The sequence below is a fragment of the Chiloscyllium plagiosum genome, chromosome 7 (assembly GCF_004010195.1).
Source record: "Chiloscyllium plagiosum isolate BGI_BamShark_2017 chromosome 7, ASM401019v2, whole genome shotgun sequence".
NCBI lineage: Eukaryota > Metazoa > Chordata > Chondrichthyes > Orectolobiformes > Hemiscylliidae > Chiloscyllium > Chiloscyllium plagiosum.
In genome coordinates this window covers 46,464,650-46,536,738 of record NC_057716.1, presented here as the reverse complement: position 1 = coordinate 46,536,738, position 72,089 = coordinate 46,464,650, and the positions used below count along the sequence as shown (strand labels likewise).

The 72,089-nt window shown below is 39.9% G+C and overlaps 2 protein-coding genes and 1 non-coding gene across 6 annotated transcripts in view; all 3 read right to left on the bottom strand.

Moving 5' to 3' along the window:
- wipf1b (WAS/WASL interacting protein family, member 1b) overlaps positions 1-19,776 on the bottom strand; it is a 128,212-nt gene extending 108,436 nt beyond the window's left edge. The window contains exon 1 of one of the 2 annotated variants that reach the window (XM_043693583.1): positions 19,707-19,776. The gene's annotated coding sequence lies outside the window, so the exon portion shown is untranslated. Of the gene's footprint in view, positions 1-19,018; positions 19,523-19,706 lie in introns of those variants that run through there. The other variant, XM_043693581.1, reaches the window with a different exon arrangement.
- A 16,728-nt stretch (positions 19,777-36,504) lies between these two features.
- chrna1 (cholinergic receptor, nicotinic, alpha 1 (muscle)) lies at positions 36,505-63,397 on the bottom strand. Of its 3 annotated transcripts, none has more exons than XM_043693578.1 (9): positions 63,084-63,397; positions 61,064-61,206; positions 56,563-56,607; positions 56,280-56,389; positions 46,326-46,521; positions 42,908-43,145; positions 40,356-40,579; positions 38,581-38,820; positions 36,505-37,062 (listed from the first exon to the last, which is right to left on the bottom strand). In XM_043693578.1, exons 1-9 carry the CDS (start codon positions 63,139-63,141, stop codon positions 36,931-36,933), a joined length of 1,386 nt encoding a protein of 461 aa, XP_043549513.1. In that variant the 5' UTR covers positions 63,142-63,397; the 3' UTR covers positions 36,505-36,930. The 3 variants fall into 3 exon arrangements, with proteins under 3 accessions (XP_043549513.1, XP_043549515.1, XP_043549514.1); XM_043693580.1 differs by lacking the exon at positions 63,084-63,397 and adding an exon at positions 62,604-62,984; XM_043693579.1 differs by lacking the exon at positions 63,084-63,397 and adding an exon at positions 61,387-61,598.
- A 7,321-nt stretch (positions 63,398-70,718) lies between these two features.
- Positions 70,719-70,791, bottom strand: trnam-cau. The gene has a single exon. It is a non-coding gene; the product is annotated as a tRNA-Met (tRNA).
- Between the last annotated feature and the right edge of the window lie 1,298 nt (positions 70,792-72,089).

Below are 72,089 nucleotides of genomic sequence, written 5' to 3'. Positions count from 1 at the left end.
ACAGGTGGGCAAAGAAATTGAGGCGGGCAGATAAATTGAGGCAGCCAATGTCACATCGACAGTTTTCAATGTGCAAGTCATTTACAGATAAAAGGCCAGAGGAACGGTGAGTGTTGGAGGTGCGTGAAGGATCTGTGGGACAGGGAGAGGACTCTTGTCCAAAGAAATGAGCATAAAGGCGACAGAAGAAGAGTTCAACATTATGCATTAGAGTAGACACAGAGGGATAAAACTGAGATCTTTGCTGAGTACAGAACATTCAGCATCAGAGTGCGGAAGGTCCGGGGGACAGTGAATGCAGGAGAGGAGGTGGGGGTTGAGAGAGGGGACACGGTTAGAGAGAAGTAGCGAGGAGGAAGGTTCCATGGGGCCATGGGCATCCCTGAGTTGATGCATTTTGTGTTTTTTTTAATACCTGAAAGAAAAAGAAATAAAGTTTCTTGTTAGCACATTGAATGAACTGGAGGATGAAGTGGAGCTGGGGAGTGGTGCATCTCTGAGCCAGTTTGAAGTCGTGATGTTGGAGAGAGAGAGAGAGAGAGAGATTGACAGTGTGCATATGATAACACATGGCTTCTCAGAATGCAGTGAGAACAGCTGTCTGTGGAACGTTGAACATCAGAGAGATACCAATGATCCTGGGTGGATTCAAAGCATGAAGGATGAAACTGGAGTTGGAATCCACATGGGGTAAGTCTGAGCCGATGCAATCACTGAGATATTCGTTCTCCTAGGCTGACTGTTATCCACTTCTTTGTCTGTCCAACTGCTCTTCTCTCTCTTTGGGCTCTACCCCTTCCACCCACCCTACACTCTGTGTAGAAAACAACTTTTTTTTATTAGCAACTATCAATGCTGAAGAACAGTCACTGGACCAGAAACGTTAACTTTGATTTTCTCCTCAGAGGTTGTCAGATCTGCTGAGCTTTTCCAGCAATATTTGTTGTTTTTTTCCCTGATTTCCAGCATTCCTATTCCTTTTAGTTTTTATTAATAAAAAATCCAGTATATTTCAATGATTAAGCAGAATTTTGTAAAAAGCAATTTAATTATTGAGTTAATTACCTAGTGGGAGAATCTGGTTCATGTAGCCATCATTTCTAAAATGACATGCATCAGTTATACAGGGGGAGTCTGGGCTGGATTTTCATTAAAAGGTGCAAATATCGAGAGTCAGGAATTCTGGTCAGGGAGGCTTGAATAAACTGGAGGTGAGCCAGCTCCTCTGAAGGCAGGCCCAAGATGACAAAAGCAGCTGGAAAAAGTCAGCTGTTTACTGGGACATCAGTTCAGTTGGTGTCAGAACTGTTACATTCTTTGGCCCTCATACCAGTCACCCAATCTCTATGGTCACCCATTCCTTTGTTCAACTTCTGTACACTTTCCATTATATCATGCCCCTTCATCCTCTTTTCCACTATCCAAAATGCAATTTTTTGGCAAATTTGGTAATGCTTTGAAATGCTCCCAAAACTGATATTATAAGCAAACATGCTTGAAAATCCCATTTGATTAAAAAAAGCTCATTTTATAATCTCAATTAAGAGTCAAAACATTTCCTACCATTTCACAGCTTGAAATCTTGTGCAAGTAAACAAATAGGCATTTCAAACTCTTGAAAGAAAGATTATTACAAAGATAATGGAAATGTCAAACAAAGCCAGCACTTGGCAAAGATTGCCTGCAGTGCTGAGTTCAGTATCTACTTAGAATTTCAGCCAAACATTCATAACTAGGCCATCTGATGATTTTGTCAGAAGTTTGAACAAATTACTAGGTAATAGTTTTAGCAGATTTATTTTCCCTACAAACCTAGCGCTAATTTACTTCCCAATCATATCAATCAGTCATTTACACCTTCATTGTTAACAAAGGCCAGTGAGTGAAGTCCCATTTCTCCAAGCTCTGCTACTCGATCTTTAAAAACTTCAAATTCTCTTTTACAGAGAGATCACAAAATCATCTGTCCAGTGGAACTGAAGAGGAGAACCATTGTCAGTTCTATGAGCTGCATTGTTTGACCCTTCGTGGCACCATAGATACAAAGGCAAATATATACACATGCCAGTTGAAAAAACTATATAGACTGATCAACATCGCAATATTGACCTGATTATAAGCTTATGGAAATGAGTAGTAGTCCAAATTTTGTTAGCTAAACAGGTCTGCAAAATGTTTAAATTTATAATGGTGGCTAAAAATAAGTACAGAGAGGGCAAATGAAAAAAAAAATCAAAATGTTAAAAGAACCCTGGAATGCAGGTTCATAGTTCCTTGGAAGTACAGTGGCAGGTGGATAATATACTGAAGGCGAATTTGATATGCCTGCCTTTATTGGTCAGTGCATTGAGTATATGAGTTGGGAGGTCACATTGCAGCTCGACAGGATGTTGGTTAGGCCACTGCTGGAATACTGTCTGCAATTTTGGTCTCCCTGGTATAGGTAGGATGTTGTGAAACTTGCAAGGATTCAGAAAAGAGTTATAAGGATCTTGCCAGGGTTGGAGGGTTTGAGGTATAGGGGGAGGTTGAATAGGCTAGGGCTATTTTCCTTGGTGCATTGGAGGCTGAGGAGTGACATTATAGAAGTTTATAAAATCATGAGGGGCAATGGATAGGGTAAATAGACAAGGTCTTTTCCCCTGGTTGGGGGAGCCCAAAACTAGAGAACATTGGTTTAAAGTTAGAGGGTAAAAGATTTAAAAGGGATTGAAGGGGTAATTATTTCATGCAGAGGATGGTGCGTGTATTGAATGAGATGCCAGAGGAAGTGGTGGAGGCATTTAAAAGGCATCTGGATGGGTACATGAATAGGAAAGATTGAGAGGGATATGGACTAAATGCTGGCAAATGGTCTAGATTTATCAAGACCTATCTGGTCAGCATGGACTGAAGGGTCTGTTTCCATGCTGTACATCACTATGACTCTAAATAAAACCGTTGGTACCTTACCACAGAGGATGATGGGAATGTTTCCCTGGAATTTATCTTTGGAAGTGATCGATTCTACATAGATGAACTTAAAACAAAATCAAAATAATTAAATTCTGCTTCAAATATTCAGCTAACTACCCAGATGACCTCATAATCTGTACCATGCAGTCAGCATAACCTCAGATTGCTTACTTGTTAATAACCAATTGCCTTTGATGGCATTACTCCTCCAATATGTCCAGGGACCACAATCTTTGAGAGTGCAACCTATAGTGAGTGTAGTGCCTTTGTACTGTCCTGATCCTGACATCACCTCTGCATTCCTCAGTCACAAACAGAAGTGTTGACAGTCCCTTATCAATAATAGCTGAGCGCCATATTTGGAGATGGTCTCCACTGTCACGAGCTGCATGAATACCAGAACGCCCCTACACTACCTCATTGATTTCTGCAGATGTACGATACTGCAATTGCACCAATGCCCTTACCTAAACACTATGAACTTTAACATTTAAACGCCATTAGGAATGTCTCCTGCTTCTGACTGTTCAATATTGTACAGCGATCTCTTTTCCTTGGATGTGTTGCTGACCCAATGTATTTGCCATGTCTCACCACCAAAATCTCCAAGGAGCTCCCAATTTTTGCTTTATTGATGCTTCACCACATTTGGCAGGTTGTTATAACCCTGCTCCATGCCTCCATTAAATTTGTGGGAGTTGAGAAACCAGCATTTTGATTGGTGATGCAAAATTGCTGGCACATTGCCTCTGTATCAGCTTCCATTGCAAATAAAAGTCCAGCCCATTTTCTGCCTCTGCCAGCTGTTAGAAATAAATTTAGTGTTGAAGATACAAAGCATCTCTGATGATCGTTCCTGTTTTTACAAACAGGTGAAAGTTAGCTCAAAGCTCAACAAGTACAATTTTGAAAAATCAGCATATCTTTCCGATATGATTCCCAAAAACTGCCTGTTTTAATTTTTAGAAGTTAGCATCACAACATCAACAGAAAAATCACTGATTTCTCTTTTAAACTTCACTATAACAAATTAAGCTAAATCAATAAACTTGAAACATTGGTTAGAGACAAAATGCAGCAGATGCTGGAATCTAAAGTAGACAAACAGGAGCCTGGAAGAACATAGCAAACCAGACAGCATCATGAGGTGGAGAAGTCAACGTTTTGTGTATCAACACTTCTTCACGACTAGATGTTAGGATAGGGCAAATGACAGATAAAGGGGAGAGGGGATTTAGGGTGGGAAGAGTAGCGGAATGACGACGTAGTGATGGGTGGACACAGGTAGTGGGTACAACCCTGGTTGGTCGATGGGAGGGTTGAATCCAGTTGGTAGCTGGAAGATGGGATGCTGGCAGGATGCATCTTCGATGCAGTCATCAATGTAATGACAGAAGAGTTGGAGAACAGTACCATACTGAAGAGGTTCTGTTCGACATAACCATCAAAGAAGTTGGCATAGCTAGGGTCCATGCGAGTGTCCATGGCCACCCCATGGATTTGGAGAAAGTGGGAAGAATTGAAGGAAACATTATTGAAGGTGAGGACTAATTCGACGAGGCAGAAGAGAGTGCTGGTGGGTGGGGACTGTTGGAGAGGAAAAAGGCCTGCAGGACATCACTGTGGGGAACATGGATTCTCTAATTTCAAATTATCTTCTCACTGATCCCCCAGCTCTATTTCCAGCCTCACCACCTCCTTTCCATTCCACCTGCCAACCCTTCCTTCCAGCTACCAAGCAATTCATCCCTCCTATACTACCTGTGTCCACCTATTACTACCACACCATTTTGCAACTCTCCCCACCCCAACCATTCCCTCTATCTGTAGCTCGCCCTACCCTGATCTTCAGTCCTGAAGTCAAAACATTGACTTCTCCACCTTCTGATGCTGCCTGACTTGTTGTGTTCTTCTATTTTTCTAAACTCCAACCATTATTGGCATATGACATTTCAAGCAAAAAGGTAAGTATCATTTGAAATAAATGTATACAAACATTTGCCTCACGTAGTACAAGTACCCAAATCATTACTGAAACAAATGTGCAGCCTCAGTCTTTCCAACTTAACCTCTTGTTAAGGAACTCTCACTTCCCACTTAAAGAATTTGGCCCTTAAGTCACTTTTGGAAAAACATCCTGTGCAGAACCCCAAAGCTCGACTCTCAACAATATTTTCAGAGAATACCTTCTTTGAAACCTTTAAACAGGCTGATTGGCTCTAACAAAACTGAAACAGCAATATATTTTGTCCATTCCACATGCTCTCTCCCTGTCTTTCCCACTCTTGTCCTTTCCAACTATACAACACAGTAACTAAGTCTGTGCTCCTTTATCAAAGTCTTCTTCTTTCAGAAAAGTTCATTTTCAGACCTGTTGTAATGTGAAAGCCAATTAACTTACTACTTACCCTTTGCTTTTAAACTTTTATCCCTACAGCAATCACAAACCAAAAGGGTATTTCTCGGGATATGAAATGCTTGCTACTTAGTCCAATTACATCTTTTTTAGAATAGTTCCCAATTTCATTTTGAAATTAAAATCCAAAAGAAAATACAAACTTTCCTCCAAAGAACAGAGTCAACACATTGTCAGCTCCATATGTTTTCTTCAGTTTATGGAACATAAGACTAGAGCCACAACCGTGTAAATGATGTCAGTTTCCTCTCATGTATTCAATATTTAAGTATTGAGTATAAACTTAATCTAAAAATTCTGAAATTTGTCCTTGTTATTCAAAACTACATGCATACAAATTATTGAAATCCAAAAATAAATTGATACAGCTGATGATCTGGTATCGATATATCCTGGCCAATAGTTGCACATGGTTACAATACAAAATCCAAATTCAGAATCACAATTAAGCCAAAATAAACCCCTTCGCTTTTTGCATCTCATCAGTTGTTTTGGAAACAGTGGGATTGATGTTACTTTAAATTATTTTATTGAATCAGTCTGAAGTGTAAAATGTCATTCCTTTTGGATTCGAGCTAATTACAATACAACTTATTACTTTCATGAAATATAATTCATAAATTATTTCTAGCCGCATGGTTTGCAAATAATTATTTTTCTGCTAACTAAAGATTAGTAAGGAAAACATAGTCACAATGACAATTTATCAAGTATTGTGGGTGCAAATTCATAGACAGCAGGGATTAATTATTGGAGTGACCTTTTGCACATAGAATAGGAAATATATGCAAACCAAAAATTGTAACAAGCATAATTTACAAATGCTTCACTCTTATTAGCACGTCATTGATTGTGTACTTACGTTTCAACTCAGACCTGAAACCATAATCTTATAAATCAGAAAATAGAGCAAAAATAATTTAGTCAAACTGATGACATCAGTTCTGACAAATTGTTGCTGATATTAACTTTTCTGATATGAGGATTTCCTGATTGTACGTGAAGAGAGGATAATAATCATCACATTGTAATTCTTGTGCACAATGTAAGAGCAATATAGGACTCCATCTTGAGCAACCTGGACTAGGAGATTAATTTGAGAAATATCATAAACACAGAAAATCAAAGCAACAAAGCAAGACAGATCAAACAAGTACATATCAATTCAGAGCAAAACATTTTAGCCCTAACTTAGCACCTAATTTTCTCATATATAAACAGAATCAGATATTTATAGCACAGAAGCCACTCTTGCTCATTGCATCTGTGCAAGATGAGAAAGAGCTATCCATCCTAATCTAATTTTCCAGCGGCTGAACTACAGTCTTGTGGGTCACAGCAAGTCCACATCCAGATATTTGCTAATTGCAATCAAGGTTTCTTCCTCAACTCCTCATTGAGAGTGACTATCACCCTCAGGCTGATGTGATCTTTCCCAATTTCTCACTAATAAAGATTTCAATTCTTAAGTATTTTCAATTCTTCACACTGGTTATTGACCTCTCCCTAAGAGAAATTGATCCTTTCTATAGGCCTCTCATAATTCTATCCACCACAAGTGTAAAAAATTTACATTTCTATTTAATTGCCTCTATTCCAAAGATACCATCTCAGTCTGTTCAATCTTTCCTAACAACTAAAAAAGTTTCCATCCTAGCAACAGCAAGTCAATCTTTCCTGGAATACTGTTCTCAGAATTGCATGCAGAACTCCAGTTGTGATCTAACTAATATTTTTACACATTTAAAGTGTAATCTCCCAGCTCAGAAATGTATGCCTCTGCTAATAAATGAAAACACCCCACTTCTTAAGCACCTTATCACCCTTTTCTACTGCCTCCAATCAAGGGGTAGATGCTCATTTCGTTTCACTTCTCAGGAGTGGGGATCATGGATCGGAGGGTCAAAGTCAAGAGTGGGGGATGGCTTTCAAATGCCAATCACTTGCCACCTATATTGCCTCCAACTGTCCCAAGGTTAAAGCAATGGAGCCTCCCCTCCCCAATCCATCAGGCACGTTGCCCTGGGTACCAATACAAAACAATTTAACTTATACATCTCAACATGACGTCCTGAATTGCTTTGCATGGACTTTGATTCTGTCAGTCTTCTCTGGACAGATCCTCAGAATGACATTAATTCTACAACTAGAAACAATACATGTTATCAAGATGAAATATGTGTGGCTCTCAAGCTGATCTTTGTATTTTAGCTCCTTGTATGACAGGGGTGAGTGGATACTGTCTATGGCTATTTTGATGTGACAATAACTTCCATTTCTCAATTATATTACCTAATGGTACTTATCTGGTGTCATTGTTGTAAGGCCCTGAATTTTCTTTTGTTAATTATGTCAGTCTCATTGCAGGCAACATTAAAAATTACACAACAGTATATTAAGTACTTGAAACTTTATCATTGAAGGTGTCTCCTGGGTTACCAGTTGAGATTGTCGTCCCACAGCACAAAATAAGGACTGCTTGACGTTTGAACAAAAAGACCACGTTGAATGTTGGTTTAAAACACTCCAAAACGTTGGGAAGTGAAGGCCCTTATGTGGGTTAATTGACATAAGAGCCTTAATTATGTGGCAAGACAAAAGTCCCCAGTGGACCATCTGACACAGTACTTAGGTGGCAAGAAGAGGGTGAGTATCTCAGGGACAAATCTTCAAATAATTTCCCCTTCTCACACATCCAGGAAGGGAAATATTTCTCTTTGTTTTGACTCAAAAAGCTCAGTCCTCTCAAACAGAGGATTTGTCGCAATTGATTTATTTGCATCCATATAGAGAATTTGAATGTGTGTTTGGACTTGAGTGACTAACTGGATAGACTGCTGCAGATGCAGTCTGAACAGAGAATTATGCAGTTTCAACCTTATACTTGCCAGCTTTTACATCACTAATTCAATTTCAGCATTCCATTTGCTTTGATTAACATCATTGTGCATCAACTAAAAATGTTAAGTTTAATGAGTTATATCAGAAAGTGTTCTCAACATCAGCTATGGTCAGTTATAAAATATTCAAAGGGATTCACATTGTTCTTTCTTTCGGATTAAAGTTTCCTATTAATCTTAAAATAAAATTGACTTTAAAAATATACAAGCCTTTCTCTACAACCACAACAAAATGACTAATAGCAGGGCAGACTTTGCAGAAAATACTGTGAAGTTTATTCCTGTAACTTTCTGCCCAAAACATCCTTCCCCACTTAAGTTGCTGTTAATGTGAGCCAGTAATGTCGCAAGACAAGGCTACTGGAACCTCAGTAAAACATGCCAACTAACAGGGTATTTCCTTAAACAGTTGAAACTTTATTGCTGGAACAGCACAGCAGGTCAGGCAGCATCCAGGGAACAGGAGATTCGACGTTTCGGGCACAGGCCCTTCTTCTGTGCCCGAAACGTCGAATCTCCTGTTCCCTGGATGCTGCCTGACCTGCTGTGCTGTTCCAGCAATAAAGTTTCAACTTTGATCTCCAGCATCTGCAGACCTCACTTTCTCCTCGAAGATTTCCTTAAACAATCTAAGTGAAGCACTGGGAAACAACCTTGTCCTTGGAGACATGGATATTGTGGGTTTGGAAGGTACAATTGAAGAAGCCTTGGTGAATTGTTGCAGAGAGTTTGTAGATGGTACACAATGCTGCCACAGTAAGGCGCTGGAGGAGGGAGTGAATGTTTACGGTGGTGAATGGGGTGTCAATCCAGCAGACTACATGGTCCAGATGGTGTCAAATTTCCCAAATATTGGGATTTGCATGCATCTCAGCAAGTGAAAGCATTCACCACACTCCTGACTTGTTCCTTAGACAAGCTCTGGGCTCACAGGAGGTGAGTTATTTGCCACAGAGGTCCTAAATTCTGAGCTGTTCTTTTAGCCATTGTATTCATATGGCTGTCTCAATTCAGTTTCTTGTTAAGCAGAAACTCTTTTCTTTACAATATTCTTCCATGGGATTTGGGCATTGATGGTAAGGCCAGCATTTATTCTTGATCCTAATTCCCCATGATGGAAATAGTCATTGTCTAGCACTTGTGAGATAGTTTGTAGGCTTACAAATTGGGAACATCTGTTCTTAGTGTCAATGGATCTGTGTAAATAAGGTGTTAACATTTGTTCACTTGTGGAATGTGCGGTAGTACTTTCTTCTCATACCAAGGGCTAGAAGATTGCGCATATTTCACAGTTGGATGTCAGATAACTAAATTTCTGGCTTATATTGAAGACTCTTAACAAAACTCATACTCAATAGGAAAAGAACTTGTAATTTAATAAGGTGAGTGGAATATGCATGTAATAGAATAATCCTGATACATTTGCATGTACACCACACTAAGCAGATTTGAATTTATGAAGCTCAGCTCCCTAATCTTGACTGTTCTGGAAGGTGAATGTCTCATTTTCCTTACAAGCTAGGAAAACACAAAGGCTGAAACTGAGATAGTAAGAAAGTTGGAAGACGTCATGATGTACTAGCCACAGCAATTGACCATTTGGCCTGGCTTGATCAAGGTTTCCCACTTTGTTGTGCATGTAGCTTCATTAGTCAAGTGTACTTAGACTTGTCAATGAGTTTCTCTTCCTCTGAAAACTTTTGCCATTTTATTGCTGCTTATCTGATTAAGGACATGTGGCGTTTTTGTAATTTTAATACCAAATTCTGTAAAGACAGCTTGTTTGCAGCAATAAGAGGAGTAGCCTGAGAGAGCTCTTAGGGGTAAGAGCTGGCACTGCTACTCTGCTGATGGTTTTAGAACCTTAGCTCAAGCCTGGCTTGTAGGTATCTTTGTTATAGCGTAATTGGAAAATAAAGGTAATAATTTAAACTAACCTGTTTGTAAGAGTTTTATATTTGAGACTACCACAGATTATGATCTCTGGGACGAACCACGAGAAACTTACAGATCAAGTCCATCAGGGATTCCCTGAGCCATCTCGAATAGGTACTTTAATACTTGTGTGATGCAAATGTTGCTCGCTATTTATCAGCCCAACCCTGAATGTTGTCCTGGCCTTGCTGCACATAATCATGGGCTGCATTAGTAAGTGAGAATTGGCAAATGATGAACATTACAGAGTCATCAGCTAACATTCCCACATTTGACTTTACGATGGAGGGAAGGTCATTGATGAAGTAGCTGAAGATGGTTGGGTTGAGGATACTACTTGAAGAATTAGGATTAGTGGTGCAGTGGTAGTATCCTTACCTCTGAATCAGGAGGCCCAGATACAAGACCTATCTGATCCTTGTACTGGTTGATTAGAAGATATCTAACCTGAAGAATCCTTGCAATGATGTCCTGGAAAAAGTAATTGACCTCCATCAAGAAAAATCTTCTTGCTTTGTCCCATGTATGATCTTAAATGTTTGACTAGAGAATATTCCCCTAATTCCCAGTGACTCCAGTTTTGCTGGGGCTCTTTGATGCTCTCCTTGGTCAAATACTGCTTTGATGTCAAGGCCAGTCACTCTCACCTCACCACATATGCATGTTAACATAAATAATAAGTACTTGCTATTAATATATAGTGATGGGATTAAGACTTCTGTTTGTCAAAATATCTTAGTGTCAACATGAAGGGGAGAGAAATGTACAAATATTTAACTTGCCTACTTGCGGCATTAGGAGAACTGTCTGTTGTGTCAGTGTGTGAAAGAAGCTGTGCACATGAGTGTATATGCTAGCCTTTACAAAATACAACCATCCTCGTCCAATCATATCTACACTCTTAAAATAATTCTACAATAAGCATGCATTTTGTGACACACTTACGTATTCAAGTTGAGAGTTTTAAAACTTTTTTTTACTAAAGGTTGTGTGAAATTAAATGTGCAAGTCTTACAAAGAGGTGATTGTTTCAAAACTGGGGGCAGAACTGGCAAAATGTGAACTGAGCTGAAATGACCTCACAAACATACATTAATAATAGCCAGAAAAAGAACAGCAAATCTAATGAGCTTGAGTTATTCAGTCATGTTGCAAATAAAGCAATGTGACTCAATTCTCCTGCTCTGCCAGCAGCTATGTGATATCCTAGATCTACCAAAAAAAATTTAAAATAAAATGTTAGGGCAATTTGAAGCAAAACAAATTGCAAGAAAGCTGGAAAATCAAAGACCATGATGTTCACAGACATAAATACTATGAAGGTGAATGGACAAGTTATAAGGCTGTTTCATTTTTTATAAAAATGCTTGATTTCCTAAATGGAGGAGGAAAACATAAATGCAAGTAAGTTATGCCAAATGTTTATAAATCAGCTGGTGTTTTGACAACTTCTGGACACCATATAAGATCAAGAGAGCAATGTTAGAGGGATTAGATATGATACACACTGTTTATTAAAACAGTATCTGGTAGTGGTAGAGGGGTTTCAATTATGAGAAAACATGAGAGACATTGAGACTGGTCTCCTAACAGTACAGACAATTGAAAAGAAATTTAATGGAAGAGTTCATTATTGTGAAGAGTTTTGATACAGTAAATGGGTATACACTGCTTCCACTGGGCAGAGGGGTTCACTAACCAAAAATACAGAGATTTACAATAATGGATAATGGAGCCATAATGAATGATTCATAATTTTATTCGGTAAAACGTTATGAGTCAGAGCACACCATACAAAGGTGATGGAAGCAGATTCAGAAGTAATTTTCACAAGTGAACTGGATAAATATTTGAAACTTAAACATGCTCAGCAATATGAAGAAAGAGGTGTCAGACTAATTGGATAGCTGTTTAAAATGGCACAATGAGCCGAATGGCATTTCTCTGTGTTTTAAGATTTCGTGGTCCTAATAATTTTAATAGCATTCATGGATAAGAGAAATGTGAGTTAAAGTAAACTATTCTGACCATAAATCCTGATGTTAACTTCCCACTTGCCTTTTATACCTAGTAATTTCAGTCCTTCAGGAAGACATTGGCTCATTTCGATCATTTGTAGTCTTTCAGCACCTATCCTGTGAGTCAAGGTAATTCAGGATCATTGACATCCAGCTTGGTTAAATAATTGCGTAATTTGTATCCTTCATTTCCACTTATTTATCAAATTTAAAATATTTCACACCTTACTTGACATTAAATTCATGTTCTCTAACTCGCATATCATTCTCAATTTCCTATGGTCTGTTCACCATCTACAAAACTCAAGTCAGAAATGTGAGATGCATTCAGTCTAAACACTCAATGAGTGCGACACCATATAGGACACCCCATTCACCATGTTAAACATTCACTCCCTCCACCAGTAACACAGTGACAGTGACAGCATTGTGTACCATCTATAAACTCATTGCAGTAACTCACCAAGGCTTCCTCAATTTAACCAGTTCAAATTTACAACAACATAAGTGAAGAAGAATTCATGGGAGCATTATTACTCGAAGGTTCATCTCCAAGTTCACTCATCATCCTGAACTGGAACTACATTTCCCATCCTTTACTGACCTCCCATCCTAACAACCCTGTGAATGCATCTATATTACATGAACTGCAGCAGTTTATGTAGGCAGCCCATCACGACCTTCTCAAGAAGAATTAGGAATAGAGTTGGGGAACAATAAATGTTAGCCCAACCAGTGATGCTCACATGCCTGAAAGAATATACCACAATTTGGAACACTTTATATGTCTCTGATGCATTAAGGACCTTACTTCATTACTACCTGCTTCGATAGGTCCTCATCTTCACATATTTTTGTCTGTAAACGGACAACCCAAAGAGAGTCATAGTGCATGCATTCTTGTTGCTTTGTCTTTGGATTGTCATTTATGTAATTAACCCAAGACCGTGTGAGATGGTGGATGTATTTGAGAAAATTCTGAAATATCAGGTGAGAATTTGAAAGAAAGCTGTTATCGGTGCTTTTTAAGGAAAAACTGCATTTTCTCTTAAGAGCCACGCTAACAGCAAGGAGGTTCAGGAAGCAAATTGTTCACTTGGACTTAAGTCTTTGACAAGCTTTTGCATGGTAGATTAATTAGTAAAAAGGTTAGATCACATGGGATTCTGGGTGAGCTTGCCAAATAGATTGGTGGTAGGAGATAGAGGATAACAGTGAAAGGTGGTTTTAGGACCGGAGGCTGGTGACCAATGGTGTTCCACAGGGATTGGTACTGGGACCACATTTGTTTGTCACTTATATAAATGATTTGGATGAGAATTTAGGAGGCATGATTAGTAAATTTGTGGATGACACCAAAATTGGTGGTGTAGTGGATAATGAAAAAGGTTATCTAAGGTTACAAAGAGATCCTGATCTATTGGGTCTATGTGCTGAGGAGTGCCAAATGGAGTTTAATCTGGATAAATGAGGTATTGCATTTTGGTAAAACAAACAACGGCAGGATTATAGAATTAATGGGTTGGGTTGTTGCAGAACAGAGAGGTAAAAACAATGACTGCAGATGCTGGAAACCAGAGTCTAGATTAGAGTGGTGCTGGAAAAGCACAGCAGTTCAGGCAGCATCCAAGGAGCAGTAAAATAGATGTTTCGGGCAAAAGCCCTTCAGCAGAACAGAGAGACCTAGTGGTTCAGGTACATAATTCTTTAAAACTTTGGGTCACAGGTGGATAAGAAAGCTTTTAGCACGCTTGCCTTCATTGCTTAGATCTTTTGCATATAAGACTTGGGACATCACAAATGAAGTCGTCCAGGGCATTGGTGAGGCCTCGAGTGCTGTGTGCAGTTCTGGTCATCCTGTCGGAAGGATATTATTAAATTTGGAAAGGTTCAAAGAAGATGTACCAGGATGTTGCCAGGAATGGAGGGTTTGAGTTATAAATATAGCTTGGATAGGTCGGGACTTTTTTCACTGAAGTGTAGGAAGTTGAATGGTGACCTTATAGAAATTTATAAAATCATGAGGGGCATAGACAGGGTGAATGGAAAAGGTATTTTTTCTAAGGTGGGGCAGTTCAAAACTAGGGAGCATATTTTTAAGGTGAGAGGAGAAAGATTTAAAAAGGACACAAAAGGCAACTTTTCTTTTAAAAAAAGAATGGTTAGTGTTTGGAATGAACTGCTGGAGGAAATGGTGGATGCAGATACAGTTACAATATTTAAAAGACATTTGGATAAGTACATGAATAGGAAAGGTTTGCAGGAATGTGGGCCAAATACAGGCAGGTAGGACAATTTTAGTTTGGAAACATGGTTGGCATGGACTGATAGGACCAAAGGTTCTGTTTCCATGCTGTAGGACTCTATGACTGACACCAAAAGGTAATTATGAAAAAGAAAAACAGGAAATTGACTACTTTGATTTGTACAAATCAAAGAAACACAAAGAACAGGAACAGGGGTATTGTGCTATTCAATACAATTATGACCAATCTCCAACTCAGTATCCTTTTTCTGATTTCATCCTAAACTTTTGATCCCTTGAGCCTTCAGAATTATATTGATCTCTTTCCTGAAAGCATTCAAAGGTTTGGCCTCAACCATTTTCTGTGGCAGAGAATTCCAAATGATCACCACTCTCTGGGTGAAGAGATTTCTCATCTCAGTCCTAAACAGCCCATTCCATATACTTAGACTATGGCCTCAGTTCTGGACTCCAGAATTGGGATCAATCTTCCTGAATTTATCCTGTCTGGTCCTGTTAGAATTTTATAGGTTTCTATGTGATCCTCTCATTCTTCTAAACTTCAGTGATTATAATCGTAACTGATATAGCCTCTCTTCATATGTCAGTCTTGCCATCCCAGAAATCAGTCTGGTAAACCTTCTATGTCCTCCCTCCATAGTTAGAATATCATTCCTCAGATAAGGAGACTAAAACTATACACAATACTCCAGGTGTGGCTCACTGTATGATTACAAGAAGACACCCTTTCTCGTGTACTTGAATCCTCTCACTATGAACGCTGACATACAATTTGCCTTCTTCACTGCTTGCTGCACTTGCATGCCTACTTTCAGTAATCATTGTACAAGTACACCAAGGTCTCATTGCATGTCCCTCTTTCCCAAGCTATTTTCCCAAGGCAAATAACAATCTGCCTTCCTGTTTTTGCTACCATTCTGAATAACCTCACATTCATCCATACTACTTCCTTTGCCATGCATATGCCTACCCACTCAACTTGTCCAAATCATGCGGAGGCATCTCTGCATCCTCCTCATAGTTCATCCTCCCATCCAGCTTAGTGTTGCCTGTAAACTTGGTGATGTTACAATTAGTTCCCTCATCTAAATTATTCACATATATTGTGAATAGCTGGGGTCTAACAGCTGATCCCTGTGGTACCCTACTAGTCACTTGTTGCCACTCAAAAAAGAATTATTTATTTCCACTTTGTTCACTGTTTGCCTGCTACGCAGGCCAGTAACTACCCCTAAACCCACGTAGCTTAATTTTACATGCTAATCTTAAATGAGGCCTTATCAAAAACCTTCTGAAAGTCTAAGTAAAGGTTTTCCCTTATCAGCTCTACTCGTTACATCCTTGAAAAATTCTAGTTGAGCTATGAAGCATGATTTCCCTTTCATGAATCCACACTGATTCTGTCCAATCTTGTCACAGTTTTCCAAATTCTCTGCTGTTAAACTTTAATGGACTCTAGCATTTTCTCTAATACTTTTCAGTAAAGCACTTAATGGGTTAACATTATTGCATTGTCAACAATAAGCAGGTAGGGCGAAACTACAGAAAATAAAGATTAGCACAATTTAGCCTCATAAATGTCAACTGTAAACTATAGTTAACTTGTTTGACAAAGAGGCCAACTTCAATGAATACTTGTTTTGAAAATGAACTACAGTTTTCATTATTGAATGTTTTTGCAAACCAAGTAAAACCTTCCTTTTTCAAGCATCTAATGGTCCTATGCAGTTTTCTGGAGTGTTATGATAGCATCCCTAAAAAAATGATTTCAAGGAAATTGAAAATCACACGGTTAACAGTGGGCCTTCTACACCTGAAATCTGGATTCCAATGCAGCATATATGCCTAAGAAAACTTGAGTTTGTGCCATTTAATTCATCACAAGATAGTACAGACTGCACATAGAACTGTCTCTTAGATCGGTTTAAGAATCCAATCTGACAAAGTCAAAAAGAAGGGGACTAATTTGTAACACTGAACCCAAACTGTTACAGTGCAGGCCACTTTAAGACACCTTATTGCACAGGGTAAAAACAGAGGTTCATTGTGCATCCAACTGCTGTCATACCTCAAGTGGGAGTATTAAATCAGACTTTATAATAACTACTTTGACTGAACACAATCAAACAAGCAATGCAATGAACAACGTAGCATTGTCTAATACAAATAAACTCTCATCCAAGGAAATGTTTCTTCAATGCTTAATCTTTAAATCGGGAAAACAGAATCAATTACAGGCTGATCTTTATATGGCTCCCATCTTGAATATCAAGAGACAGCTGACACTATCATTTTTACAGTCTCTTTAAAAAAGAAAAGAGCAACATAAGGCAAAAATCAAAGCTAAAATGGTTTGACACTGCAAAAGAGGGGATAATTGTGTAAGTGAAGACAGTAAATTGTTTTACTCAGAGTTATAAAGCACAGAAACAGACCCTTCGGTCCAACTCATCCGTGCCAACTATATATCCTAAGCTGATCTAGTACCATTCACTAGCGTTTGGCCCATATCCCTCTAAACCCTTTCTATTCATGTACCCATCCAGATGACTTTTAAATGTTTTAATTGTACCATCTTCCACCACTTCCTCAAGCGGCTCATTCCATACAAGCACCATCCTCTGTGTGAAAAAGTTTCCCTCATGTCCTTTTTAAATCTTGCCCCTCGCATCTTAAACCTATGCCTCTAGTTTTGGGCTCACCTCTGGGAAAAAGATCTTGGCTATTCACCCTATCCATGCCCTTTAGGTTTTAAAAATCTCTATAAGGTCACCTCTCAGCCTCCGATGTTCCAGGAAAAAGTGCCCCAGCCTATTCAGCCTCTCCTTATAGCTCAAACCCTCCAATTCCAGCAATATCCTTATAAATCTTTTCTGACCCCTTTCAGTTTAAACAACATCTTTCCTATATCAGGGAGACCAGAACTGCATGCAGTATAGTGTCCTGTACAGCCGCAAAATGACATCCCAACAGACTATACTTAATGTGACCAATGAAGACAAATGTTCCAAATGCCTTCATCACCACCCTGTCAACCCGTGACTCCACTTTCAAGGAACTTGTGCACCTACACACCTCGGTTTCTACCATGTACTATTGATATAAATCCTGCCCGGTTTGCCTTACTGAAATGCAACACCTCACGTGAGGGAATTGGTTTAGCTCAGTTGGCTGGACTGTTGGTTTGCACAGCAGTGTGATAACGACGGCATGTGTTCAATTCCCATCACTGGTTTGAGGTTACAATGAAGTACTCTCCTCAACCTCTTCCCTTGCCTGAAGTCTGGTGGTCCTCAGGTTAAATCACCACCAGCCACTTCCCTCTCTAATGAGACAGCCGTCCCTATGGTCTGGTAAGACTATGGCAACACAAAAATACCTCACATTATTTAAACTAAACACAATCTGCCACTCCTCAGCCCGTTTGCCCAACTGATCAAGGTCCCATTGTACTCAGAGCTAAGCTTCTTCACTCTCCGCTACACCACTAATTTTGGTGTCATCTGCAAACTTACTAACCATATCTCCTATATTCACATCCAAATCATTTATATAAACGAAGAAAAGCAATGGACCCAGTAACGATCCTAGCGGTACACCGCTGATCACAAGCCTCCAGTCCGAAAAACAACCCTCTGTCTCCTACATTCAAACCAATTTTGTATCCAACAGGTTTTTTGTTGGGCAAGTCTAATGTTACATAAATCAGTGTAGCTAGGACATTCATTTAACCTTAATACTCAAATGTTAGTGTCTCAATCACAAGATAAGGAAGACTGCAAATTTACTGAATATGCAAATTATATTAAAGGTTAATCTATCATACATATCAAGAAACAAAACATTGAAATCGTTCCAGTTAAGTTTGCCTTTTTAAGTAGTTTCCTAAGAAATGTTTAAAGTTTGACAATCATTTGTTTCAATGTGAGCAAAGTTTTATGCAATTCACACATATGCGTTTAATGAAGTGTGCTTCTGTAGAATAAATAGGCAGTGTCCTGGCACATATTACCATTGAACTGAAGCCCGAATAGCAAAAGCAGGGGGCTTAGTGATTATATTGGGGGTGGGGGAATCTGGGCTACATCTGAAAGATAACGGTAGTGTTAGGAAGGGCGAGGGGGCGGGTGTTATATAAAGGAAGACAGGACGTATTCAAACGTCGCACTCAAATGGTAGAGATTATCAAAGTTCTCTCGCAGTCGAGCGCCCACGGAAAGTCAAAAATTACGATTTGGGAACGTTCAAATTACAATAAATGTTTACTCCCTAATGTACAGAGCAGAACTGACATCATATGAAAGTAACAAATGTCTAAAAGGACTAAAATTCCCCTTCAGAAACAAATGAGCTAATAGACATTTGCTGAATTTGACAACTGCATTGCTGGAGCTACAGCCTGTCATTAAATGATGCAATCAGCACAAGTTGAATTAAAGCCCCAGGAAACAACCATTGTCCCCACTCTGTTGTGTGTGTCTCCCCCCTCCCCCGAGCTGAGCAGATTCTCAAAAATCCTCCTTCCTACCTCCCGCAACTGCAGAGAAAACAAACTGTTGATGTTCGGCGAGCCGTGCTGACATCTGTAACGGGAGACTTCCGCAGACGCTCAGTAAGAAGCCACACCTAGAACGGATCTGACAAGAGGCGGAAAGTTCTCGGCTGCTTCCCAGCTGAGTGTCAGCGGGCAAAGCCCCTCGGTTCCCAGCCGCTCCTGCACTCGCCGTCAGCTCAGCCCCGGGCAGCGATCTGCTCCCTGCGGTCACAGCGGGAAGAGAGGGGGAAGCTCGGGCATTTCTTATTGAAACTTGAGCAGAGCCATTGCCCAAAGTTGGGAGTGTGGATCCGGGTCTCTCGTCAGTGATGTAATGTTTGCAGCTGGCTGGCTCGGGGACACTTTTAAAAAAAAACCGGGCAGCAACAACGACAAAAAAAAACCCCCACAATAACCCTGAAGTGCAGCCGAGTTGGACCCTGCCCTCCCCAGGGGAGGGAGCGAGCAAGTGTCCTCGGTGCAGCTTCTCGCGGTGCCCGGGGCGGGGGAAGCTGCGCGTGCCGTGGGGGCGCGAGTGTGTCTCCACCACAGGAATGCTGGCCACGAGGGCAAGTCTGCTCCAGCAGCCTGGGCTTGCCAAACTCTCAACAGTGCAACCGACAAACACAGAACCTGCAGCTTTTCAAACTCAAAATTCCTGAGCGCTAACCTTAACCTTTACCTTTCCTCGGCGGCTGCCCGTGACTGGAGAACTTGCTGCCTATCTCTTGCGTGATGTGCGGGCGCCGGTATTGGACTGGGGTGTAACAAGGTTAAAAAAATCACACAACACCAGGTTATATATAGTCGAACAGGTTTATTTGGAAGCACTAGCTTTCTGATCGCTGCTCCTTCATCAGCTGGAGAAGTCAAAGTTTCCTGCTTCAAGAAGAAAGGTTATACCTGAAACTAAAATGTTGACTTCTCCACCTCCTGCTGCTGCTTGGCTTGCTGTGTTCTTCCAGTCTCCTGCTTGTCTACTTTGGATTCCAGCATCTGCAGGGTTTAATGTGTCTCTCTGGAAGCAGTACAGCACCTGCTGTTCTTATTTGCTTTACTATTGGGATGTGGGCACCTGATGAAGGAGCAGCAGTCCAAATGCTAGTGCTTCCAAATAAAGCTGTTGGACTATAACCTGGCGTTGTGTGGTATTTAAATTTTGCATGACCTCCTGCAAGTGTTTTCTAATATAAATTCCTGAGCACTCATGTTTATTGTGGTGACAACTTTCCAAAACTTGCCCCCCACCCCCAACCCCACATGTACTCTCACTACCGTACTTCCAATATAGACCTATTCAGCACCACTACTGTCCAGTTATCATCACTGCAGCATGACAGGTTTACACTGTAAATGTGAAATCAAGAAATTTCTGACGACAGCTAAAACAAGGACCAGACACATTCTGAAGAAAATTACAATGGGGCCTGCATGGGTCTCATCATTTTCAGCCACTTCCTTGGTGAATCTTGGAACATAGAACGTTACAGTGCAGTACAGACCCTTCATCCCTCGATGTTGCGCCAAGCTGTGAAACTAATCTGATGCCTATCTAACCATACTGTTCCATTATTATCCATATGTATGTCCAAAGCCCATAACAATCGGTGAGTTTACTACTGTTACATGCAGGCCATTCCACGCCCCTACGACTCTCTGAGTAAAGTAACTATCTCTGATATTTGTCCTTAAACTATCACCCTAAATCTAAAGCTATGCCCCTCATGTTAGCCTTCACTGTCCAAGGAAAAAGGCTCTCACTGTCCACCCTGTCTAACCCTCTGATTATCTTATACGTCTCAATTAAGTCACCTCTCAACCTTCTCTCCACTGAAAACAGCCTCAGTTCCCTCAGACTTTCCTCATAAGACCTCCCTTCCATTCTCTGAACCCTTTCCAAAGCTTCCACATTCTTTCCATAATGTGGTAATCAGAATTGTACATGATGCTCCAGGTGCGACCTTACCACTGTCTTGTACAGCTAAAGCATAACCTCGTGGCTCCGGAATTCAATCCCCCTACCAGTAAACGCCAACACACCATCTGCCTTCTTAATAACCCTATCAACCTGGGTGGCAACATTCAAGGATTTATGGACCTGGACTCAGATCTCTCTATTCATCTACACTGCCAAAAATTTTACCATTAGCCCAGTACCCTGCATTTCTGTTATTTCTTCCGAAGTGAACTACCTCACACTTTTCTGCATTAAACTTCATTTTCCACTTCTCAGCCCAGTTCTGGATCTTATCTATGTCCCTCTGTAACCCACAACATCGTTTGGCAGTATCCATAACTCTGCCTACCCTAGTGTCATCTGCAAATTTACTAAACCATCCTCCTATGCCCACATCCAGATAATTTATAAAAACGACAAACAGTAGTGGCCCCAAAATAGATCATTGCGGCACACCACTGGCAACTGAGTCCAGGATGAACACTTCCCATCAACCACCACACTCTGTCTTTATTCAGCTAGCCAATTTCTGATCCAAACCACTAAATCACCTTCAATCCCGAAACTCCTTATTTTGTGCAATAGCAACCTTATCAAATGCCTTACTGAAATCTATATACACCACATCAACTGTTTTACCTTCTCCATCTGTTTTTTCACCTTTACAAGGAACTCAATAAAGTTAGTGAGGCATGACCTATCCTTCACAAAACCGTGTTGACTATCCCTAATCAAAATATTCTTTTCCAAATGGTTGCAAATCTTATCTCTTAGAACCTTTTCCAACACATTTCCTATAACCAAACTAAGGCCTACTGGCCTATAATTACCAAGTTGTCCCGATTCCCCTTCTTAAACAAGGGAACAACATTTGCTATCCTCCAGTCTTCTGGCACTATTCTTGTCGACAATGCTGACATAAAGATCAAAGCCAAAGGTCCTGCAATCTCCTCCCTGGCTTCCTAGAGAATCCGAGGATTAATCCCATCCGGCGGAGGGGATTTATCTATTTTCACTCTTTCCAGAATTGCTAATGCCTCCTCTTTATGAACCTCAATCCCGTCTAGTCTAATACCCTATATCTCAATATTTTCCTCAACAACATTGTCTTTTTCTAGTGTGAATATTGATAGAAAATATTCATTTAGCACTTTCCTATCTCTTTGAACTCCACACACCACATCCCAATACTGTCCTTCACTAGCCTAATCTTACCTTCTGGCACTACTCTTGTCGACAATGCTGACATAAAGATCAAAGCCAAACGTTCTGCAATCTCCTCCCTGGCTTCCCAGAGAATCCGAGGATAAATCCCATCTGACCCAGGGGTCTTATCTATTTTCAAATCTTCTAAAATTGCTAAAACCTCCTCTTTATCAACCGGAATCCCATCTAATCTAGTAACCTCTAGTAATCGAATATCTCCATATTCTCACTAAAACTGCCCTTTTCCAATGTGAATACTGATGAAAAGTATTCATTTAGTGCTTCCCCATGTCCTCAGATTCCACACACAGCTTCTCACTACAATCTTTGATTGCCCCTAATCTTAATCGAGTCATTCTTTTATTCCTGACATACCTAGAAGGCCTTAGGGTTTTCCTTGATCCTATCCACCAACAACTTCTCATGTCTTCTCCTGGCTCTTCTTAGCCCTCTCTTGAGATCTTTTCTGGCTAACTTATAATTCTCAAGTCCCCTAACTGAGTCTTCATGCCTCATCCTCACAGAAGCCTTCTTCTTCCTCTTGACAAGAGCTTCAACTTGTTTAGTAAACCATGGGTCTCTCTCTCTCGACAACTACCTCGCTGTCTGATTGATATATACTTATCAAGGGCCAGCAGTAGCTGTTCCTTGAATAAGCTCACATTTCAAGACTGTCCATCCCCTACAATTTCCTTCCCCATCCTACGCATCCTAAACCTTGCCTAATGGCATCATAATTGCTTTTCCCCCAGTTGTACCTCTTTTCTCATGGTATATACAAATCCCTGTCCATTGCTATTGCAAACATAACCGAATTGTGATCAGTATCACCAAAGTGCTCACCTACCGCCAATCTAACATATGGCTGGGTTCATTCCCCAGTACCAAATCCAATACGGCATTGCCCCTTGTTGGCTTGTTTACATGCTGTGTCAAAAAACCCTCCTGCACACATTGAACAAAAATTGACCCATCTAAACTACTTGAACTACAGTATTCCCAGTCAATACTGTGGAAGTTAAAGTCCCCCATAACAACTACCCTGTTAGTCTCACTCCTATTGAGAATCATAGAGTCATAGAGTCATAGAGATGTACAACATGGAACAGACCCTTCAGTCCAACCCGTCCATGCCGACCAGATATTCCAACCCAATCTAGTTCCACCTGCCAGCACCCGGCCCATATCCCTCCAAACCCTTCCTATTCATATACCCATCCAAATGCCTCTTAAATGTTGCAATTGTACCAGCCTCCACCATTTCCTCTGGCAGCTCATTCCATACACGTACCACTCTCTGCGTGAAAAAGTTGCCCCTTAGGTCTCTTTTATATTTTTCCCATCTCACTCTAAACCTATGCCCTCTAGTTCTGGACTCCCTGACCCCAGGGAAAAGACTTTGTCTATTTACCCTATCCATGCCCCTCATAATTTTGTAAACCTCTATAAGATCACTCCTCACCAATGTCCTGTACAGCCGCAACATGACCTCCCAACTCCTGTACTCAATATTCTGGCCAATAAAGGAAAGCATACCAAACGCCTTCTTCACTATCCTATCTACCTGCAACTCCACTTTCAAGGAGCTATGAACCTGCACTCCAAGGTCTCTTTGTTCAGCAACACTCCCTAGGACCTTACCATTAAGTGTATAAGTCCTGCTAAGATTTGCTTTCCCAAAATGCAGCACCTTGCATTTATCTGAATTAAACTCCATCTGCCACTTCTCAGCCCATTGGCCTATCTGGTCCAGATCCTGTTGTAATCTGAGGTAACCCTCTTCGCTGTTGCTATCCTTTCCTCTACATCCCTGGAACAATTCAGAGGCCTATAGAAATTTCCCAACAGAGTGACCTCTCCTTTCCTGTTCCTATCCCTAGCCCAAACTACCTCAGTGGATGTGTCCTCAAACATTATCTCAACTGCTGTAATATAAACCTTGACTAACAATACCACTCCCACCCCCCTTTTACCATCTTCTCTGTTCTTACTAAAATATCTAAATCCTAGAATCTGCAACAACCATTCCTGTCCCTCCTCTAGCCATGTCTCTGAAATGGCCACAACATCGAAATGCCAGGTACCAACCCATGCTGCAAGTTCACCCACCTTATTCCAGATGCTCCTGGCATTAAAGTACATACATTTCAAACCAATACCCTGTTCGCAGGTGCCCTCTCGTGACCTTGGAAATTTGTCCCTGACCTCACTACCCTCAACCTCTTGTACACTGTAACTACAATTCAGGTTCCCATTCCCCTGCTGCATTAGTTTAAACCCACCTGCAGTGCATTAGCAAATATCCCCTCCCCTAGAGTATTGGTACCCTTCTGGCTGAGGGGAAGAATATCCTGTTTGTAGATGTCCCACTTCCCCAGAAAGAGCTCCAATCATCCACGAATCCAAAACCCTCCCTCCTGCACCAACCCTGCAGCCACTTGTTCAGCTTGGCGCTCTCCCTGTTCCTCGCTTCACTAGCACATGGCATGGGCAACAAACCAGAGATAACAATGCTGCTTGTTTTAGCTCTAAACTTCCACCTAGCTCCCTTTGCCATTTCTGACTCTCAAACTTTTTAGGGTATTACCCTGTTTCAGGAAGAAAGGTTACACCTGAAACATTTACTTCTCCACCTCCTGATGCTGCCTGGCTTGCTGTGTTCTTCCAGCCTCCTGCCTGTCTACTTTGGATTCCAATCTCTTTCTGAAGGTAATGGAGCGCCTGCTGTTTTTATTTGATTTACTCTTGGGATGTGGACACTGTTGGCTGGACCAGCATTTTTTGCCTGTCCCTGGTTGCCCTTCAGAAAGTGATGGTGAGCTGTCGCCTTGAACTGCTGCAGGCCACATGCTGTTAATTGACCCACAATGCCATTAGGAAGGGAATTCTTGGTGACACAACGTTGTAATTGCTATCCCCTTCTACTCGATCACATTTGGACTGAGGCCACAGAACTACTTGGCAACTGAATGTGAAATCTGTCAGCAGATAATCTGTGAAGATTGTCAGAAAGATAAAACAAGTTTTTTTTTGAAGGAATGTTTGAACTTTCACAGTGAAGCTTCATGTTATGTCCTAATGAAGGGTGGTATGGAGGGCTTTCCAAGGAGATCAATGTTATACCTGCACACTAATGTGTACACATTAGGATAGCTGAGGAAAATGATGAGTGTGGAGCCCATAGGAACATTGTGCTGAAGACATGGTTGGATGAAGGCCTAGACAAGCATCGGTGAGCCACAGCTTCCAGAGACCCACTCTGACTTTCATGTCAGCATTTTCATTTCCAGGCTCTTGGGGAAGGAGAGAAGTGGTGCAGAAATAAGCCAATTTTGGATATTAATAAAACTCAAGTGCAGTGTTAAAAAATGAAAATCTAAAATTACCATTTAGAGCTCAACAGGAAAATTGAAATCTTTTTATCAACATCAAGATTCTGATTGTTTTCAGTCTCACTGTATACTTCCAACTTGCTCAGCATTGCACACATCATATCAGGGAGGGGAAAGTTATGCCTGTGGTGTTCTAAGATTATATGTGAGCTTTTTAATCATGGCGCAGAATATGATATTCATGCCACACCCCCTCACCACCTCTGATGTGTATGTACATGTTGCAAAAGTTAAAGAGCAGATGTAAGAATGCTGGCTTGTCTTAAAGTTTTGATGAGTTTCTGTTGAAATTTGTTAGCATTTTGTGTAAAGATGATAATTTACATTTCTTGAAAAGACAACATTCTCATTTCACCAGACTCAAATTTGTTTGCAACCCTTATCTCTGGAGCTATTTGTTATATCAGTTTGTAGAAATGACTAACAAAATCTAACATGAGATTTGAATACACAGAAGATGCAATGATCATGAAGCAGGGATTCATTATTCCACTGACATCACATCATAACAAACATGAAGGAAAATTAAGATTAATCAAGGATGTCATGGAATTTACCTGGAAGGAGGCCTTGGATTGATGAACCCTTTGTCTGTCCTCTCCTTCTTCTCATGAGTGGACCTTTCCCAAAGACATCCTTTTTTCTGGAGATGATATCTTCAATTGCTCTAGCTTCCCTCCCTCATCATCTAGCTCCCCAACACAACTGCTTCAACTCACCTGTTGCTGGAAGCTCCATGGTACACTTTCCTGTTGATATTTGCCCTCACAGTAAATACACATAGCACACAGTCACAGTTTGCTAACCAGTTGCATGATTAGCAGGTTCAATTGTGTCATGATGGTTAGAATGTCTAAGTCTACATCAGTGGCAACAGTTCCTTTTTTATATCATTAACCTGGGCAAGAAGTAAGGACTGGAGTGATATTCAGCATTTGCTCAAAAAGAGCTTCTCACATTTTCTTTATATTGCTACCTTCCAAGCGATCCAGGCTTTATGGTGGACCACCTACTTTGGGATCTAGATCAGTCAGATCTCTAGGAGTTCTATGAGCAACACCACTTGTTGATTCAGTTGCTGCCTCCTGGCAGGTCACCCTGCACTATTTTCCATTGTGGAAGTAAGCCTCCAGACACTGGATGCATCCCTGAATTCACAACAACATACAGGCTAATCCACAATTCTTCATTGCTCTCTGATACAACTTTACTCAAGCCATCAAGCTGATTAGGCATCATGCATTCAGGCTCAGTAGTACCTATCATTAGAGAGAGAGAGATAAAGAGAGAGAGAGGGAGAGAGAGAGACATAACAGGTAGTGGCTTAACCTGAGGGAAATCGCACTTCAAGTGAGGGGAAAGGTTGAGAAGGAGATTCCTTCAAGGTAACTTCAGCTGGTTTGAAAATTGAATCCATATTGTCGGTGTTGCTCTGCATTACAAACTGGCTATTTATTCAACCTAGTAAGCTAATTAACCTACCAGATGGATGTAAACCAGTTAAGCAAGTAGACATAAAAATGGCTGATGAAATAATATAGAGAGACGCGAGGGATTGAACTTTGGCATGGAGAATTGGGGAGCTGAATGTTATTTAAATTGATAAATTCTGCAGAAAACTACAGCACAGATGGATTTTGGAGCCCTTATGCAAAATTCACAACAAATTTGCATATGTGTTCAGCTAAGAGTATGGAAAGCAAGTGGAATGTTGTGTAAAAGTTGGGAGGTTTTACTAAAACTATTCAAAGCACTAGTAAGACCATAACTGGAAAACTGAAAAATTTTGGGCCCCTTAGGTAATGAAAGATACATTGTCATTGAAGGAGTGTTGTACATCATGGAGTTACCTGTGATCTTAAGTAGATTGTTATGAAGATATGGGTGTACTGCATCTTCAAGAGAGTTAGAAGCTAAAAGAAATAGGAGACAGCATCAAGTGCTCTCAATAAGGTAATAATGTCACACTGGGTCGAAAGCTAGATTAGCTGGGTTGCCTGGAAATGACAAAACAGATTCGAATTAAGCCAAACAGTTTTAATTATACCCTGAAAAATACCAAACTCCAATCCAGTTTGAATTTAGTATATTGAAAGTCTTAAAAGCCAATGACACAATCCGATGCTTTAGCGGGGGGTATAAGACTTGGGAACATTGAACAGTTGAGAGGAGAACTACCAAACTACCAGCATTTAAAGATTGCCTTAAAATAGCTCTCTTAAAGGTACCTTTATCGATCAGTAACCTGTGAAGCAGAATCCCCAAGAAGAAAAGAAGACAGGAATTTCGAGAAAACTGAAAGTTGCCTGGTTTTGAGATAAGAAGTTTAGTTTTGTAAATCTTAATTGGGAGTTTTATCAGACTAGCATTGTGAAAGGTGAAGGTAAAAGATAGGTTAGAGGAAGGAGTTGCAAATAGTTGTTATTTATTTATTCTCTGTTACACTTTAGGAAATGACTGCCAGACTACTCAGACCCCTTGGCATCATGGTAGCCCACAAACCCACCAACACACTAAAACGGCAGCTAATGAACTAGAAAGACCCTATACAGACAACAGACAATACCGTGCAAAGACTGTAACAAACATTACATTGGACAAACAGGTAGGAAACTAGCCATCAGGATACATGAACATCAACTAGCCACAAAAAGACATCACCCTCTCTCACTAGTATCCTTACATGCAGATGAGGAAGGACACCACTTCAACTGGGCCAACACATCCATCCTAAGACAAGCCAAACAGAGACATGCATGAGAATTCTTAGAAGCATGGCATTCCAACTGGAACTCTATCAACAAACACATCGAGTTAGACCCCCATCGACCCCCATCAACCCCCCTGACAGAAAGAACAGGAAATGACATCACCACAGGAAGTGGCGTCACCACAGGAAAAGACGTTGCCAACCCAAAGAAACCCAAACATATAAATAGAGAGCAGAAATTATCAGCAGTGCTTCCCTGGAAACCTACTTGAAGATGTTACCTAGTAGGGTGATGAAACATCTGGAAATGAACCTTCCAGCTCAGTGAGCAAACCTAAATTCAGAATAAAGTTGTTAATTTTTACTTTAAATAGTTCTTGCCATATTGAATTTTCAGAGACTATTGCATGGTATAAATCTTTTCAGTCTTGCTGCTTTAAATTAAGCAGGAGTGTTTACCCCATGTCGTAACAGATTTAAAACACTAAGAATTAAACTTCAGTTGAAATCCACATAAGGTGTATCTAAATCAGAGAGAGTCATTGAGGAATGAGATGTGGCCGGAGAAGCAAGTTTTGGCAAATACCTTGTCAAATGTGAGGAGTGACAATGAAAGTTATGATGGTGAGCAAGAAAAAGGAAAGATCCTCCTTTTTTCTCTTCCTCTAGGAAGATTTATTATTTGGTTGACTTCAGATAGACTTAAGTGCTCAAAGTTACAATTCAAATCAAGCTATAGATGTTCAGAATCTATGTTCAAGATACTGCAAAACAGAATTTCACCCAGATGTTCAACTCTAGCCTTTTCCTTCTGCCCACATCACTACTTGAAGAAGTCATGTCAGATGGAACTCCTGGTCCACGGTTGGAATTATGTCCATGAGATGTCTCATGTTGGTTGGAGTCTGATGTGAATCTATGTCCTGTCTGTCTCCAGATGTTGCCCAAGTAAATATAATCAATCCAAAATGAAACAATCACCTTAAAGTTATGATTCCTGTTGGTGGGATGAGAGCTTCTCCCTCTTCCTTCCATGGGATTTGATTGGAAGATGGATGTACTCTTATACATGTAACACACTTCTCTGAATGTGCTAGTCGCCCTAAGCATTCTGCAGGCAGTTGGAGGTCACAGTCCAGAAGCTGAATAGTTACTTTAGATTTAGTTACAACAGAGAAGGCCTGTAAGGGGTTAGATCACAAAGGTTTGTGCAGCAGGAATTTCTGAGACTCTTGAAGTGAACCAAAGAGTTTAGCTTGTGGGTTTCTCAACCAATCTGAGCAAGCAGCATGACCCTGATCTGTATTTGACTCTAAAATCTTCAGTATTTAAAGTGACCATGGGAGTGAGGTGGGGGAATGAAGAGGGGAAAGAATTTACAAATGATTGATTACAATTGGATCGGGGACATCGCAAAAAAGGAAGGCAGTCTCCCTGGTTCAGCCCTGTAGAAAAATATTGACCCCACATGTCTCTAGATCATTGGAGACTTCACCCAAAATGCATGTTGGAAGCCTACAGAAGTCGTAAAACTCAGAGCTCTGTGGAAATTATGCAGAATTTTTGGAACTTCTGAAGGTATGTTCTTCAAGGTTCAACTCAAAGGCATGAATGTACATGTTGGGTTGAAAATAATTTTGATTTTGTGCCTTTAGTTCTGCAGCATATGTTTTGAGAATTGACCTCTTCCACGAAAATGAGTACGTTGCCACCAGAAGGCTGGCCAGTTTTATTTTCTTTGCAGATGTGGGGTTTTGGAACCACAACTGTGACAAGTTGCTGGCACCTTAGATTGGTTAATATTTCATGTCGATATCACATGTGGTATATTATTACTGCTTTGGTCAGACAGTTTCATGTGCTCTCAGTAGTCAGTACATTCTGGAGGATGTTCTAAATTTGATTGAACTTTTGCTGTGTAATGCTTCTAGAGCAGTTTGTAGATTCTATATCCACTGCTACTTGAACTGCTTATTCTAGATTTAGATCCTCTATTGATTAGAGAAGTTCAATGGCAATCCTCTCACAAAAGAGTTTTTGTTGTAAGTTTCCATAGCTGTATGGTTCATATAGCTCCATTAACCTGTATGGACTATCTACAGACTTTCCTGGAAGGTGATATCTGCTTTGAAACATGAGGTTCTGTTTGTTCTTAAAGTAAAATATTGATCAACAACTGCTATGCAGTTGTCAAACGTAATTTGGTTCTCATTGATCTGTTGTCCATGTAACAGATGTACTTCTATGAAGTAGAAAATGTGCTAACTTTTTCTATATTAGATTTGGCATCCAATGCTGAAGCTGTTTCAAATCTTACTAATTATGTTTTCCACATTTGCCAATTTGCAAATATATCAAGTGAGTCTGAAAGGTTAATTTTTCTAGTGGAAACATTGGTATTGATGAATTTTGTGCCAATGTTTGATTTTTGACAGACACTCAAAGTTGTTTATTTTTGTTGAATTTTTGGTTTGTAAATATTATTATTGTAGAATTTTAAAAAATGCTAAAGTTTTCTATTGTGTTAAACACTGTTTCCAAGTAAAGTTACTGTTTCCTTTATGAATATGTTGTTTTCATAGAGATGAATAAAGATATTCCTTTTCTAAGATGGCTGAAGGATTTCCAAAGGATCAGTGGATAGAAACAATTAATTTTTGACTATATCAAAGTTGTCTGCCTTGATATCACTGACGCCAAAATTTTCTGTATCCGAGATATTTTAGTGCAGAACTTAACACCATGTGATCAGATTCATGCTGTTTTTCTGCATTCAGTTATTAATTACCTACCCACTCTATGATCTCTGTCATGTCAAATTCTGACCCTATCTTCCCACGCAGCACTAAATTCATAAAACCGCTTAATAGCCCAGTTAAGTCTTTAAATTTGCTATTCAAACTGCCATAATAATAATGGTATCCCTAATTTCACTGCGAGACTCTGATTAAGCAATTTCAGGGTTTTTTTCCCTTTTTTCAATTGAGTTTCTTGAAACCTGTAACAGAAGAATTATCGCAACATACTGTTGTTAGCTTTTTCATCAAGTAACTAGTTCAGAAATTTATTAACTCAAGTTTGGAAACATTAACTATGCTCCTCAGTCTAGCTTTGCAGGTGGAAACAAAGCATTATGTCCCTTCCCCTAAGACATTACAATGTGTTGGTTGTCCAGTAATTGATCTCTTTCATGTAATCAATTTGGAGTTCTCCCTTTAGCTGCTAATGGGCTTTTACTGCTCCTACAGCTTTTTAAAAGACTTATTTTCTTATTGGAAATATAAGTGTTCTGGTGGTTTCTCTGGAGCAATTTCTCTTTAGAGATGTTTCTTTCACAGTAGTTCAGCTGTGTCTTTTCTGGCTCCTATCTGGCCTTAAAGCTGTACTAACAAATTCTTGAAAAAAATATCTTTGAATTATTCTCCAGGCAATCCCTGGTCTGTTTCTTTCACTACTGCCTCAACTTTAGGCAGGGAATCTCATTAGTATCACATCTTTTTTATTGTGTGGCATCAAGCCACATAATCAGTTTATGTGTTTATGTTTTTTATAGACTGGTCATGGAAAAGACAAGTAACACTACTTTTTGAACATTATTACTAAATACAAGGTAATCACAAATATACCAAGCTCTGACATATAAGGCTCAATCTTACCTTTCATTTGGTTAAGTCCAAGCTACGTTGAGGATTTTTGGAGGGATTTATGCCACAAGGCCTAACAAATTGCCATATTAACTTACCTACCCTACTCTATAATCTCTGTCATGTCCAATTCTGGCCCCATCTTACCACGCACCTTTCTGGAAACAACTCATCACTCAGTCGATATCCTGGAATACATAGGTATCCACTACATCTTTAAAAGCCCATTGTGCACCCAGACAAGCACTATCAATCTGGAGCTGGCCTGATTGGTTCCTGACATTTGCCCCGAACAAGGCAGAGAGGGGCATACTGTTACTGTACTTTGTGTGCAGACACCTGGAGGTCCTGTTTTATGACATGGAGCAAGAAATGGGACTTTCTCTTCTCCCAGCACCAGCCCTGAAGGTCACGACACCAGACCATACCAGCCTGGTCTGAGGTTGCCACCTTGGTCAGTGCGGTTTCAGTCATCGGAAAGAATGCCCAGCACTTAGGAGGAAGATCAATTACCTTAAACATTCCACCAGTGTAGGTGCGATTAACTTCTCTCCAATATCTCACACTCACTCTCTGTCTCTACTACCATACCAACCTCCCACTGAGGCTCATGGTGTGCCACTCTCACTATTGCCTCCAACATCTTCCCTCACTTGGTCTCACTCACACCGCCCCGACTGGATGCCCTCTTGGCATCCTACTCGTTCATTTGGGAAACCTCCTTGCCTGTATCAACAGTACCAGCTGTGCTACCCACATTCATCTCTTGTAATACCTGCTTTGATTTCATTTCAGAAGGAAAACAGCGCTCTATGGAGCACAAAGACCAAATATTGGTGGTGGGCTGTCTGACATGTACCTCTTCGCCCCTATGTGGATTGACCATTCTGAGTGATTGACTGACTGTGTCCAAGCCTGTGGACTGGTATCAGGGGCTGTTCTTGATTTACTGTCCCAGTAATCCTAACCAAGAGTTATCCACCCTTTACTTGATTGAGGTCTGCTGTTAACCACGATAAACTTCCTGCCTGTCTGTCTGTGCTAAACAACAAGGCAAGGCAGCAGTAAAATGGGCCTGGTACCTCAAGCTGGGGGACATAGCACAGAACATCAAGACAGGATGCTGTGATCATCCAGGTAGGTTCAGAGTGAGTGGGTGTTATGACAGCAAGCAAAGAACCTAGCGATACAGCCTAGCCCAGTCTGTGAGCTGGGTGCATGTTCCAGAGTGCACAGCATCCTTGCTGCAGTATTACGATTATAATTGCTGATGTGGCCTGAGATGCAGCACTGCAGTGCAGAAAGTACTGTAAGTGAATTGGAGATGTGCCATGAGAGTTCTTAGAGACTGGCATATAGTGGATGCTAATATCTGTGGAGGTTGGGTGTCTTGGCCGATGCCCTGGCCGGTGCCCATACAGCCTGCCCTGAGATGTTGGTGCATGGTGTCCAACATTGAGGGCTTTGGAGAAGTAGCAAGCTGAATTTAGCAGTTACCCGCTGTGACTTGCAAATCGAGATTTCTCAGTGCCCAGCTAGTTTGGTGCATTGGGATAAGATAGGATGTTGAATAACAATGAAGCATGTTGGGCTGTTAACAAGATATTTAATAAGCAGTAATCACCCTGACTTTGAAAACTTACTACTGCTTAGTGAGAAACTTGCCACACTGCTTGTTAAAAACACAAAGGCTGGAACCAGATGCTTCCAATGTCAAAATGGGCCTTACAGAACTTCTCACCCAATTCTGTCAAAACTTTTGTTATAACCCCATGTTGTTCAAGTTCTGCCCAAAATTATTGTCTGAAAAGAGACCTCTGTATTCTTTGTGCATTTTAAGCTCATACCCTCAAGACACATTATCTTATTCTAAAGTTTTCTTACTATGTCCATACTGTGGTATTCATCCTCAGTGATGTGGAGCTCTATGGTATCATTGCAAAATTGCACTCAGGATCTGAATTCTTATATAATGGAGGTCATGTATTCCAAAGATGAAGTGTCACATGACTTGTACATCCTCCACTGACTCAGATACAAATACCTCAGTGGATATCCAGATCATCTAATGGGTGGGCGATGTATTTGTGATGTATTTGCTTCATTACAAATGAGCAGGCATAGGTGTGGGAGAAAGGGAAAGCAGTGGAAGTGCTGATAAACATCAAAAAGTCTAAGACAACAATCCTGAGATTTCCAAAGTCTATGAAATCATTTCAAAAGCAATGAAAGCACATTCTCAAAACATCCTATGAGCAAAAATCTTTAGGGTGGGAAGGACCTGTCATTTCTCAGTATTTATAACAATCTCAGACTTCCCAACAGTCTAGTGGCAAGAGATGTAACTCTGACGTTGTTGGGTCCAGTGCAGGTGGTGATGAATTGGTAGTGGAGAAGAATCGACCCAGTTGTGAAAATTGGTGCCTGATGAATGCTAACTTCAATGGTGGTTGGGTCCGGTGTAGACGGCAGCGAGGTGGTGGAAGAGGAATGGCAGCACAGGCATCATTGATGATGAGCTGGCTCAGGACTGATGGACTCTCTTTAAGATATATCTTTCTATTTTCTTTTCTTACTCTTAAATTATTCAAAATGGTACCGGATCATGGCAACAGTTGTAAAGCTTTTCACTGTATTTTACTGTTTTCTCACTGGAAAATACTAATGACAGTAAGATCATTCATTGATTCATTTCTCCATCTCATCAATCCCTGTCTTTTAAAGCCAAGTGAATTGCAGACAACTTGGGCCATGCACTGGCAATCAAAGTCAGAATTCAAGGTTAAAGCTACAGTTAATTACCATTTAACAAATGTTAATCACAGGCTCATCTGTCTCAAAGGGGCTTCCTGTGCACTACAAGCATACTCTTGGTAAACGTGAAACTTGGTGGGTTCCTGTTGGAGTTCTGACATGCCCTTGAAGCAGATGCGCTGGCAAAGAGACTGTCACACATCTCCTTTTGGAATGTGCCTTTGCAAAGAAGGTCTGGAGAGAGATGCAATAGTTTTTGTTGAGGTTCATTCCAAAGCTCTGTGACACAGTACTAGAATTAGAATTCCTACAGTGTGGAAATAGGCTCTTCAGCCCAACAAGTCCAGACCAACCCTCCAAAGAGTAACCCAGCCAGACCTATTCCCCTATCTTATATTTTTTACCCCTGTCTGATGCACCTAACCTACACATCCCTGAACACTATGGGCAATTTAGCATGGCTAATTCACCTCACCTGCACAACTTTGGATAGCGGGAGGAAATCAGAGCACCCAGAGGAAACCCGTGCAGACACGGGGAGAATGTGCAAACTCCACATAGACAGGCACCCGAGGCTAGAATCGAACCCGGGTCCCTGGCACTGTGAGGCAGCAGTGCTAACCACCGAGCCACTGTGCAGCCATTATCTATGGTCTATGGAGTGTACCCTGGGATGCATACCACAACTCCGTCTGCACCTGGAAGCCCATCAATTCAGTGAAAGACACACTTTCATCTGCTCAAAAATGTTTGGTCTTCCAATATAAAGGGTTGACCTTGGTCAAGTGTTGCAAACTGGCAGATATGTGCTGAGGAATGCACTAAAACTTGGTAGGCTGCTACTAAGGTGCAATGGGGCAAAGAACACCATCTAAGGTCTTTCTGCCAAAGTACAATGGGGATCCGTTCAGTTACCAGGCCCTCGACATATGTAACTAGTATCCTGGATGAATAAGAAATGCCTTTGGTTTCCAACTGCAGGGAATGTCAAATTCCAATGTTTATTTTTCTTGATAGTCAAAGGCTGTACAGAGTTACTTTAGTACCTGTCAAAGTAGATAAAGAATTTTTATGAATAACGTATATTTTTGCAATTTAAAAAATGGCTTTGCTTTGTTAGCCACCCATTTGCACAGATAGCTGTCTAACCGTGGAGGTTTAGTTAAATCCAAGTCTCTTTCACCAGTGAAACCTGAACTCCAGAATTTTAGCTGTTAGGTGTTTTCCCTTGAAAAATGTAAAACAAATTTCTGGTTGTCATCAAAGTTATGATAGGTTAAACTTACTGGACACTAAATAGTTATCAATTAACCCACTTACATTTGAGTCTTGGGACTTATTGTAACATATCCCACCCAGGGTCAGGCCTACGCATTCAAATGACAAGTAAAATTGGGTGTGTCATTAAAGTGATGGTGGACCTGATCCTGTTTAGTTTATGCTAAAATTTCTCTCCATGCATTTTTAAAAAATTCTGCCTAATTCTTTTTGTAGCCACTAAATGAGGAATAACTTATACTAACGCTTTACACAATCCTCTTTTTTTAAAAAATGTGTTATGTATTTACTTCTACATTTGTGTAATTTTTCCAGTTCATATGAAATCTGACAATGTCAATGGAAGTTTTAATAAATAAGGGTTATGGTGTTATTAAGATTTCTGGGGAAATATTAAGATAACACTCTGGTAGGGTCATGTACTTAATGACCTTTAAAAAATTCATTTTCAATTCCTTTTTACAATCACTATTCTCTGACAAAATGAAATTGATCCTGAGTTATTCAACTGTAACTGCATTAAATTGAACCATAAATGCAAAATGTTCTTTGAATTCAGTAACTATTTATTAATAATTTTGTAAAGAAAACATAAAATTATACAGTAGAACAATGTTTCCAAACATTCAGCAACACGACCTATTAGATAATAAATGCATGCTTGAGATCTCAGTCTATAATGTTCCATTTTCTACATAATTGTGTTTCTGTATCAAATTACAAATGACTTCAAATCTAATTCAAATCATAGTTTGTTTTTCTATGATGTGTGTTTTCATTTTTTTGGCTGCTCTTGCACTAACCTTTTTTTACGAACATGGTTTTAAATTCTCTACATGTAATACAATGTAAACTCTGTACCTTATACAATAGACTACAATTACGATGTTCAAACTAATCATCTTTTCTACGGAACAACAGCGATTCCCTTTATCAGTAACATATTGACAGTTCATTATGAAGATTCAGCCCTCCTGATTGAGTTCAATGAGACGACCAGCAAAGACACTAAGGGTACCGATAATACAAACCAACATGAAGACACCCAGCAGAATGTGATCAATAACCATTGCAACATACTTCCATTCGTCTGCAGCCTAGTATTGAAATTAAAAGTAAATAAGTATTATTAACTGCAGCTATGGTAAGATCTTCAAGAGCTGATTTAGTTGACAAATTTCTAGTGCTGTGAGCACAAGATGGAAATTTTGAACTCCATTGAATAAAATAAAAAATATTTGATTTTACTGTTAGATTTTATTTTCATTTTATTTCTTGGCAATTACTGTGTTGATCAGTGTAAAGGATATAAACAGTAATGACATATGTTTATGCTTTGACCATGTCAGACATGTCAAGGCCTTTCACAGGAGCTCAAGCAGAAAAATAAATCCAGGGGAAGAGACATGAGGACAGGATTGAGGGTCAGAATTTCAGTGCTTAAGGTTTACACCAGTCTAGGGCATGGCTGCTGTGGTCAAGAAAGATGGGATGTACAACAAACCAAAATTGGGGGGCATAGATTTCTTGCAATTCTGCAGTGCTACACAAAATCACAGAGACAGGGAGCAGTAAGGTTAAGGAGGGATCTGAATATAAAAATGGAATTTTTAAATCCAATTCCTTGGAAATTAGGTATCAATGAAAGTTAATGAGCACAGGTGTGATGAATGAAAAGGACTTTGTGCAAGTTAATATAATTTTGGAGGAATTCAAGTTTATGGAAGATGGGAGGCTGGGCATGAGAGGATTAGAATAATTGAGTTTGCAGAAAGCAAACATGGAGATGAAGGTTACAGCAGCAGATGGCTGATGCAGAGGGTGAGGTAATATCCTGGAAATGGAATTGATGGTTTCATTAATGAGGAGGATGTAGAGGATGTAGGGGAAGAAGCTCAAGTTTGGATCAAATAGAAGTTGATGTTGTGAACACTCAGGTTTATCCTGAAACAGTGGTCAGTGAGAGGGGAATATATAATGGATTTTTGTAATTGCAGGCCATTTTTTCCACTTCTTAATTATAGGAGATTTGTGCTCATGCACTATTTGAATTCAGACAGGTAGCCTGATAGCAATAATGTAGTGGAGGGGTTAAAAGAGTTGATGGTGTTGAGGTGAGCTAGAGCTGGGGCTACTCTCAGAAAGCTTGTGGAACCCGGTATGATGTTTTCACTGGTGACATCAAGGAGCAGCATGTAAATGAGAAAGAGGATGAGTCTAAGAACAGACCACTGGGCAACTTCAGAGGTCATTGAACACAAAGAAGTCCATCAGGGGAGATTCTATGGCTATGATTGGAAGATTACAATAAAAGAAGACAACCACAGTGGATAGTGAAGGAGAAGCATTCCATGAGGATGATGATGGCAATGTGTAATAGGTTGCAGACAGATCAAGAAAAAACAGGAGGTACAGTACCCCATTGTCACTGCCACACAGAATTTCATTCAGGATTTGCATTAGCGTCATGTCAGTGCCAATATAATGTGGAAACCAAGTAAGTGTAAAATTCAAAATTATTTTTGGTATATTACAAAATCTTACAACTGGCTAAGAATTATTCAACTATTTATTAATATAAACTAAAATGGAAATAAAGTATATAAAATGCTTACATTGTTTGATTCCTGATCAGACTTCATGTTCTCTGCAATGTATTTGATCCCCTCAATGGCACTTTTGACATCTGGGTTTTTTGTTAAAGGAGTTTGGAAAGTAATGTTTCCTGTTGCTTGCTTTCCAGAAATGTCAGAGATATCAATGTCCTCAGGAAATATGCTTTTCTCTTGTTTCTCCTTTTTTGTTCGTTTCATTGTTGAGAAGAACATTATATTGGGTATGGTGTCAATAAAAACCTGAAAAACAGTGATAACCAAAAAGTGACATACCAGAAAATCCATATCCCAATAAATAATGAAATCCGCATTTGGAACTTTGCAATATTTCAACTAATTTCATGACAAAAACTACAAATAACCTCTTAAATAGAGAAAATCAATGAAAGACTGGGTTATCTGATAAAGAAAAATGGATAGCAAGCCTTTAACTAATGTATTAACAGGAAAGACCTAAAGATCAGTTGATGAAGTAGGTTTTAAGAAGAATTTCAAGGGTGGAGAGGAAGGTGCAGAGGTGGAGGGCTCTAGAATTCTAGAACATGGGACCTAGGTGACTGGAAGCATGGCCAGAGGGGGCAGTAAGAAGAAATACATGAATATCAGTATTAAGAGGAATGATGGATTTGGGGAAGGCATAGGCGGGAGGTGATTCAAAGGATTCACATCAAGAATGAAAAGTTTGATTTCACAACCGAGTTTTGAACACCAAGGCGAGAATCTTGCTATCAAGTGGCGAGGAGTCTGATTGCACGTATTATTAATACATACTGTCACCTTACTGATATGCATTTTTCTATCTTTCCCCATTGCTGGTGACAATTCACAAATAAAAGTTAGAGTAAGTACCTGCAAATCAGCTCACTGCTTGCTCCTTGAGCCCATGACTAGGACATTTCTGGCCTCTCACCTCTGATACATAGAGGTTGGCATCAGGCATGTACCAGCCTCTTTGTATCCTCATGGAGTATCTCCAACTCAAATTACAGTTTTGCACTTCAATGTTGCACTTTGAAGTGCATCAGCACCTGTCATTGTAATGCTGATGCCAGGGCACTTTGCACACTGGACAGGCACCCATCTCATTGGACAAAAGTGGATATCAAGGCTCCTTTCTCAACTGTATTAATGCTCACTCACTTTATGCCTAACTGTATGCTCAGAAAATCTCTATCTTCCCTTACTCTCCAATTAAAGACCCACAGTACTTTTGTCTTGACTTGCTTTTAGCGCAGACACAAAGCCAGACAGCTTGTCTAAAGAAGCTATCTGCTATTCCAGTCTAAAAGGTGAAGTCACAAGTATTGAATGTTCATTGCAGGGATGCGATCAGGGATATTATTGTCAAATGAAAGAAGTGTTTATCCCACTTCTCCAACACCCTATGTTAATACAGATTTTTGACTAATATAAAAGTCCCATTCTCCTGATCTTTGGTGGACACATAGAGAGAAACAGTGAAGTCAGTGTCACTGCCTCAGAGTTGGCCAGGATCACAGAATGCAACTTCAATGTTGAAATATTCATGATTAAAACCAAATGGACCTTAATGTTGCTGTAAGAGATGTTATGTTGATGCAAACTCATTCTCCATCTGTTGTTTATTTGGTTGACTTACTATTGGTGAAGTTCCAATTTTTATGAATAGGATATTCATGTTCCCGTTGAGAAATTCTACGTAATGATCAGAATTTGATTTGGCCTCCTGGGGTCCTTAAGCGTTGCTTTTGATCTGACTTTTTTCTCAAATATTAATAAAACAGATGATATCTCACCTTGCGTACCCATTGTGGCATTGTGTGTGTACTTGGAGATCGATGATGAGTATTAATTACGATGACAGTAATAATGATTGAACTGATGACAAAAATCATTGTAAAGAGCATGTATTTGCCAATTAAAGGCACAGCACTGGAAGTTGAAGGGATCAGCTCAACAATAACCAGTAGGAACACTGTCAGAGACAGCAAAACCGAAATGCTCAAAGTCATCTTCTCACCTGCACAGAAATGAGAAGTCAGTGCTACAAAAAGTATATGAACTACTAACAAGAAGAAACTTTATCAATATGCACGTATTTACCAAATGAAATCAGAAACAATTTCCAACTGTTGGAAACCTCATTCTTAACTGAGAAACAAACAGCAGACAGTTGGAAATTAGGAAGAATGTGAAGAAACACATTGAAGTCCAAGAACTGTTTACAGGAACTTCAGGTGAACCTGTAAATGGTCAAGTAGCGTACTCACCTGTTGTGCATATAAGGCTGCTTACAAATCCAAACAGTTGTTCAAACTAGTGTAGGACATAATTTATAAATTTCAGATGTCTTCCCTCCTCCCATTTGTATTAGCCAATGAATAGTCTAACCAAGAGTCCTTGAATTATAAATTTTATGAAGGCAGGAAAAATAGTTCACTGGTTCATCGTTAATCTCTTCAAAATTTGCAATAGCCCCAGGTTCCCACCTGCTGTCTAACTCAGTGTAGGAGTAAGCTGTTTTCTCACCTTTCTAAAACTGGCAGGCTCCAGCAGGCTGCATGTGCAGTGCTCACAGCTTGGAAATGAAGTTGTGTGAAAATAAAGCCCTGACCCAAAAACAGAAATTGTTATCTTTGAATGGGTGGCATAATATTTATTTGTATTTCTAAAAGTTTATTCCTGCTCCCCTGCATCCCTGTTCAGTCTAGCCTCTTTGACAGAGTTTTATATCAGCTAGATGTTAAAACCTGTTTCACCTCACTAGAAGCATTATCTGAGTAATTCAAACCAATGATTGTGCAAAGTCTCAATTGGCATACTAACATTTATGCAATTTTGTAATAATGGCATTGACAACTAAAGGTTATTTTCATGTAAGCTATCTTACTATTGTCTATTGCTCACTTTGCACAGTGATTAAAAAGTAACTGTGATAGTGGACAGAATGAAATAATGTCTTAAATATTCAGCTGCAATCCACCAGCAATTATTGAACATGAACAGAAAATTGATAAAAGAATTCTGATATTTTTCAGTTTTTAGATTTTTCAGCATTTGTATTATTATTGCTTTCATTATTAAGTATTTAATTATTTGAAAACATGAATTAATAAAAGACTTAATGAATGAATGAATTAATTAATCTATTGCCACACATATCTAGGAAGAAAGTACTTTGCTGCCACCATGTTGAGTTACAAAAATAATAAAAAGGAATTACTTAAATAGAATTTGTCATCTGTTCAAATTGAGCCTAAAGCACAGCTCCAGGGTTTCTGCAAGGTCTCTGCAAGGAGTCCCCATTCTGGGTACAGCATGCTGATGCCCAGGGACACCCTGGCTCCACTGCTGCCACTGCATTGCCAACACCACCAGACTCCCCACTCCAGCTGCCACCACTGCATGCAGGAGTCCCCGCTCTGGGCACTACCACCACCGCAGCCGACATGGTAAGTTGTCAACTGATGATTGCTAATGTAATAGTAAGGTTGCATTCTGTCACGAAAAGTGCAAAACAATGTGTGTGATAAATGAGTCTCGAAATGACTGAATGCATTGAGTATGAATGAATATATGGTGGACAGATAGAGATCATGCCTGAGTGAATGTAAGGTTGATGAAGGTGGAACACATGTGAGGTGAATCTAAGGTACCATGAGACCAATAAAGCAAATAATTGTAAAATAAACGAAGGATACTGAGTAATGGTGATAGTTAAACAAAAGAATATACCAAAGGCTGTAAGTGCTGAATTAGGAGTTTGTGAATGAATATGAAGAGGCGGGAATTGAACCCGGGTCTCTGGCGCTGTGAGGCAGCAATGCTAACCACTGTGCCACCGTGCCACCCACGGTGATAGTTAAACAAAATAATATACCAAAGGCTGTAAGTGCTGAATTAGGAGTTTGTGAATGAATATGAAGTGAAATAGTATCACACATGTGTATCTGAAAACTACAAAAGTGAATCTAAAGCTCCATAACCATTAATTAAAGAGTTTAAGAAACAGATTCCCCCCTAGGACTGCAGTGGCTTAGAGGACAGCTCACCACCACTTTCTTCAAGGATATTAAATGATAAATGATCGCCTAGCCAGCAAAGTTCTCATTCCATGAATGAACTACAAAAAAAAATTTGAAAACCAGAGAAACCAACCTGGCTTAGGAACGAAGTTACAGAAGGCAAGATGAAAAGAATGCAAGTGGGTAGAAATTGTAGCTCTACAAAATAGTACAGGCAGAACAATCTGATTTTATTTTACTTCCATATTTTAAACATCTCATAGAACAGATGAGTTTCTTTCCACAATGACAAATTGTAAATCAAACGTAATTTTTTTTCATACCTGAATCAGTTGGCAAGTAAAATACTAATCCAGTTAAAAAGGAAAAGAGCAGACAAGGGATAATGACGTTTACGACAAAATACAGAGGTAGCCGCTGCATGATAAAGTGATAGGTGATATCCAGGTAAGGAGTATTTGGACAGCAGGTATAATACACCCAGTGTTTCCATCCACGATAATCTTTCATTACCCACTCTCCACTCTCCATGAAGTCACTCAAATCTGGTCGATCACTTTCCTGAATGAGAACCACAGCATTGTAATTATCTTGCTATGTTAAATCAAAAATTGAATCTTTATGTAAGATATAAGACTTTTAAAGTTCTTTGTCCACATGTTTAATAAATCATTTTTCCTGGTTTAGGTAGTTCCAATTTACAAAAAGGGCGATGCAGTAAGATTTAAGGAATTGGTGGTCCATTATTCTGACATCATTTATAGATAAAGTGCTTGACTGAATCCAAAGTGATATCCTTTTGGATAAAAAGGAGTATTCAGACGCATTCAATTTCTGAAAAGGGAGATGCTTCATATTAACCTCATATTCTGGCAAATTAACAGGTAAGTGGATGTGGGGATCATCAAAAAGCCTCTGATAAAATATCATAAGAATTTCTATATTATTCTTTATTTTGACCTTGGGGAACTTTAGCTGCTCTCCTGAGAGACTATATTGTTACTGGGTAGTGAGGTTGTCTGATCATGAGGTTAAGGACATCATTACTATATTGGAAAGGCTTCTTGGGCCACTCAATTTCATATGCTTGTGCTACACTAAATATGTTGAAGTCTATAGTTGTTGTATCCTGTTAAATACTTACTAATTTTCATGTTTCAAAGTGCTCTAAAGAACATCCATAAACATATAAGTTTCTTACTTCAAACTTGCATGGAAATTGCATAAAGTTGTAATTTGAAGTAAATTTCTTTCTCTGACATTGCCTTTTACTCAAGCTCTTTAGTATGGATGACATAATCTTGTTGAATTTGTAATTTGCATTAAGCAGGGTGTAGCATGCAAGTATCAAATGACAGTTAATTTTACCCAAATGCTTTATCGCTAATTTTCACCTGAATCCAATCTTTAGCACTATTTATAATATTGTTGGAGCCTTTTGTAATCATCCTTCCATGAAGGTTTCACTTTTGAATTATGGGAAAATGTCATCCGCCTATTGGTGTTGTCAAAACAAGACACATTTTTCCTTATTTATTTCTCACAAAAAAAAATGAGGGTTAGCGTGCTGGGAGGATTGGCAGAAATGAAATTCAAAGTTTGCAATATTGTATTACAATTCAGTATGTTGCCACTAGAGGTCCTGCATGTGCTTTGTAAATTATCGTGAAAGAAGGCAGATATTTCACATCCAGCTTTCACGGATTCAGATTTTCTCCAGATCACACCCCATACCAAAAACCAGTTAACGATCCATCCCTTGGTTCATATATTTGCAACCAATCTGTATAAATGGATACTTATCTACTGGACAGAGAGCGCTATAAAAGAGAAGCTTAGTTTGAACCTGTTCCTTGCCCGACATTAACTCAGCATTATGACAATATCAATTACCAAACACCTCAATCACAACATTATATTGCATTCAATATTGCCCACTATTTGAATTGTGCGGCATAATTTAAATTGTGAAATTTTCCCACTCAATTATTTCAATGAAACCTTTATAGATCTGGAGAAGAATCAACTTTTGTACTCGGGTTTATTCCAATCCCCTAAACTAAACACAATTTTCTTTTAACTGCAAGCAAGGTGAGAATACCTCTGTCTTATTGGTTTGTAACACCAGTAATTATCTATAATAACCAGTGTCCTTGATGCCTTCTGGTTGAATCCAGAGGAGTGAGTGTTGCCACCTAGGATACCTGACTCACACTCGCCATCAAAAAAGGAATACAATTTTTGAACCTATAGGTATTTGTTGTCTTCCTGGAGTGGAGTCGAGCGCTAGACATGACAAACATTTATTTTGGAGACCCTTTAAAATAAATGAACCCTGGCACTGAAGCACAAAGATAAGCTGGAGAGCCAGTTGCAGCACCCGCTCCCAATATACATGTCTGCAAACAACCCTCCAATAAGTCATACAGGTCTCAAAATATTAACTGTTTTCTCTCTACACAGATGCTGCCAGACCTGCTGAGTATCTCCAGCATTTTCTGCATTTCTTTCAGAGCCCTAGGATAATTTTCTGGGGGACATGTATTTGAATTGCAATATGCCAGATGGTGAAATTTAAATTCAATAAAAATCTGGAATATAAAAAGCTACCCTAATATTGACTATGTAGCCATTGACAATTATTGCAAAAACCTATCTAATTCACTAATATCCTTAGGAGGGAAATCTGCCATCCTTCCCTAGTCTGGCTACACGTGACTCCAGAACAACAGCAATGCAGTTGACTTTAAATTGGCCTCAGGGCAAGTAGGGCTGAATAATAAATAGCCAGCAATGCCCTCATCTTAAGAACAAATAAAAGATTTTCCTTCCCTTTGTGCCTGGGATTTGAGAGTTCCCGAAAAGCATAGAAGAAAAATACTTGCCCTGATGAATTATAAATGTTATATTTTTAAATCCAAGTTATGATTCAGAAGTTGTAACTAAAATATTTTAAGTATAATTTAAAATTAAAATGTGTATTGTGATTTTCCTGAACTGTCTCTGTTATGGTTGATTAAGTATGTGAGACGATATGAATAGAAAGACAGGATATAGTCAGTTTTATTTATATATCTAACCCAGTGTCTAGGGATTAAAAGAATCCACGATACCATCATACTCTATCAAACTTTCTCTGGGTATTTCTGCAAATCTCTTCTGAATTTCCTGATATAATCAGCTCTCATGTGTCACTTGGCAAATTTTACATCCATTCAGTACTCTCCAGGTACAGTACTTAAACCTGAACTCTTTCTTCATACTCTTCTTGCTGTAAAATCTATGACTGAGTTAAACCTATTGTGGCAGATTTTCCTGTTCTTGTGCCTGAAGCAACTAGGTTGCTTAGGTAGAGTAATTTCAGGAAAATCTGACAAGGAGAAACAAATACCCCTAATAGAAAGTGCTAGATTTTTCCATCCATGGACAGAAACCTCAGAAAGTTTTCTATATACTATACATACTCTATATTCACTGTGCCAAGACAATTATCCAACAACTTCTCCTGAGCTCCTTTATAATGTAGGATGGGTAGAAGATTGTATAGATTATTCAGTTTGATGTCAAAAGAATGGTGACTTGGCCAAACCAGTCTGTACCTCAGAAAAATTCAGTACATTTCAAAAGAATGTAATTCAAAATCTTCATAAGAAAAATTAAGTTCAAGGTGTAAAAAGGATGTTTTGCTTTTTCAAACTACAACAGTAAAAGCAAACATTTTAGGTGAAGACATAAACATACCGGAAATATGGCAACTCTTGTTCCATCAAATGTCCAGATTCCCAGTTTAATGCTGCAGTTTTGTTGGTCAAATGGGAAATATGTGACAATGATTTCACAATAGCTTTTAAAAATTGCTGGAGGATTCCAGATTATTTTTCCTGTATATTCCAAAAGCACCTTTGTCATATGAACAATGGCAAATTCACCATCCGCACTGTAATAAAACAAAATACAAATCTTACTGTGAAGAGTCATGTTTTTTGAAAAAAACAATACATAGATTAATATCACAGTCTATGTGAACAGCTTCTTTGGAGAGTGTTAGATATGTTGAAAGATGGTTTCATTTTTAGCTAAGTTCCAGAACAATTCTACTGTACAACGGATAAAAGGACGTAATTTATCCTATGAGCTAATTCTGACTTTGTAAAACTCTCTAAACTATTAAGGGGGATTGGAGATTTAGGTCCAAGTGGGGCAAGTACAGAAGGACTCAGGTGTAAAAATTAATATGAGCAGCTGGCCTGCTGATTGTACGTCAAGGTTCCTGCCACTAGTGATTTTGCTCAGGATAGATAAAGGTAGGCTCTGGAAATGCATATGATTTGGAAGTGAGGCCTTAACCATGTTAATGAATTTACTGTCAGCTTGTTAGGGGTTTACTGGATTTTTTGGTGGGGCACACAGATTGGACAAAGGACCAGGGACGGTTCAAGTACAAAGAGGTAACAACACGTTTGACCCATTCAAGAAAGCATGTCTGAAAGTAAAATTTCTGCTAGTGATATGCAAATACTTTTGGATGTGTCAATGTATCAAAGTGGTCTATATGTGTCAGACAGTGGATGGGGTTGCAACCCTCCAGGGATCATGAGGCTGAGCACGAGAAATTATGATCAGTTCAGTTGAGTAGAGGAATGGCAACAACTATTGTTGGAATTACAGTCGCCCGATCTGCATCAACATCCTGTTGTTTAAGAAACGGATAAAGGATAACCCAGGAAACCACAGACCTGTCAGCTTGACATCATATTGGCTAAACTGATGGTGGCCATAATATGGGATAAGATAAAAAAAGAGAGAAAAATAAGTTAATAGAACATTGAGCATGGAACATAGAACATAGAACATTACAGCTCAGTACAGAGCCTTCAGCCATTGATGTTGCGCCGACCTGCAAAATTCATCTGGTGCCCCTCTTCATATGTATGACCAATGCCCATTTAAATTCCCTTAATGTCGGCAAGTCTATTACTGTTGCAGGCAGGCCTTTCCACACCCCTACCACTCTCTGAGTAAAGAAACTACCCCTGATATCTGTCCTAAATCTATCACCCTTCAATTTAAAGCTATGTCCCCTCATGTTAGCCTTCGCCATCCGAGGAAAAAGGCTCTCACTGTCCACCCTGTCTAACTCTGATTATCTTATACGTCTTTATTAAGTCACCTCTCAACCTTCTTCTCTCCAACGGCAACAGCCTCAGTTCCCTCAGCCCTTCTTCATAAGATCATCCCTCCATACCAGGCAACATCCTAGCAAATCTCCTCTGAACCCTTTCCAAAGCTTCCACATCCTTCCTATAATGCAGTGATCAGAAATGCATGCAATATTCCAAGACACTGTTAAGGCCACATCTGTTCAGCTGAAGCATGACCTCATGGATCTGAAACTCAATCCCCTTACCAACAATCACCAACACACCATATGCCTTCTTAGCAACCCTATCAATCTGGATGGCAACTTTCAGGGATTTATGCACCTCAAAGTTTGTGAGAAGATTTGTAGCTCGGGTGCTCGTTGTGGTTCTGTTCGCCGAGCTGGGAATTTGTGTTGCAGACGTTTCGTTCCCTGTCTAGGTGACATCCTCAATGCTTGGGAGCCTCCTGTGAAGCGCTTCTGTGATGTTTCCTCCGACATTTATAGTGGTTTGAATCTGCCACTTGTTTGATTGGCTCTAATCTTAGACTAGAGTTGAAAAATATGGTGCTGGAAAAACACAGCAGGCCAGGCAGCATCCGAGGAGCAGGAGAATCGATGTTTCGGGCATAAGCCCTTCTTCAGGAATCTTAGTCTAACCTAATCTTAGTCTAGTCATTCTTTTATTCCTGAAATACCTATAGAAGGCCTTAGGGTTTTCTTTGATCCTATCTACAAACAACCTCATGTCCTCTCCTGGCTCTTCTTAGCCCTCTTTTGAGATCTTTTCTGGATAACCTTTAACTCTCAAGCCCCCTAACGGAGCCTTCATGCCTCATCCTCACATAAGCTTTCTTCCTCTTGACAAGAGCTTCAACTTCTTTAGTAAAGCATGGCCCCCTCTCTCAACAATTACTTCCTGCTTGATAGGTATATACTTAACAAGGGCCCGCAGTAGCTCTATCTTGAATATCCACATTTCAAAAGTGTCAATCTCCTGCAGTTTCCTTCCTCATCCCACACATCCTAAATCTTGCCTAATTGCACCATAATTGCCTTTCCCCCAGTTGTACCTCTTTTCCCATGGTATATACCTTTCTCTGCCCATTGCTATTCTAAACATAATCAGATTGTGTTCACTATCGCCAAAGTGCTCACCTGCCTCCAAATCTAACATATGGCTGGGTTCATTCCCCAGTACCAAATCCAATATGGCATCACCCCTTGTTGGCCTGTCTCCATACTGTGTCAGAAAACTCTCCTGCACACATTGAACAAAAACTGACCCATCTAAACTACTTGAACTATAGTATTCCCAGTCAATATTGGGGAAGTTAAAGTCCCCCATAACAATTACCCTGTTACTCCTGCTCCTACTGAGAATCATCTTTGCTATCCTTTCCTCTACATCCCTGGAACAAATTGGAGGCATATAGAAAATTCCCAACAGGGTGACCTCTCCTTTCCTGTTTCTAACCTTAGCACAAACTACCTCAGTGGAGGAGTCCTCAAATATTACCTCATTTGCTGTAATACTATGATTAACATTGCCACACCCTCGCCTTTCCTACCATCTTCTCTATTCTTGCTGAAACATCTACATCCCGGAATCTGCAACAACCATTTCTGTCTCTCCTTGAGCATTGTCTCTGAATGGCCACAACATCGAAATTCCAGGTATCAACCCATGCTGCAAGTTCACCCACCTTATTCCAGATGCTCCTGGCATTGAAGTACACACATTTCAAACCAACATCCTGATTGCCGGTGCCCTCTTGTGACCTTGTGAACCAGACCCTGACCTCACTACCCTCAACCTTCTGTACCCTGGAACTACAATTCAGGTTCCCATCCCCCTGCTGCATTAGTTTAAGCCCACCTGATGCTCTGACATGTAGGTACACATTGACTAGCAGTGAACAATGTAAATCTCATTTCCTGTGAACCCTTCCTATTCAAATATCCATCCGGATGGCTTTTAAATCTTAAACCTATGCCCTCTATTTTTGGGCTCCTCTACCCTGGGAAAAAGACTTTGGCTGTTCACTCTATCAATGTCCTTCATGATTTTATAAACCTCTATAAGGTCACCCCTCAGCCTCTGATCCTCCTGGGAAAGTAGCTCCAACCTATTCAGCATCTTCCTGTGACTCAAACCCTCCAGTCCTGGCAACATCCTTGAAAATTTTTTCTGCACCCTCTCAAGTTTAAGAACATCTTTCTTGTAAAAGGGCAACCAGAATTGTAAACAGTATTCTAAAGTGACCTCACCAATGCCCTGTACAGCCATAACATGATGCCCCAACTCCTATATTCAACGCACTGACCAATGAAGGCGAATTTGACAAATGTGTTCTTCACCATCCTGTCTACCTGAGATTCCACTTTCAAGGAACTTATGCACCTGCACCCCTAGATCCCTTTGTTCAGCAACACTGGGCCTTGTTAGGATTTAGAATGTGCTGCCTGGGAAAGTGGTGCAGGTGGATTCCATAGGAGGTTTCGAAGTGTTAAAGTTAGGGGCTGCAGTGATAGGGCTGGAGACTAGGACTAGCTGGGTAGCTCTTTCGGGAATGATGGGTCGAATGGCCTCCTTCTGTACTGTAAAATTCTATGATTCTATCCTCAGCAGTGACAAAAGGTGAGCAAAGGAGAGGGAATGAGGAGCAGTGAGTTAATTTGTGGCACGTTTGTAGTATATGATATACTGCAAAGATAATGTTACTTGGGCATGTCAGAGCATCAGTACTACAGGAAACTGCACCCATCCTGGCTGATATCACAGATTTTTGCCCTCATTGCGGAAGATGTCACACCTCTCAGTACCGCTTGCTAGGCCCTGCAATGATGGCAATCATTGTGGCTTGAACTTATTCATCTTTGGTGTCTTTCAAGAATCTTGTTGGCATCTCTCAAGTGTCAGCACATCACAGAATCCACAGGTTACTGAACCCCCATTTGTGAAACCTGAGCAATGTACACAATTTTAAACTGATGAGACCACACAGACATAAAGTACAGTGGGGTTTGTTTCCATCATCAACTGTGCCCATGCAGCTCTCATGGCAGTGACAGAGTAGCCAACAAGATTCAGCAACAGGAAGGATTTTCATTTCCTCAACATGTAGAATTCTGTGACAACAACAAGAATGTCCTGCATCTTTGCACTCAATGTTCCAGCCGCTACCACAGCAGCTTCCTCCTGTGGCAGTCCTAGGTGCTGCAGCTCTTCATTCTACCCTCCTCCAAACCCTCTGGATAGGTTCTCAGAGACAAGGGATACCCCTTGATGAAATGCTAATGACTCATTTTACATGATAAAGTCACAGAAATGTCACAACCAAAGCCATCTGCTCACAAGTACAACCGTGAAGCAAGCTATTAGGCTTCTGAAGTGGTGACCCAGTGCCTGGATCAATCATTACCTCAATCATTAGGGGTCTGCTGCAAAGAGTCTCTCAAATTGTTATGGTTTAATTCACTCTCCACTACATGGCTCTCCCAGGAGGTGTGATCCTTCAAGATGTCTTGGCTTTGGACTGACAGGGCTCACTGAAGGAAAGCAAGGAGGAAGTTGAGGAGAAGATAAAGGAGCAAAATTAAGCTGCAGAGCCAAAAGGTCCTGCAGGAGAGTGGCTGGGACAAGTGTAGGACTGAAAGGTCTCATCAGGATCCTGTCAACATTAGGGAACATCTCATCCAGGTAACTTTAGCTGAGTCCTTCCAACCCAGAAGGACCTTGTGCCTCTGTACTCATTTTGAATAGCTTATGAAAACATTTCCCGGCTGGAGTAGATCCATTCTCATTACTGTGATGCAGATATATACAATGGTTCCACTGTCCTCCTTTTGAAGAACTTTGTTTCACCACTTCAATCTTCTCTATGAACTTCATAATAAAGGATGGAAATTCGTTCATCTGGAGTCACGTGAATATTTACAGAGTGGTCAGAATGTAACAAAATGGCCACTTACAAATGAAGTAAACCCTAGTGTCCCACTCAGTGCTCTGCCTGACCTGGTCTCAGGTCTCAGCCAGCTCTACATGGTGCTCCCCTGTCTTGTACGAGATGGAGACAATCTGGTAGCTTATGCCTGTTTGCAGCTGAGATAGAGCTGGCAGGTAGCACATATCTATATTGTAGTAGCACCAATTGGGACACCTACAGAGGTTGCTGCACTGGCAATAAATGCCCTATGGTATGAATAGTCTTTTAGTCATAGGGACCCAGGAGGCTGATGATGATGATGGTATCCTATTAGTGGAAGCACCCTCATCTTTCTCCATGACTGCGGCAAGGCACTCTCCAGAATGTTGGAGAGGAGCACAAATTGGGGCATGGCAGGCATCCATTTCATACATATTTACTCCATCAGCAAAATAGATCCAAGCATGTTACAGTGCATTGCATGCATTTTATGCACATTAATGTGCTGTTCCTTTATCCACTCTGAATACTGCCCCAAATGGCTCTCCATAATATTAACAACTCTCCTAAGTTCATGCATTCCAAACCTGATCTATAGTGCTTCACACTGTTGTTTAAGGGTGTAAGTAACTGAAAGGGTTCATACTGAGGACTATCTTAAACACAATCTGCTATGTTGTTGTCATATGGACTTGTGTGTAGAACAGGTTAAGATCCTGAAGGCATAACAATTAACATCGAGTCCTCCTCAATTTCTTTTACAATGTCTATCATATCACTGTAACCAGTAATTAGTTGTGACTATTCAATTAACTACTTTAATGTTATTAATTAATAATTATTCAATATAAGAGTCTCTTCTAGTTAAGCTAGTAAGTGATACTAGACCCTGCAGATCTCTACACATCAAGAGGATGGCAACAGTAAAGCTAGCCTATGATGAGGTGCACACTTGGTTTTGTGCATATACAACATGGTGAGCTTTCTTGAGGCTAGAATCATGAAGTAGAAACTAGAGACAATGGTGAAAGCATTTCAGACCGAGCAAGAGACACATTGCAGATTAGTGAGAGAAGAAGAATTAATTCCTTCAAAGAAGACATAGATTGCATGGCATGTTGGTGGTCTGCAGGAACAGTAACAAATCAGGGTTCAGCTGGACAGCAAATAGGCATTGGAGTGTCTGAGAAAAATGAAAATCCCTGGTGGGAAAGGGAAATCTTTACAAAATGATGTTGTAATGCACACTGGGAGTATGAGAAATATGTAAAGGACTTAGAGTTCAGGTCAAGTGTCACCATTTGGCAGGTGGTCCTTCCAGAAACACAATATGCATTGATTGAGGAAGAGACTTTTTCAGTTACATACGCTTGTGAGAGATTTTCAGATTATACCCTTGGTCTGATAGTGGTTACAGAAGTAGATGATAAATCTCTGGTCTGTGTTCTGAATAAGGAAGAATCAGCAAGGATGCCTCCAATAATGTAGAGATTTGAACTCTGTCTCTGAGTTCATTTACAAAACAGCATATGTTCAGGGAAACGCATAGACAATGGTGGATGTACTCTCTAGAATCATGGTCAACAGCCTTACCAGTCACAATATTGAGTTTGCACACAGTCTAGCAGAATAACAAACCTGTCAGATTATTTGAGTTTGTGAAGTTAGAGGCTTGAGCAGAGATGGGGTAGTGTCAAATGCAATTATTTTCAAAAATATATAACACTAATAATGAAAGAAAAAGCGTGGGGAATGGTAGGAGACAACACACCTACTTCATAGTGACATGCAGAATCTGTTTACTGCACATACGGCACATACAAGCTGATTCGACACCTCATTAGCAATTCAAGATCCCCTTATTGCCTCAGGAAGCTCTGACATGTGGATACACATTGCTCACTGCAAATCAATGTAAATCTCATTTCCTGTGCATCCTTAGGCTCTGTATTTGCCCCAGCTGAACATGGTTGTATCTATCCTCCATCCTCTGAGGAGTACTGCCTACAGTGTCTTCTTCTCTTCCCTCCTCCTACGTAATGACATTGAGTGCCTCTCTTTCTAAGTGCAAGTGATGACCCATCAATGCGATTGTATCGACATTAGTGAGGGTGTGCTGAAAACATGCAACAATGATGTCGCTCACATTTCCAAACCTATGAAAGCATGAGAAATAATCTTTGACTCCAGAATGCGTGGTAGTGCTGACGCCTCCCAATACAACCAAATCTTTGACATAAAAACCGAAAGAACTGCGGATGCTGTAAATCAGAAATAAAAACAGAAGTTGCTGGAAAAGTTCAGCAGGTCTGGCAGCAACTGTGAAGAGAAATCAAAGTTAATGTTTTGGGTGTGGTGACCCTTCCTCAGAATGGAGGACCTTTCTGAGGAAGGGTCACCAGATCTGAAATGTTAACTCTGATTTCTCTTCACAGATGCTGCAAGACCTGCTGAGCTTTTGCAAATCTTCGACATGCCTCAGTAAAAAGAAGTATTTATATTACACATGAAGGGATTGTTTTTGCACAATAACAATAATTTTTTAAAAATTGACTAATTAGGCAAAATTAAAATGACTATTTGTAGCCAGAAATGCCACATCTGTCTCCACTGGGATCTTGTGCCAGACTACTTCTGATTCACCCAAAACTTGGGTGACATTATCAGATTGGGCAAAACTGAATGCAATCTTCAACATTAACCTTTTCAAAACCACTACCTTAAAACAAATTCACAAGCTCTGATGACTTTGGTCTTCCCAGGGACACAGTCCTGACAGTAGGTTCCTGACTGCAGAGGCAAAATATGTTATGGTGAAATACTGGTGATGATTGTAACCATGTGTACTCAGCAGAAATCAAATGGATGGTCAGTAAAAATCCTCCATGTTACTTGTTCACCCTGGAGTTCATCTGTTAGATTTTCATCCGTTCCAAAGACTGGTGAAAGTCAATAAACTTTAACTTCTCAACAGGACATATGTGCAAAGAGCTTAAACTCTTAAGACCTCATTAATTATTTTAAACACTGATAACATTTAGCTTGAATTAGAGTTAAATTATTACAATGGTCATTTAATACTATACCCTTTATCCCATTCATCCATGCCCCTCTCACCTGTCCCTGTCATCCCCATGTGCCTCTCTCAAATCCCCATCCCTCACACCCTCCTGACTCTCTCAAATCCCCATCCCTCACACCCTCCTGACTCTCAAATCCCCATCCCTCACACCCTCCTGACTCTCTCATATCCCCATCCCTCACACTCTGCTGTGCCCCCTTACACCTCTTGTTTGTCTCATCCCCTTGTACCTTATAATCCTTATGCTCCACACTCCCCTGTCCCTCACAATCCCTTGTGGGAGGAGGTGGAGAATAAACAGTATAAGTTCTGTGTAATCAAGATATGCACTAATAATTAGAGATATAAACACGTAATAATATGACTGGATAATACAATCACGTATTAGTTTGAATATAATTGGATAATACTATGTGTATTAACTTGGAATGTGAACTATGCAAATGCAGTTCGGTAGAGATGGGGTGAATACGTGTGTAACCTTTTGTTTGGAAATTATTATTAGTAGGAAGAGTCAATTAAAAACTTGTTATCTGTAAAATTGGTGTAAAACCTTAGCTCCTGTGATAAAGGTTTGTCCATTTTGGATATGTACTTTTGCCATGCATGTATTAATAAATGGTTAAACAAAGGAACCTGAGTCTCAGTTCTGAGGAAAGGTTACTCGACCTGAAACGTTAATTCTGATTTCTTTCTGCAGATACTGCCAGACTTGCTGAGCTTTTCCAGCAATTTCTGTTTTTGGAACTAGAGTCTTGTCGAAGAGGGAGAAGAGGGTTATATTCAGTCTTTCAGCCCCATCTTTCACACCCTCCCATCCCTTCTATTTACCTTTTCATCTCATGCCTCTGTCGCTTTCAGCACCGCCTCCATCTCAGCCCACCTCTCTCACCGTTACATTTCCCTCATGGGCTTGTTCCCTCACTCTTACACTTCCCTCACTCTTATGTCCCTCACTTCCCTTGTCCGTTACAATCCCATGTTCTTTTTCACTCTTATTTTATTCACAGTTTCCTGTCTCTCACTGCATTAGATTAGATTAGATTACTTACAGTGTGGAAACAGGTCCTTCGGACCAACAAGTCCACACCGACCTGCCGAAGCGCAACCCATCCAGACCCGTTCCCCTACATTTACCCCTTCACCTAACACTACAGGCAATTTAGCATGGCCAATTCACCTGACCTGCACATTTTTTTGGATTGTGGGAGGAAACCGGAGCACCCGGAGGAAACCCACGCAGACACAGGGAGAATGTGCAAACTCCACACAGAGAGTCACTTGGGGTGGGAATTGAACCCAGGTCTCTGGCGCTATGAGGCAGCAGTGCTAGCCACTGTGCCACCGTGCCGCATTGTGTGACCTTCTTTCCCTCAAACTTTGTCAAAAGGAATCGCAATGAATCCTCAAATTGGGTCGTTCCCTCAGGTGATGAAATTAAAATTGGCCATACTGTCAAAGAAATACTAGCAAGTTATGTGAAACCTTGAAGATGCCATTTCTCTAACATAGATATAAATTTTAAACATTACTTGCTTACTTACTTGTTGTACAGGACAATGTCTGGGAGCCAAATGTCAGAAGCAGGCAATCTGATCTTTTTAGTACCACCATAGTCTTCTGGTTTCCAACGCAGTCTCACATCAACCCATTGCTAAAGAAGAAGCATTTTATAAATGCTACTTTAAAAGAACCTACAACTTAAACACAGCTTTTTAAATGAAATACTGCATTTAGTACAAATCTAGTTAAACATTTAACAGAAAGGTTTCAATAATATTAAATTACAGACTTGTGCAAATAAAAACAATCGTTCCGCTTTGTTACCTGTTTCAGGCGCACATTTGTTTCCACAATTTGATTTACTTCATCCTAATGGAACAATAGTAGAACTTCAGTCAAGACAAGCGATAGGGTTGATAAAAGTTAATTTTAGACTCATGTACCATTCTATAACCATTAACATTAAAAAGTGAATCAAAACCTATAACTTCTACACATAATGTTATAAATACGATAACATTTATTTCAAGCAGGAAATGTTCACATTTGCACAATATTTATTAAAATGTAAACTTCCTTCCATAACACCTAATGTTATACCTACAATTCCGTAGCATTTGACTATACTATCTTTTTTCTAACCTTATAGTGAATTTTATGCATTTAATTGTTTTACTGTTTACAATACCAGGTGTTACAGTTAGGCAAAATGCATGCATTGACTGTGATGTCATTTCAAGAAGCAAAGCAAAACAGCTCTTGACTGTTGCATCCCATGGTTCTCAAGTCAAATTTACTATCAGGTGATTGACAGAAATTGTATTGCTTGTTGTTAACACTAAGATAACAAAATGATTATCTTTTAAAGATAAATGTGTTCTAATCCAATTTTACAGCACTTGGCCCATTGCCCTGGGTGCCTTGGCATTGCATGCACATATCAAAATACTTCTTAAATGTTATGAGGGGTTCTGACTCTATCACTCTTACTGGCAATGTGTTCCAGATTCCTACCACTGTCTGGTCAATCTTCTTTTCCTCACATCCCCTCTAAATCTTTACCCCTTACCTTAAATCTATGCCCCTGACAATTGATTCTGCCACCAAGGATACACGTTCCTTTCTATCTATCTATGCCCTTCATAATTTTATATATCTCAATCATGTTCCCCCTTCCGTTCCCAAAGCTGCAATGAAAACAACTCCAGTCTGTCCAATCTCTCTTCATAATAAAAACTTTCCAGCCCTGGCAACATCCTGGTAAATCGCCTCTGCCCCTTCACCAGTACAATCACATCCTTTCTATAATATAGATTCCAGAACTACACACAATACTCTAGCTGTGGCCAAAGTATAAAGTTCCAGAGTAACCTCCCTGCTCTTAAACTCTGTACTTTGGTTAATAAAGACAAGTACTCAATATGCCTTTTAACCATTTTATCTACCCCGATTCCGCTACCTTAAGAGACTGGCGGACATTCTCACCAAGGTCCCTCTGATCCTCAGTGCTTCCCAGAGTACTATTATTCATCATGTATTCCTGTACCTTGTTTGTTCTGCCCATGTGCATAGCTTCACATTTATCCAAATTGAATTCCATTTGCCATTGACAAGCTCATCTGACTACCCTATCCATATCCTCCTGTAATATAACTCTTTTCGTATCTTGCACCAACTTACTAATCAAGCCACCTACCTTCAAGGCTAAATCATTTATGCATACCACAAACAGCAAATATCCAAATGTTGATCCCTGAGACACTCCACCAAACACAGGCTCCAGCCATAAAAACACCCCATCACCATCACCCTTTGCTTCCTGCTATTTAGTCAACTCTGGATCCAATTTGCCAAATTCCCTTGGATTCCTTTGATTCTTACCTTTTGCTATTAATGTTATGTGTGCACCTTAGCAAAAGTCTTGCTGAAATCCAAGTAGACTGAGTTAATTGCTTTTCCCTTATCTATACACAGGTCACCTCTTCAAAAATTTCATTCGAAAACGAAAAATTATACACTAAAACACATAAACCATGAACTAGGTATTCATGAAAGTATGCATACAAGATGTGTGCAGTGAAAACATCAGTTCAATGTGCTTTAGAACAGTATGCTTTACCAAAGTAGTGACAAGGTACCCTGTGCTTGCAATTGCATTGAAAAAAGTGTAGGCACCATAATCTTTCAATGTGTTCGGATATCAAAATGATCACATTAAACATGCTCTGAAATTGAACTGCATTACTTCAGGTAGCCATAGTAATCTTTCTAATATCAGTCAGGTGGCAATGCAGGTACACGTTCATCAAATTTCCAACACACATAATTGGAGAATTGTGGAATTCATCACCTTTGTTACCACAACAAAGCAACTAGTTATGGTTTAGCAATTTGTATGAGATTTTTGCCTTTCCCCAGATCCAGGGAAAATTAATATGCTGCTTTTTTGATCTTGTACAATTAATAATCTCAAATTCATCGATCTGAATAGCTTTCACACCCTGATTGAGATAACAAATAAAATAATTTTCACATCAATATGAGACTTACCTAGTGTTCTTCCACTTACTGAGAGAAATATCAAACAACGAGGGACCACTGCTGTCAAATCCTACTACAGCTCTGATGATTCCATTCAAATAGCAGGGGAATTCCAATGAGGCTCGCATCACCACTAAAATATACAGGACATGGACACTCCAATCTCAAAGAAGTGCTTCACTAGGTTAAATGGGCTTTGCAGTACCTTTGAGCTTGTGTGCCATATAGTTATTCTGTGGTGCATCACAGGTAGTCATCTAAAAACCAATGAATATAGACATTCCTAAGAAGATGGATCTCAGTTGCTTGCTAGATAGGAGTACTTGGAGGACAACATCAGGATGGCCATCACTGCCAAATTTTGGTGGAGCTGTAAAATGCTCCATTCATAGTTTTAATGAAGAAAACTTTTCCCTGATAAAATTCAAGTGAAGAACATAAACTATAACTTCACTCCTGTTGTGTACCACGCATCTTTGCAAATTGGTCTTGGAGCCTATATGTAGATGTGATGATTTATCAAATACTTTTCATTTCAGGCAAGTACAATCATGTTCTAAATTCTACAAATCTGAAATAGCAGACAGACCTCTACCTAAACTTCTGCTGAGAAAATGGCAAATCCTCTGTGCCCAGCTGTCCAGCTCTCTCATGTTCTGCATACCATCCAGTGCCAGATTCTCCCATGCATTATTTCATTTTACCTGATTGAACTAGAGAGTGACATCAAGGATGCAAGTGACACAAGGGGTGTGCTGAACTGAATTTTAGCAAAGCAGCATGAAGTAAGATGTAAATTCGGAGAATTTATGAGTGGTTTAACCTTTCCTTCATCATCATCCTTACAGTCTGTAGGAGGAAGCAGTATCTCTCCTGCTCCTTTCTTGCTTGTTAGTATCTTCTTCTTGCTCATTATTTGCAGATTTGCCCCCATTTGCAGTAATCGATCCACAGGAAATTAAGAGTTAAAATGAAGAACAAGTGATCATCACCCCTTGGGATTTAGGAGACAGAGAACAACCCAGGTTCTGGGTTGTTTTCTACTTTCAGGTTCCTGCAACTGTGTGGATGTGCAGCTACCACATCCTCCCCTGATCTCATGGCGTCCCACAGAATGGGAAAGGTACCTCCCATTCTGGATTCCTAGTTTGATCTTCACAACAGGTCAGCTACTAGAGGGCATAGGTTTAGGATGAGAGGGGAAAGATTTAAAAGGGACCTAAGGGGGAACTTTTTCATGCAGAGGGTGGTGCGTGAATGGAAGCTGCCAGAGGAAGTGGTGGAAGCTGGTACAATTACAAAACTTAAATGGGATCTGGATGTGTATAGGAAGGGTTTAGGGGGATATGGGCCAAGTGCTGGCAAATAGGACCAGATTAGTTTAGGATATCTAGTCGGCACAGACAAGTTGGACCAAAAGGTCTGGTTCTGTGCTGTACATATCTATGATTCTATCCCAGTGCTTCCATTCATGCCCTGCCTCTAACAGCTGGTATGCTCATACTTCTCCAATAAAATTAAGTAAATTAGGTAATAGACAACAACTAAGCCAGACTCTCATTGACACTGGACTGACTGAACTAAATTTTATCTTTTGGATTGGTAATAATGGTAGACTTCTTCCTGTCCCTCCAACTCTGCTCTAACCTTGACATATATCCCAGGAGTTTAAATTCTTAATGATGTTAGGTGTGTTCCTAGCATGATTCCTGCATACTATAGAGGACTTTGTTCAATTATGTTAGGCAATGTAGTAGAAGGGGCATCCATTGCATCATTAATATGTCAGAATAACAATTAAAATGGGAGTAGACCTAACAGCAATGCTGCACTGCCAGCACAAAGGTCTCAAAGAGAGACATTAGCATTAAATATCAATAGGCTTTCCTCAGAATTTATCTATTTTGTTGTACAAATGTTGTACTGTTTCTCTAGTGGTTCCACAGGTCACCCAATGAAGTTATGCCAAAAGATCAAGAGACTCCAATGGAATTTGCCTCCTTCACAGTTCCAACCACTGACAATTGACAGCAAATCCAATAGCTTGTAAACTTAGCTCTGAAACCAAATATGATTGTAAAGGTGTATGACATCATTCTAACTTAGTTTCAGGTCCATTCTGCTGGGTTTGTTTCCTATTTTGTTGTGCTCTTAATTTTAATACTAGTTTTAAGCAGGTTAAGTACTGCAGTAAGAGGATTGTTTGTAGGAAGTGTGGTCAAGGGGAATCCGGTAAATGTGGAGAGTTTTTTTTCTTAAATAGAGAAATGTATTTGGTTCATACCACATTGATGAGCTGAATGAGCTGCAGTCCCACTGTGACGTTAACTGATTGATCGTGGCTCTCCACTGGACGAATCACCTTGTTATAGTTTTCAAATAATTTAGCCACCAATTTCGTCTCATGTTCAGAACCCAGCACCAGTCCTGAGAAAACACGACATAAAAATGGGTTTTGCAGGATTTCTACCATCACTGAACACCTGGAGCCCTATTTGAAACCACACCGGTTCAAGTGTAAAAACTGATCCATTAAAATTGTAAATTTAACATCACTATTATACACCATTTTCTTTCTCCATATTTTCTCCTGTTACTACAACTTATTTATTCCTCGTTCCATTTAAAAAAAAATTAAGTGAGATGCTAGTCTTTGGTCAATTGTGTTTGTTGTTGTACTCTGAAATGGGCTAGCAGTAGGTGAGCACACGACATTGATATTTCCCAATCGCTCTCGTGTCAAAATAGCACTTGGGTTTTAGTTTGAATTGATCTCAGTGTCTAATCCGCGGTAGCAGGGTTATGGATTTCCACTCAGATTCTATTGTTCAGTGTCTTTAGCAGGGCAATTATATGTGACTGTAGTCATTTAGATCAATTATTAGTTGGGATACAAATTCAACATCTACAACTAACGTTCCCCAATTTCCCCTGCAGATTTAACCCGAAGATAATCTGAATCCCCATGGAAATCGTGGAAACAGTAGTTACGCCGTTTATTTGAGATTTCTAACCGGGGTCTAGAAACGGTATATCACTTCAAGATAATGTTATTCAAACGGTGGCTTTTTAAAATATTTACAAGATTTCTTTTAAACAAGCAGAGATGTTTTAATTGTCCACCAAATAGCGTTCTAACACTGTCTTAACATGCTGTTGATGACATTTAATTCTGAACTCTGCCAAGTTCATCGATATAGGTTATGAACATTGCGTTTCCTTACATATTTTATATTTTAAGTAAGTGCTAAAAGCAGATTGAAAATGTAACTAATAATTTGCAATTCTTGCAGCTTAATGTTAACATCGCACAGGCTTTCAATATAAATTTAAAAATGATTGTAACGAACATTTGTACATAATATTTTTTCTGTAACTTTTTTCAGAGAAGCAGTATATTTTCATTTGCTGGAATATTTTTAGCACCACATGCATAAAGAGTTACAGGGACAGATTACCCCACATGTCAGGTATTTGAAAAATCTCAAACAGCTGCAGCGCATCCACCAAGGTATTTGCGATTACAATTACATGCTTAAAAAAAGCATTCTAACTTTTGTGTCAGCGACCATATCAAGTTTGAAGAACAAAATCCATAGAAGTTCCAAAGTCAATTATCTTAACTGCCATATTTACAAACAAGGATAAGGAACAAAGTGATTTGAATGTAATTAAATAAAAGGGAGCATAACCTTACATACAACCTCTATTAATTCACGCTGGCTGTTCTTTGTTTGGGTAATATATGGCTACTTCAGTGAATCGAGATTTAGCCCATTCCTTTTTTTTAAAAAAAGGTTCTAAACCCGCTTAAGGTAACAGACCGTCCTCGCCCATTCCAGGGTTGTTGCTGTTGCCGTGATTGAACTACTATTTCCGCTGTGTAATGCTGATCCCGCAACACTCCTGACAGACAGCCGCACTCCAGAAAGTGACCTTGGCTCAATATTCGTCATTCCAAAACCCTGAGCCAAAAATCAGACCATTCTGATACAACAGTCGCCCCCGAAATTCAACCTTTCATCAACGTATTCACCAAAAGTCGGGGAAATATTTACTGCATCTTAGTAAGAACTTCACATAAACTTCGCAATTTGTAATATTGGAAATTGATATTCGGTTCGTACTTGGGATATAAAGATGCTTATCACAGAAAAGGAGGAATAAAACCAACCCACAGCACTGTTCTTTTCCGCCAAATAGTCTAATTAAATTGTACAAAACTATAGCCTTGTATATCAAACAGCGAAGACACTGCGTAATTCTCAATTCAACAAAATTACCTGGCAGAGTCGAAGACCTACCTTCAAAGGATAATAAAAGGATCGTCAATGCGAAGTGCGGATCTATACACTGAGTCATTCTCAACTTGCCAGTTGGACAATTCACCTTTCAATCCACTCTATCTCTTGTAACACTTTACAGTACTTGGAGATTTGCTGGCTCTTCTGGATTTCTGAGTATTGGCTAACAGTCCTTTGTTACTGAAGAGTGGAGCTGGGAATGCTGCGTTCCAACTGTCCATTCCCCCTCGACTCTGCTCTTGTGGCACCTGTCTAGTGACAGCTGATAGCAGGAGGCTGGGGAGTCAAAACACACCACCACATCCTGTTTATTTCTATCTTTTTCATGTACTGAGATATGGACATCATTGGCCACACCAGCATTTATTGTCCATTCCCTTTTTGAACTACTGCATTTCTTCCACAATGTTCTCGTTGTTTGTTATAAGATGCTATAGTTTTGTACAGTTTAATTAGACAATTGGCAGAGAGGTGCAGTGCTGTGGGTTGGTTTTATCCCTTTTTTTCCGTGATAAGCATTTCTATATCACAAGTATGAACTGAATATCAATTTACTATCTTACAAATTATGAAGTTTGTATGAGGTTCTTACTATGATGCAGTAAATATTCCCCCAACTTATAATATGCTTGTTTATGAAATGTTGAATTTCCCAACTGTTGTGTCAGAATGGTCTGACTTTTGGCTCAGGGTTTGGAATGGAGTTCAAGATTTTGACCTAGCAACAAAGGAGAAATGACAATATGTCTCCAAGTAAGTAAGATGGAGGGGAACTTGCTGCTGCTGGTATTCTCATCCATCTCTTGACCTTGTTTTCTGGAACCTAGATAGATTTGGAAGTTGTTTAGAAAACCTTGGGAAGTTATTGAAATGTGTCTTATAGGTGAAGCAGGGGTTGATTTTGCTCAGGTGTCTGGACAGTTGATTTGCAAAAGTGTGATACCAACAGCGTGGGCTCAATCCCCACATGGGCTGAAGTTACCATGAATGACTCCTTCTGAAAATCTCTCCTCACCTGAGGTATGGTGGTCCTCAAGTTAAATTACCACTTATCTCCCTCTATGGTGACGACTTGATAGCATTTGAACACACTATTGGCATTGTATGCCAGTGTGAAGGCTGTGAACATTTAATGTGATGGATGGGAAAATAGAAAAAGACTGTTAGCTCAGTGAACTGTCTAGCTGTAGAATAATGCTAACAACAGATTCAATTCCTTACTGGCTGAGGTGACCATGATGGCCTCATCCCTTGCCTGAGGCAGGTGGACACACAGGTTAAATCAGCACCAGTTGTCGTGCTATAATGAAAGTGTAATTTTACTTTGGTCTGAATGGTGTTAAGCTTTGTTAGAATTGCTCAATGTCCTATGATAAAACAATGTTTTAGATAAATGTTTTTACATTTTGATGTGACAATGCAAGTCCTTTAACAAGGTCATGCTGTCCTTGGCTTGTAAAAGTAGTGATTTCTAAAAATCTAGGTTTGAAGGCCTTTAGAGCCAGTTTGATTATTGCTAACAGATATTGCCTCTGAAAAAGGCTTTCAAGTTTTAAAAAAGCACTTGTACAATGAAAGGGGAGTGGCCAGTTCTCCCAGCTCACTTTTTTCTCTAGTTGGTTTGGTTTTTAGCAAACAATCATTGTGAAGCTGCTGGATCCAAAACAAAAGGTCCATGCTGATCCTTAGTCTCTCTGTCATCTCTCCTGAAAGAATCTGTGTTTGGTTTTTACCTTTCTTTGCCAAGGAGTGTTTATGGGGATTATTGCAAGTATTTGGAACAGCATCATTAATTTGGAATAATCTATTGGTTTTTGACTAGGTTATGTTATTATATATTTTGTTCTCTTTTGTTTGTATTTTATTCGATAATCTTGTAAATAAATTCTGTTTTGTTCAAAACTAAGTGGTTTGACCAGCTGAATCATTCCTAGAATATCCACAATGCACCCTGCTTAAAACAACTAGCAAAGTTAGGATCTGGGCTACAGTCTTGAAAAAGGCACCTTAAAGGTTTGAGAGCAAACTATCTGAGGAAATACTAAGACAGAAGTTATAGACACAAAAACAGAATGTTTAACATGCACATTATTATTTGTAATGTAAGTAACCCAACAATTTGTGGTGAGGAACCCACAAGCTGCAAGTTGCCCTAAGTTATAGGACAGTCTGTGTTGCTCTACAGTTAGTTTCATGGGAACAGCAGCTTGCTGTTGACCACTCCATGCATGTCAAGAAATTTCTGCTTTTACACCTTAATGACAACCTTGAATGTTATAATATCCTGGTAACATTTCCCATCTCTGGTACATCAGTTGCTAACCACTTGCTAGGTGATGTCCTTCATATGCTCGAACTGCCTTAATGTAGATAAATTAAGGAAGAGAAGCTGGCACACTGCAACTGGGAGAGATAGGTCACTGGAGGGGGTGCTGGGAATGCAGCAAGGTATGATAGAACTGGGAGCTGCTGGTTGAGTGTTTTGGACTTAAAAACATTCTGTGTATTGGGTATCAGGGCTATGGCCCTGTAAAGAGGCATCATCAGTTAACACCATACCTATGCACAAACTCTAAGTTCACTTTCCCACAACGTGTGGCAAATAGCAAGGATCACAGAAGAATCCACTTCCTTCATAGTATCAACAACTGGAATCTTTTTAATTCTGTTATGATCCCAGGCAGAATCACCAAATTTCTGTGATGGTCTGTCCAAAAATCAGCAGTAGCTATTTTTAAAGTTGATAAAGTGTGAAATCCAAGGGACTTACTTAGAGAATAAAGTGACAAAGTTCCATACTTTTGAACAAACAACAATAAGCTTCACAATATAATGTTGAAACAATGATAAAACCTACAATCGATACATTACTTACTTTCTAATACCCAGAATTATTTTGCCAAATATGTGGAATATTCTGTAACTGAACATTCCATAGCGAACATTTGGATGGATCCCATGGATTTCTCAGCAATTCCCCCAGATGCTGATGGCACGTTGTCACCAAATCTCATTAAACTTCATAAGGGATTAAGTTCTTTGCCATTGTCAATATGGTCTTGAAAATGTCTGAAGAGAGCTTTTTGGTCATGGAGTGCCTTAACAACTACTCTAATTCTGGTCAGTCACCATCCTTCCCTAAGTACATAGTCCTCTGGACTGTAGTACTTATTCATGAGCATAACTCTAGCACTTCAATAACAGTAAGCTTCACCAAACTAAAACTGATCCTCGGTTTTTTTTCCTGACGAACAACTTTGCTCAGTTTTTCACCTCCCCTCCTCAGCTGTAATGAGCTATAAGGGGCCCCACAGCTACCCTGAGTCCTCAGTAAACATGTTTTTTTTTAACTCTTTTAACCCTAACCCTAACTCAATGCATGATATCCCTGAGCCCTCACTACATACAGGCTCTGTACATCAGTTACCTTTAGCTGCATAGTTAATAACAGCTCTGCCAAATAATAATGTCTACTTCTGCTCTTAAATAATAACAAAAGAAAATGATGGAGATACTGAACAGGTCTGGCAGCATCTGCAGAGAGAGAACAGAGTTAACATTTTGTGTTCAAAAACTTCTTCAGAACTTGGTTGAGCTTAGATCTCATCCATTGGTTGTGGGATTATTCAGCTCTGTCTATCACATGTTGGTCCTGCTGTTTGCCATGCAAGAATGCATATGTTGTAATTTCATCAGATTGAAACCTCATTTATAAATATGCCTACTGCTACTCCTGGCATGGTCTCCTGCACACTTCATTGATTGATCTACCAGCTTGATGATAATTGTATATTATGGAATATGCAAGCTATGAGGTAGCAGGTTGTGATTGAATACACATTTTGTTTGCTGATAGCCCACAGCCCTTTATGTTTGCCCAGTTTGAAATTTCTGGATCTAACCGAAGCCTGTCCCATCTATCACAGTGGAGGTCCTACACAACATGATGGAGGGTATCTCAATTTGAAGAGGTGGAGCGTGGTAATCAGTGTGAGGTTCCTTGTCCAAGTTTGACCTGATTCCATGAGATTTCACGGGGTCCAAAGCTAATGATGAGGACATCCAGGGTAATTCCATCCCAAATACATATTTAGTTCTGTCACCTCTGCTTTGGACTGAACATCCTGGGAAAAATTGTCTGTACAATTCTGTGAGTATGGCTATGTCAGGCTGTTGATTGACTAGACTGTGAGACAGCTCATCCAATATTGACTCAAGGAGGACTTTGTAAGATCAACTGGACCGAGAGTTTGGTGTCATTTCCATTGCCTAGATCAATGGTGGGAGGACCATCAGGTTTATGAGATAGTATCCTTACAGTGTGGAAACAGGCCATTTGGCCCAACAAATCCATACTGACTATCCAAAGAGTATCCCACCCAGATCCATTCCACTACCCTATTACTTTACATTTCACCCAACTAATGCACCTAACCTACACATCCTTGAACACTATGGGCAATTTAGTATGGCCAATTCACCTGACCTGCACATCTTTGGATTGTGGGAGGAAACTGGAACACCTGGAGAAAACTATGCAAAACTCCCCAGAGACAGTTCCTGGTGCTGTGAGGCAGTGCTAATCACTGAACCACCATGCTGTTCATTCTTGACTTGAGAGATTGAACAGTTTTGAGACAAATAAGTGGCCTAGGCTGTTTAGAAGGCAGTTAAGAGTCAGCTACATTGTTGTGGGTCCAGAGTTACAGGAGTCTAGACCAGGTAAGGATAGTGTGTCTAATAGACATTGGTCATCCAGTTAGGTTTTTATAATGATAACTTTGTTGCCATTAGGCTAGTGTTTAATTCCAGATTTTATTGAATTCTAAGTTCACTATTGGCCACAATGTTAGTTGATGTTCTGAATTACTAGTCCAATGCCATTACCCCTACCACACGACCTATGATAGAAGCTATTAATAAAGAGGCTATAGCACAGCATTTAGGAAATCTTCATCCAATGAATTACAGTTGGCCTGGTTTTATGAAAGGGGAATCATGTTTCACTAATTAGTAGAGTTGTTACTGTATTTGGACATAGAATGCTTTGGCATTTGAGGAGTTATTAATGGAATAGAACATTGTGCAATCATCAGTGAAAATTCCCACTTCTGATCTTATGATTGCGTGGATAGGGGAGGTCATTGATGAAGCAACTAAAACACTACTCTGAAGAACTCCTGTAAAAATGTCCTGAGGCTGCAAAGCAGATTGTAGAGGGGACGGTACTGAGGAGCAAATGCAAAATTCTAAGTTGCAAGAATTGCATGTACCTGGAGAAAGGGGAACGTAAAAGCTGGTGGGTGCTCCATATCTCTTGTGCTTACATGGGAAAGTTGCATGGAAAGGGGAATGGAGTTGTTGTGATTGATCCGTAGTCAAGGGTATGATGGAGGATGCAATATTTAATTGATTACTGAAGAGTATGGTGAGGGGATAATGTGTTTAAAGTCATAGAGCGGTACAGCATGAAAACAGACCCTTCGGTCCAACTTGTCCATGCTGACGAGATATCTTAACTTATTCTAGTCCCATTTGCCAGCATTTAGCCCACATCCCTCTAAATCCTTCCTATTCATATACCCATGAGATGCCTTTTAAATGTTACTACTGTGCCAGTCTCCACCACTTCCTCTGGCAACTTATTCCATACATGGTCCACCCTCTGTGTGAAAAAGTTGCTCCTTAGGTTCCTTTTAAATCTTTCTCCTCTCACTTTATACCTATGTCCTCCAGTTCTGGGCTCCCCATCTTAGGGAAAAGACTTTTGCTATTCACCCTATCAATGACCCTTATGATTTTATAAACCTCTATAAGGTTACCCCTCAGTTTCCGATGCTCCAGGGGAAACAGCCTCAGCCTCAGCCTCAGCCTGTTCAGCCTTCCTCTGTGGGTCAGATCCTTCAACTCTGGTAACATTCTTATAAATTTTTTCTGAACCCTTTCAAGTTTCACAACATCCTTCCTATAGGAGCGAGACCAGAATTGGATGCAGTCATCCTTCCTATAGGAGCGAGACCAGAATTGGATACAGTATTCCACCAGTGGTCTAACCAATCTGCATCATGACCTCCCAACTCCTACATTTATGCACTTACCAATAAAGGCGAGCATACCAAACGCCTTCTTCACTATTCTATCTACCTGTGAACTATGAACCTGCACTCTAAGGTCTCTTTGTTCAGCAACACTCTCCAGGACATTCCCAATAAGTGTATAAGTCCTGGCTCTGATTTGCTTTTCCAAAATGCAGCACCTTACAATTCTCTAAATTAAAAGCCATCAACCATTCCTCAGCCCTTTGGCCCATCTGATCAAGGTGGCGTTTTACTCCGAGATAACCTTCTTCGCTGTCTGCAACACCTCCAATTTTGGTGTCATCTGCAAACTTACTAACCATACCTCCTATGTTGACATCCAAATCATTTATATAAATTATGAAAAGCAGTGAACCCAGCACCGAACCCTGTGGCACAGCGCTGGTCACAGGCCTCCAGTCTGAAAAGCAATCCTCTGCCAAGACCCTCTGCCTTCCATCTTTGAGCCAGTTCTGTATCCAAATGGCTAGTTCTCCCTACATTCCATATCTCCCTATCTCCCTAACCTTGCTAATCAGTTTATATGAGGAACCTTGTCAAACATAGAACATAGAACATTGCCAAGACCCTCTGCCTTCCATCTTTGAGCCAGTTCTGTATCCAAATGGCTAGTTCTCCCTACATTCCATATCTCCCTATCTCCCTAACCTTGCTAATCAGTTTACTATGAGGAACCTTGTCAAACACCTTACTGAAGGCCATATAGATCATGTCCATCCCTCAGCCCTCATCAATCCTCTTTGTTACTTCTTCATAGAACTCAATCAGTTTAGTGGGACACAATTTCCCATGCACAAAGTCATGTTGATTATGCCTAATCAGCCCCTTACCTTTCCAAATACATGTAAATGCTGTGCCTCAGGATTCCCTCCAACAACTTGCCCACCACTGATATCAGGTTCACAGATCTATAGTATGCCTTACCACCTTTTTTAAATAATGGCACCACGTTAGCCAACCTCCAGTCTTCAGACATCTCACCATATAACTTTCTCGGCAAGGTGCCCAGGAATCAGTTCCCTAGCTTCTCACACAGTTCTATGGTACTTCTGATCAAATCCAGAGATTTATTCACCTTTATGTATTTTATGATGTCCAGCATCACCTCCTCTACCATATGGACATTTCTAAAGATGTTGTTAATTCTTTCCCCACATACTCTTTCATATTCTTCTCCACAGTAAACACTGATCATTTCGTAACCTCTCCATCTCCTGTGCTGGTGACAGAATGCTGGCAGTGATAGAAATCACAGAGAATGATTACTTGAATGCAGAGACTTTGGTGGGTGAAGACAAGTAGAATGGTGCTATGTTTTTGGGATATGTGAACGCAAAAGTACAAGAAGTGGGACATGGGCAGCTAATGTCCTTAATTGGTCTCTGCATCTGAAGCAATAATACATCTTTAGAATATTGTGTAATAGAGAGTTCACTGCCTGTTAAAAATGTAGAACCCGCTAAAACATTAATAATAAAATTATTAAAAGTTAAATTTCACCTATATTCATTAACAATACTTCGGAAAAAAAAACTTGTGCCCCGTGTGAGGATCGAACTCACGACCTTCAGATTATGAGACTGACGCGCTACCTACTGCGCTAACGAGGCTCTTCCCAAAACCCGGAAGAAGCATCTTATGAAGGTAGTATCTGTCACTGTATTCCAGTTACTGTTTGACGATAGTTTACGACACTGATGGGGAGCAGATACAGTTTGCAGCAGGTTCGCGGAGGAGGGAGGGTCGACCGAGTTCAACTGCTCATTCGGCCTCATTTGTAAATAGTAGGTGGGTGGCTCCGCCCCCTCCTGCGCGGGGCCGGGGATGAGCCGCGCGCGTGAAGTGAGTCCCTGACAGAAACCAGCTGTTTGAGATATAGTCTCCATTGTACAAGCGTTTGCTGCAATTTAGGTGCACGTCACACTACATAATAAAATGCGGATGGAGCAGGGGATCATCATTTGTGCATTTAATCCTGCGACCAACATGTTTCAGTTAGAATAGTTAGCAGCAAGGAACTTCTGGACCTATTTGCAAAGGCAAAGGATTGAGATGCAAGATCAGTAAATACATGGGAACCTGTTACAGGCAGTTACAGCACCCAAGCATGTCGAAAGTATAGTACTTCAATAGTTTCCAAATGAACTTGAGAAAGATTTAAGTCTAAAATGATTTTCTGTAAACTAGTATTTTAGGAGTATTGTTTTAAGCAAATGTATAGTGGGAGATAATGAGATTCATGTTAGAATTCCTGCAGTGAATTTGCAGTTCAAAGAAAAGTAATGAACAGAAAGAGGAAAAAGGTTTTTTTTTAAAAGGGAGAGAGAGAAACAGAGTTGAAGTTTAAGGTCGGTGGACTTTCATAGATCCTCTGATGGACAGTCATTAATCTGTAACGATTCCCGCCACAATTGCTGCCACCCCTAGCATTCTCAGTTTTTTGGATATTTATCTCAGTTTTATGGCAACCGGAAATATTTTGCTTTTGCAGGAATTTGTAGGGTCTAACTATCTAAGAATATAAAAAAAGTAAAACAACTTTTAATTTCAGCAATTTATTTCGCTCCTAAACTCCAGCCCACATACCGTATAGCATAAGGGATTTAAAGCTGTTGTGTTAATAGATAGCATTCACCACCAGTGGAACTTAGACCTACCTGAGAAAAGAAGCCTGTAATGGAGCCCAGCAGAACCAAATCTCTATAAATAGCATAAGTAGTTAATGAACGTACATTAGTATGTTTTAACTGCATTAAAAAAAGCATTGATGATTTTGGCCAAGAACATTAAAACAAATAGCATTACCAAAATGAATAAAGTGGTTTTAATTTTTTAAGCATAGAAAAAGACACTACTTGGAACTGCTTAGAGGGGTCCAATTTCAGCACATGTAACTCCAACCACCAGG

Bases quoted from the DNA above. Each gene is read 5' to 3' on its own strand.
- chrna1 (XM_043693578.1), bottom strand. From the start codon at position 63,141: ATGACTCAGTGTATAGATCCGCACTTCGCATTGACGATCCTTTTATTA. The intron at 56,608-61,063 runs GTATGAACCAAA...TTGTTCCATTAG, and splicing joins TCATTCAGCTCATCAATGTG to GATGAAGTAAATCAAATTGT. The intron at 46,522-56,279 runs GTAAGTAAGCAA...GTTTTATTACAG, and splicing joins GACATTGTCCTGTACAACAA to TGCGGATGGTGAATTTGCCA.